The 72,089-nt window shown below is 39.9% G+C and overlaps 2 protein-coding genes, 1 long non-coding RNA gene and 1 pseudogene across 3 annotated transcripts; 3 read left to right on the top strand and 1 right to left on the bottom strand.

The window, feature by feature from the left end:
* The first annotated feature begins 12,336 nt into the window (after positions 1-12,336).
* Positions 12,337-12,432, top strand: LOC147493657 (small nucleolar RNA R71; annotated as a pseudogene).
* A 21,285-nt stretch (positions 12,433-33,717) lies between these two features.
* Positions 33,718-36,708, bottom strand: LOC147493656 (uncharacterized). The gene is made up of 3 exons (XR_015200141.1): positions 36,587-36,708; positions 34,447-35,067; positions 33,718-33,918 (listed from the first exon to the last, which is right to left on the bottom strand). It is a non-coding gene; the product is annotated as an uncharacterized LOC147493656 (long non-coding RNA).
* A 2,295-nt stretch (positions 36,709-39,003) lies between these two features.
* On the top strand, positions 39,004-39,960 carry LOC147493655 (uncharacterized). Its single transcript, XM_086567897.1, has one exon. It carries the CDS (start codon positions 39,004-39,006, stop codon positions 39,958-39,960), a length of 957 nt encoding a protein of 318 aa, XP_086424023.1.
* Positions 39,961-64,340: 24,380 nt separating this feature from the next.
* LOC147493654 (uncharacterized) lies at positions 64,341-64,667 on the top strand. Its single transcript, XM_086567896.1, has one exon. It carries the CDS (start codon positions 64,341-64,343, stop codon positions 64,665-64,667), a length of 327 nt encoding a protein of 108 aa, XP_086424022.1.
* Positions 64,668-72,089: the final 7,422 nt, after the last annotated feature.

Here is a 72,089-nt window from a genome sequence, read left to right as displayed (position 1 = left end):
TATTTCGAACTACAATCTGTCTATCTCGGATATCTTCACAAATACCATAAACGCAACGCAAGCTAGTTTGCAACACTTGCATGTGTTCCAAATTAGAACTACAACTATCTAATGCATCTTCATCCAGACATGTCATATCTTCCATTTCATCGTCCAACTCAACTACATTTCCTTCAGACAATGGCCAAGTCTCTTGATGCAATCCGTATAAATACTTGCATTAGAATGCAATTTGATCTTAATAGGAGCAGATTTTGCGACAGCTCTAAAAGACGGCATGATCTTAGTGATCAATACTGGAAAGGGCGCAGTGCTCTGTCCCACTCCTCTAATCACATTTAAAATTAACTCGAGGATGCAGAAATTATACTTATTCATTTGCAAAATCCAGAGAACGTGCAGACATTGCAGACCGATGTCTCTGACTTTTTCTTTCCCGAGGACGTTCCTACCAATCCACTGAGCTACAATCAGTTGGTTGGTTCTCAGACTTGACTGGCGGACGCAATGAGAACTCGGATTGTATTCACCGTCCACGACAGTATCTTTCATCAAAGCAGGAACTCCAGTATACTGGGATTCCTGAATGGTAGTTTCTAGGTTGCTTTCAGGCGTAACGCCTAACAGCTCAGCCAACAATTGTCTCATTACTTCCCTCATCGTTCCTGCTACCTTAATTAAAATCCTATCCCCCTCCAATTCTCGCTTCTTATAAAACTGTTCTACCAAATCGTAGTGATAGAACTCCTCAGTCGAGTACCACAGTCCATTCCAATCCCTCCTAATCATCTCCATCACGTAGAATGGCGCGAAACGGTCGGGCCTAAATGCTTGTTCCGGCAAAATTCTTCATCGTAGCGCCATTGAAATTTTTGAAACAAACAATGGTTTTGTAGACGGTGGAAGAGGCGAGTTTGATGAAAAACAAACTAAAAACAATGGTGGTGGCGATGGTGGGTACGGTGGAAGGTTGGAAGCTTGAATTGGCGGCTGTTTTCGGTGGTGTGGGAAATTTGTTTGAGAGAACTCGGACTGGTGGTTAACAATGGGCGTGGTGTAGATAGGTGTTTTTTTCTTTTTTTTTTTTTTTTTTTTTTTTTTTTTTTTTTTTTTATTTTTGGTTGTTAGGTTTTCCTTTAAACTTTGTTAACTGGCAGGATGGAAAAGGAAACACGACTGTTTGCATTTTGGGAAGGAAGGAGATGCATGTGCCACGCACGTGCGTGCGGTTTGGGCCCAAGCCCAAATCGAATTCCGAACTTTTTTGATATTTCGCGCAATTTCAAATTCAATTTGCCGCTTCGTTACTGGTCCGATTTTGGCGAATGAGTTATGGAAATTATCAATAGAGAATTTCTAATCCAATGATCCATAAAACACTCAATTCCAACCATAGGTGACGTATAAGAAGGTGGAAAAATGCCTCGAAGTGCGTGTGTGACGTAAGTTATGCGAACGAAGGAAATCTAAGTTATAGATAATGTCAACCCGAATGAACTACGACTAATGGGCCTAAACAACACAAATGGAAAGTTCGAGTAATCCGGATGGAAAGACCGACTGCCCACCCCCAAACAAATTTTTAAACACAAAATTTGTTTTAAACGTGGGTCGTTTAAAGTCAGATTCCCAATACTTGTTGGATTGCTATTTCTATGATTTTTTAATTTTTTTTTTTTTAATTTTTTTTTTGTTTTTAAATTTTTATAATAGTTTATTATAAGAAAAATGAAAAACAATAAATACATAATTCACCCCCATAGAGGAACATGACTCAAAAACCGAGAAAACATGCAAAAGTGGAAAACGTGAATTATGTGAAACGTGGACTTAGGATCCGGTACTTACAGCCACACACTCCATAGGGAGGGCCCGGTTACCTGAATGGTGCACTTACCACTATATGGAAGTGAAAGGAAGTACACCAAATGACAAAGGTCAATCCTCATAGACAGGGTCCTGTAAAAGGACTTCCTCTACATCAGGGGACAGAAGCTCGTGAAAATGTTTTAACCATTTGCCATTGACTTGAAAGGTATTGTTGTCCTTGGGATTTACCAAGGTGATTGCCCCGTAAGGGGTAACCCGATAACTGTAAGAGGACCGCACCAACGGGTTTTAGTTTCCACAGGAAAATATGTAGATGGGAGTTGTAAAGCAAGACCTTTTGACCGACCACAAACTCTTTGCGCAAGATTTGTTTATCATGAACACGTTTCATGTTAGCTTTATAATCCTTCGCGAGATCGTAAGAATCGCTACAGATTTCTTCAAGCTCATTCAATTGCAACTTGCGTTTGACACCCACCTCATCAATATTGAAGTTAAGGCTTTTTATAGCCCACAGAGCACGATGCTCTAATTCAACGGGCAGATGACAAGGTTTCCCAAATACAAGTCTAAAGGGAGGCATACCTATAGGAGTTTTGAAAGTCGTCCTATACGCCCATAAGGCATCCGATAGACGCTTCGACCAGTCTTTCCTATCAAGATTTACAGTTGTTTCTAAAATCTTTTTGATTTCCCTATTAGAAACTTCTACTTGTCCGCTAGTTTGTGGATGATAAGGAGTTGCTACCTTGTGTGTAACTCCATACTTTTTCACTAGAGATGCAACAACTCTGTTGCAATAATGTGTTCCACCATCACTAATGATGGCCTTAGGAATGCCAAAACGACAGAAAATATACTCCTTAATAAAAAATACAACTGTCTTATGGTCATTGCTACGGCAAGCCATGGCCTCTATCCATTTAGACACGTAGTCCATGGCAACTAGAATATAAATGAAACCGTGGAAAACAGGGAAGGGAACCATGAAATCAATGCCCCAAACGTCAAAAATTTCTACTATCATGATTGGATTTAATGGCATCATATTACGCTTCGTGATTCGCCCAAGTTGTTGGCAACGAATACACGTCTTGCAATGCATTTGGGCATCCTTAAAATGGGTAGGCCAATAAAATCCACATTGAAGAACTTTAGCGGCTGTTTTCATTCCACTAAAATGGCCACCACACTCTCTGTCAAGGCAGAACGATAGAACTTCATTATATTCCCACTGGGGAATACAACGACGAATAATCTGATCCGCACAATACTTAAAAAGGTAGGGCTCATCCCAGTAGTATAACTTAACTCTGGCAAAAACCTGCTTACGTTCATTTCTTGACTAATCATAAGGAATAACATCAGCCGCTAAATAATTTACAATGTCAGCATACCATGGTGCTGAAAAAATAGCATACAGATACTCATCAGGAAAAGAGTCCGGTATGGACTCAGAATCGCTATCATCGTCGTTTGTAAGTCTAGATAAGTGGTCGACAACTACATTTTCGAGCCCTCTTTTGTCCTTTATTTCTAATGTGAACTCTTGCAGGAGAAGAATCCATCGGATTAATCTCTGCTTAGCATCCTTCTTTGCAAGAAGGTACCTAAAGAACTTGCATGGTCCGTGTAAACTAAAGTTTTAGAACCAACCAAATAAGGGTGAAACTTATCTAAAGCATAAATGACAGCTAAGAATTCTTTTTCAGTAGTTGTATAATTCCGTTGAGCATCGTTTAAGGTTTTACTAGCATAATATATAACTGTGGACTTATTATCTAGTTTCGTCCCAAGACAACACCAACTGCATAATCACTAGCATCACAGATGAGTTCGAAAGGTTTAGACCAATCGGGAGGCTGTATAATTGGTGCAGAGGTTAGGGCAGCTTTTAAAGTTTCAAAAGCCTACTTACAGTTAAAATTAAAATCAAAGATGGCATCCTTTAAAAGCAAATTAGTTAAAGGCCTAGCTATTTTCGAGAAATCTTTAATAAAGCGCCTATAAAAACCTGCATGGCCTAGAAAGGCTCTAATATCACGGACAGTCCGTGGTATAGGTAGAGTCGCTATCTTATCTAGTTTGGCCTTATCTACTTCGATGCCATCACTAGATACAATGTGACCTAGTACTATGCCCTTTTTCACCATGAAATGACACTTTTCCCAATTTAAAACGAGGCTCTATTCTTCACACCGTGTCAAAACCTTAGACAGGTTTGACAAGCAATCTGTGAAGGAGTCTCCATAGATCGAAAAATCATCCATGAAAACTTCCATAAAGTGCTCTACCATGTCACTAAATATATGAAGCATTCACCGCTGGAAGGTACCATGAGCATTAGAAAGGCCAAAAGGCATTCGTTTATAGGCATACGTTCTAAAGGGACATGTGAAGGTAGTCTTATCTTGGTCATCAATATCAATAATAATCTAAAAATAGCCAGAGTAGCCATCCAGAAAATAATAAAAAGCATGACCAGCTAGACGTTCGAGCATCTGATCTATAAACGGTAAAGGAAAGTGATCCTTTCGTGTCATAGCATTTAAACGTCTGTAATTGTTTCGGCAGTAAACTGCTTCAACACAACGAGAGCAATGGTGACGAACACACTAAGAAACAGAGGAATTTGATGTTGGGGGAGATGAAACTGAACCAAATAATGGCTGCCTACGTACCCAAGATCTATTCTCTAGGGATCAAGTTTCAACGTAGTTCCTTATGAAAAATAGTTTGATATTTATAGAGGTAGAGTAGAGAGTCCTTATAGCTCAAGTAATCTTGTATCTTGAGTAATTGTGATAGAGCATAACTGTCAACTGATAACTATCTCTTTGATAAGAAATTAATCTGGACATAAATCAATGTACATTAGTGGCAAGCCATGTGGCTGAGATTCAGCCTTAGACACATGAGTTAATGGGCCTGTACATTTATCTATGGTATTGCAAATTGGGCTTTAGCCCTGTTGATTAAATGAATAAAATAGAGACCCCTACTAATGGACGTTTGCCACGTAGGTGGGGGTCGAAACACCGCCCCCTCTTTGTCATGCGAACAAAGTTCACATGGCAAAGAAGAGAAGAAAAATCACGGAAAACGTGAATTAATAAAAGAGTAAGCGGAGTGTATAACAAAGTGTCGTGGAACGTAAACGATAAGAAAAATGGACAATCGGGAAAAATTCGTGAATTAGCGGAAAGAAAAAATGTCAAAGTAACGTATACGGGACGCAATGACGTAGTTAAATAAAAAACGGCCGAAAACGCATAGATAGAATAAAATATGCACATAAATAAAATATGGACGAAAATATCAAAAAGAAATTGAGTGCCGAATACTGTACCGAATTAACGCATTTCGTAACAAGGCGAAAGTGATGTCGATGACGCGTACCAGCGGAATAGCAATACTAGGATTAGGCCGTTGAAAACTGTGGAGAAAAATCCGCGAATTATCCGACGGAACGGACATAAATCGGCGAATTACCGTGAACGAAATAATTGGAATTCGATATATGTCTGAAATAACGAGAAAATGTGTACGTGAAAATACCACAGAAACTAGGACTCCAAAAATAAATCCGGATTGGATAATGCTTATCATCAAGCCTTGCACCTTAAGTCGGTTTGGATGGTAGAATTACATAAGGATTTAAACACCGGACCAGCGTATATATATAAACAGATAACACAGAGAAATCCATGCTTAGCACAAAAATCCATGCTTGCGAGCGAAAAGAATTCTCATTCAAAACAGTTATCACGGATTTCTCAAAAGAAAGACGATAAGGTACGTACTAGAAACTAAGTGATATCTAGGCGTTCTCTCCTCCTCTCTTACCTGTTCTTGGTTTTTTGAGTTTTGATATCGTATTGTGTACACCATATCACCCACTGTACAAACTATGGGCATGTGATAGGCAAGAGGAGAAGAAGGTAAAACAATAATCGAGGTTATTAAACCTGGGGGATTCAAAAACGATGTGAACACAGAAAAAGTATTTGGTGTTAGGGCCGATACGTGTTAATCCACCGATACTTTGTTAATCCACCGATACGTTCCTATGGTTCCCGGTAACTCCTCTCCTCATCGTCTTCATCTATTCTTACTATCGCGCCAGTAAAAAGGTGATCGGAGCGACCACGACGAAAAAAAATCCGCGTATCGGCAAAAAACTCAACCTGTTACTATGATGCTGGAAAAAAACGTTTTGCATCTTGCCTGAAACAGTAAGATGTGAGAGGCGTCAAGCTGTGAGAGGCGTGTATACACACAAGGTCCTCAAAGGAACCAACAGCAAACAAGCTTTTTTTTTTTTTTTGTGCAGGGGCGTTGAACTGTTGAACACCTTTCTCAGGAATCATCTCTGTTGCGAACATGTGTAGACGATGTGTAGACGACGACAAAAAGGATACGTTTTGGTGTGGTGCACAACGTCTGCATTAGCTGCTGAAGAATGAAGACGATGTGGCGCTGTAGCCAAAACAATATAGTTCAAACACGATATGGTGCAATGCCTTCTAAGGAAGGGCATCGTAACCACTGTTTTAGAATCTGGCTTGGTGCATGCGGAAATATGAAATAACAAACAAGATACGGTGCAACACCCGCAAAGGAAGGGCACCGTACCTGTGTTACATAAACCTGGCCCAGTGAACCCGGTTTTTGAGCTTTCTGACCCGATTTTTGACCTATCTGACCCGGTTTTATTTGCTTTTTTTCAGGTAGAAACTACCGTATTATACACTCGAAAGTTCAGCGGAAATAAAAGTGGTTTCTTCTGCTGAATCTCCTACTTGTACTTCCAAAAGTCGATCCACTGTCGGCGGCCCTTGCACATGAGCCTCAATATTATAGATGGAGGGCACGCGGCAGGTAATCAGAACTTAGGCGGGGGCACTTGCAAGGATCGTATTACCTCGAACTTCAGATTTTTTATAGTCATCCATTGCTTTGTCATGACAGAATGGGCGATATACCGTCACTACTTAACCTTGCAAATATGCCCGAGAATGGGAACTTGACACACGATGAAATGTAGAGACTACACCCCCATGGAATGTATCCAATCTCTGCCCAAAATTGCGTTATAGTGGGATCGACAAATCCATCAATAAGAAATCGAGCTCAACTTCCTTGTTCATTAATTTGATTGGTAAGGTAATTCTTCCAACCACCCGAGATGTTGTCCCATCAAAACCGATGATAGGATTGTCTTCGGCGATGATCATACCTCGCGAAGTTGCATCCGAGAATAACATCCACCGAAAATGACGCCGAAGTGGCCCCCGTGGTCGATCATTACCCGTTGAACACGAGAAGCACATATAGACACGAAATTATAAGCTGCGCGTCATAGTGAGGGTGATATACACCACGGAGATCATCATCGATGAATTGGAGGGCTCTTCTTCGAAGTCTCGGTCCGATTCCTTTGACAAAATCGACTTTGTTGATACGGTTAAATTCACCAACATAACTAACTTTCAAACGCTTTTGATTCTTACTCGACTTTTGGAAAGAGACTCAACATGAGAATGGGAGACATTAATGACATGCTCATAAGTTGCAAAAGAACTGTTGAGAGTTTTTCGTAAGATATTCGTTCAAAAGTCCTTTCTCCACTAATTTCTGAATCCGACCCCGGAGAGAGCGACAAAGTTCTATCTCATGGCCATAGTCATTATGAAATTTACACCACAAGGCTTTGTCCCTTGTCGCTTTGGTATCTTCTGGAAGTGGATACGGCGGGGAAAGAAGATTCCCACTTTTCAACTTCTCATATATAACAGAGTACTTGGCATTGAGCGGGGTCAGTTTTAGCTCAGGTAGAGTTTTTCCATCATGATTGAAATTGACTTGCTTCTGATTGTCATTCTTTCCATCGTTATGTTGTTGATCTGACTGTCCTTGCTTCGGCTTAAAATTTTTGCTTTCAAAAAATCTTTGCTCCGAATATCTTTGTCCCTTGCTGCTTTCACCGATAGGTTCTCCTCGATACGGATGTGTTGTTCAGCCCTAACATACAGATCATATCGAGTTTTAGGGACATCTTTAATTAGAGAGTGGTAAAGATCCCTTACAATAAAGTTCGAACTTCTGTCTCTTTCATAATATAATGCTTCTTTAAAGGCGAAAAGAAGCATCCCATCAGAAACTTCTGGAACATCTGCTGCTGCCTTTCGAAACCTAGTAACAAAAGTACGTAACTTCGTCCACGTTGTTGCTTGATGTTCAGAAGTGAGTCGACATCCTTTGGCGTCTTGCAATTGTGGCGGAAATGATTAACAAACTGATTTTCTAGTTCATTGAATTGGTGAATTGATCTTGAAGGCAACTCACTAAACCAGCGTAATGCTTCTCCCTTTAGAGTCGATGGAAAAAGCTTACATATGAGCGGATTATCTCTACCCCATAACACCAACTTATTTTTGAACGATAGAACATGCAAGCCAGGATCTCCTTCCGACTCGTCATAAAGTTCAAAATCGGGTTGTTTGAAGTCGGGATGGTGGTAAGCTTCTTGAATGTCGACCGAAAACTTATCAAGTATGCCATCATTGACTGTCAAGTTTTTCATTCTTACATCCCTTGACTCTCTATCGTTAAGTTCTTTTGCAATCAACTCTTTCAGCTGTTGTTCTGTTAAAGTTAAAGTATTGGCTCGAACAACTGGACACCCCCGGTCGTGCCCATGTGGAGAAGGATACCTTCCATTATCTCTTATTGGAGTTAGAGATCTTTGGCGGTATGCATGATCAGCTCCGACCGGTGATTGTCTTTGTCTATCCCTGTAACCAGCCTGTCTAGGCCGGTAGTCACCCTTGGCCGGGTGGTCGGAATAATTATACCACTTCTCCATGTTTTGTTGATCTTGTCTGGGATGCCCGCTTTCCCAGTCGTGTCGGACATATTTCGGATGGCAGTCTTCCCTGAAATTGCTTCTCAGAGGTAAATCTTCCCTTTGAGATCGGACATGTCTAGGGTAGTAGTTATCCCTGCCAATCCGATTCTCCCCATAAGTACGGGTAATAGGGTCATTACTCCTAGAGCGTGCAAATCGGTTGATTGTGCTTTGAGAAATAGCACGCTTCTTTGAGGACGACGGCGAAGTGGATCGTCAAGACGGTCCCATACACTGGAATGGCCTGCATCCCTTCGTGGTCGCCTTGATGTTGTTGAATTTGCAACATCGTCCACCGGCCTTTGCCTCTTTGCCAGCTTCCTTCTCAAATTCCTGTTTAAATTTTTGACTCGTCGTAACTCCCGCTCAACCGTATTAGGGGTGAATTGGCTGTTACTATCACCTTTTCCGCTAGTTGGCGTGAGAGTAATGTCCACGTCCATATCCATGTCAACTGAAGGATCGACATGGACAGACGGCGGACCGCATGGAGGACTACTGACTTGTCGATTTTCTTGTTGCAAGGCTGTTAAGGGTGGTGGCACTTGTACTGCCTTTTGCGGAGGCGGAGGCGGTTGCGCTGCTACAGTCGGATGTTGAGAATTGATCCTACTACTAGGAGCAACTTGATTGTTCAACGGTTCATGCATCGGCCGATTTGAATTTCGAGGGTTGCGATTCTTGTTAGTAGGAGGAATATGTTGACTATTTGGTCTGCTTCTTGTGCTTACCATCTTGATTGTTTCACGTGATAATGAATTCTCTATTCCCCACAGACGGCGCCAATTATGTTTCGGCAGTAAACTGCTTCAACACAACGAGAGCAATGGTGACGAACACACTAAGAAACAGAGGAATTTGATGTTGGGGGAGATGAAACTGAACCAAATAATGGCTGCCTACGTACCCAAGATCTATTCTCTAGGGATCAAGTTTCAACGTAGTTCCTTATGAAAAATAGTTTGATATTTATAGAGGTAGAGTAGAGAGTCCTTATAGCTCAAGTAATCTTGTATCTTGAGTAATTGTGATAGAGCATAACTGTCAACTAATAACTATCTCTTTGATAAGAAATTAATCTGGACATAAATCAATGTACATTAGTGGCAAGCCATGTGGCTGAGGTTCAGCCTTAGACACATGAGTTAATGGGCATGTACATTTATCTATGGTATTGCAAATTGGGCTTTAGCCCTGTTGATTAAATGAATAAAATAGAGACCCCTACTAATAGACGTTTGCCACGTAGGTGGGGGTCGAAACAGTAATCAATACAGATTCTCCATTTCATAGGACCTAATCACCCTGATTAAACGTGTCTCTTCATCCTTAGATAACAGAGAAGATATAATTACCGGATGACTACCATCCGGATCAAGTTGAATATATTTTAACTACGGGGGAAGAGGTTTAAGCACCGGGGTGGAAGGAATATCGATAGATGTTTCATCGGTCCCTCATCTTATGTAATGAATACTTGCTTAGGTAGCAAGTCTTCATACTCAGTATATGGAGCAACCGAAGGGTCTACAATTGGTATGGACTCAAGGATGGTGTTGACTTCCTCTAAGTAGGAGTCATTTACAAAATCTGAAGTTCCAAAAGAAAGGAATTTATACATATGGTTTTCGGGAAACATGTTGTTAAAATAATCTTGAGCTAAGCTCTCGATCATGCTAACCTCCCCATCTATAGATGATTCTGGTAACTGTTTCATCATTTTAAAAACATTTACCTAAATAGAAAGATGGCCAAAAGATAAGGACATCTTACCATCGCGGTAATTTATAAGCGCGTTGGCAGTTGCCAAGAAGGGACGCCCTAAGATGATCGGTACAGAGTCGTTAGCGACTTCTGTATCGAGGATAACAAAATCTGCAGGATAGTAGAAATCCTGAACCTTAACAAGCACGTTTTCCACCACACCCTTAGGTAACTTTATAGACCTGTCTGCTAACTGCAACGTCATTTTTGTAGGTTGCATTTCCTGTACACCTATTTGTTTATACAAATAAAATGGGAGTAAGTTAACACTCGCCCCTAGGTCTAATAAAGCGATCGTCGTGTGGGAATCTCCTAAAGTGCATTTTACAGTAGGACGACCAGGGTCCTTGTACTTAACAATTCCATTATTTTCTGATAAAGTTGGGAAATGTTTAGTTAGAAAGGCGTCTTTAGGTATGTTGGTCTTACGCCTAGTAGTGCACAACTCCTTAAGAAACTTAGCGTGGTTAGGTAGCTTTTTAATAGCTTCGAAAAGGAAGGGTTTATCGTTAGATTTTTGAAAACGTTCCTAATCTCCTTAAAGTTTGTATCCCTGGTTAGCATGGCTAATTTCTGGGGAAACGGTGGTTTCTCTCTATATTTAGCGTATGGCTCAACTGGATGTCTAACCTTGGGTATCTGTTTCTTAAGTTGTGGTTTAACTGGTACCTCTACACTGGTAGGCTCTTCAGTTTCTATTTCGGTATCTAGTTCGATATCCGGTGTAGGGACTACTGGTGGGGTAACTATAGGCATAGTTACTTTGTTATCAACCACTTTACCGGAACGGAGAGTAGTGATGGCATTTAGCTCACCTACGGTTGTAGTTTCCGTAATAGTATTACCGTTTACCTCAAAGGCTGTGTTTGTTGTTTTAGGGTTTGGTATCGCTTGGCCCGAGACCGCTTTTTTGGTTGGAACTTTCTCTTGGGCTAACCGTTGTATGCCCCGATTTATGGATTGTAAGATCTGTTGGTTCGATTGAGTCATTGATTGGAAAAGTTGTTGGGTAACCAGTATAAAGGCGTCGATCACGATCCGGTTGTGTAGGTGTAGTAGTCACACGTGGTGTGCGACCGAACTATCTCACGTTGATTATTTATGGGCAGGTTGTGATAGTTATTATTGTTAACCGGAACGATACCTCTATTGGTATTATAACTATTATAATTACCCTGACCTTGTGCTTGACCTTGTCGTGGTTGCACTTGGTTGGTATAATTATTATAATTCCCCTGACCTTGTCCTTGTCCTTGCCTAGGTGGAGCTTGGTTATAATTGTTTGCGTCCCTAACATTTTGGTTATTAAACCCTGGAGGTGTAACTTGTTGATTGTTTCGCCAACTAAAGTTGGGATTTTGTCTCCATGGGGCATTAGGAATAGGATAGCTATTAATGGAGCAAACATTATCTTGCTCTGATTGTTGTTGTTCATAGGCGAAAGGACAATAGGAGTCAGGGTGCTCAGGACTCAAACAGAAATTACATGGGTTGGAGTTGAAATTCATGACGGGGATAGGCTTTTGTTGAACAGAAATAGCCTCTACCTTTTTAGTTAGATCGAGATTCGATTAAATTTTTAAGTTCTGGATCGGGTTTCATCTCAACCATACCGGCGGCCTTAACTGTTGAAGAAGAACTAGCAGAGCAGGGGATATCATCACTACCCCCCCCCCCCCCAATTATTATTAAGCTTTAGTTTGATCTTCTAAAAATTTGTAAGCCTCAGGGGCTCCTTTACTTAGGAAACTACCCCATTCAATATGTCAAGGACTTCTTTATGGTGGTGTAGAAGTCCTTTGAAAAGGCACGAACTAACGTGTCTTTAAGCTAGGTTATGATGTGGACACTCTATAAGGAGATCGGTGAAACGATTCCAAGCCTCTGAAAATGATTCATGAGGATTTTGTCGAAAAAGAAATGAATCTTGGAAAGCATCTCATCCGTCTTTAGGGGTGGGTAAAATGTTCCATAAACAAATGAACAAGTTTAGCCCACGAGTCCACGAAATTAGGCTTTGGGCGCAAGAAAGAAGACACCGCCTTATCGGCTAAGGTGAAGGGAAATACCCTCAGTTTAATTTGTTCCGCACCAACCGTAGGATGGTGGAATGTTGTAAGGACTTGTTCAATCTTACGCATGTGCTGATAAGGTTTTTTATGGTCTAAACCATGAAAAACGGGTAACAAATTAAATATGTTTGGGGGGATTTGAAAATCCCCACCGGTCCGCTAGAAACGATGCAAGATTTATGGCTATCGCTCAAGGCTTTGTAAAAGTCGGAGAGAGGAGTCTCTCTTTCTTCAGCCATTATGTCAGGTGTGGTGTGTGGAATAGTATACCAATCACTAGAGGTGTAGTGATTGGTATACTAGATAGACGTGTTTGTTGACGTTGACGGTTAATTACGTTCGGTGTTTTTCTCCGGCCAGACCTTAATCTCATGCAAGTCTAAGTCTAAACACGACAACACTCCAAACAATCTTGATATACTAGTATAAACCTCTAACTGGAGATGCGAGGTGTGGAAGAAAAGAGTACACGAATGCCTCCTTGCTTCGCTTTACAAATAAGCGTCTTGTTTACGCGATGCTTCGGTGTGTATAACAAGTTAGAACACCTGAAAACTTGAAGAAATGGAAAGTTTGAAACAAACCCGAGGAAATCGGACAATTTCAGCAGAGGGCGCAGAGCGCTCTGTTTGAAGCGCGGAAGCGCCGGACAACTTCGAAGTTCAAGGTCTTTGGGCGCAGGTGGTGCTCGTTTTGGGCGCAGGTGCGCTCAGGACTTGTCTGATGTCCAATGTTTTGAGTGCAGGTGGCGCTCTGTTTGAAGCGGCCGGGTGCGCTCCGTAAAAATGAATTTCAGCGCGTTTGAGCGGTAGCGCTCTATTTGAAGCCAGTGCCTCGTGTATTTTCGCGATGAAAATTTAAGTGCTGAATGGACAACCACAGTATGAATCAAACAAGGGTGGGTGCGTTTAATGGGACCTAAAAATGACTAATTATACTATGAAACCAATGTTAAAGGGAACTAAGATGGCAGCGGCGCCATTTGATAATCGTAAAATGAATAATTCTACTAATGAATAAAGCGATGAAACTCTAAACGAAAGTAAAACTAAAACTGCTTTGTTACTAGATTTATCAAAGATATTTTTACTCTCAATCCTATTGAGATATGGGGGAGTAAATGATTCGTTCCACTCCTAGTTCTTTAGCATGCGATGGTTTCGTGTCAACTAATTAGTCCAAGTCTAATGACAGATTTACTAGGGGAATTCTATACTACGAGGTGAATTCAATTAACAAGTTATGAATAACGAAATGATAGAATGCTAAGGGTTTGAATCTAGATAAAGAATTAAAGGGAATTGAATCCACCTTAACTCGACTTAATCAACTAACAAAGACTCGTCGTGATCCAAATTGAATGTGTAACACCCGTATTTAGTTATTAATTTATTAATTAAATTATTTATTTAAAAATTCGCTGGATTGGATTTGGATATGTGGGCCTGGTTTCTGAGCCCGATTCTGTGTTGGGCTTAGGTTTCAAACCCAAGTATATAATCACATTGTTCTAGAAAATAGGGTTCTTGGAGAATAAAAAAATAATAAAAATGGAGGCAGAGCTAGAAACTCGTTTGCTAGAGCGTGGAGCGCGATGACTCGGACTCGGAGGAATTTTGTCGAGCTGTTCATTATTGTGAGTAGATATTTTATAGAATTTTTTTTTATTAAAGTCTCGTTACTATCGGTTTCTTTTCGGTTGAAATACTGTGATACGTGTGGGGGGTGTCGATATTTTTTTTTTTATTAAACTGTTGCGGCTTGGGATGTGGAAGCTCTGTTCAAGCTTTGAACAGGCGCAAATGGCATCAGCCCCGCAGAAATCGTCGGCATAGTTTTAACATTTTGTTGGTTGGGGTTTTTAAGCTCCTTTTGTTATGAAGTGTTGGTTAAACTGTTGGTGGTGGTTGGAGGTTGTCATGGGTGCTGTCAAAGCTTTTAGAGGGCGTTAATGGCGGCCCAAATAAAATCGCCGATCCTATGATTTTGGATCTTGATGTTGTATGTTGGGTTTTGTTTTTGATTGGGTGATTGAGTGTTTCATGGGTGTTAAGGGTCTTTAAAGCTTGCACTGTCCATTAATGGCGGCTTGCCCAAACACTGCAGTAATATAGTTTGAACTATGTTTGGTCGATTTTGGTGGTTGAACTCTTGTGCTATGACTTTGTATTGCTTGGTTTGATGTTGGATTGGGTGGGGGCTGTCGAGTGGAGCTTGAAGAACCATTAATGGCGGCCCGAAATTATTTCCAGATCTAGTTTTGGAGAATATGGGGGTTTAAGAGTTGGGGTTTTAGCTTTTAGTAAAGTGGTAGGGGTTGTCGTGGGGATCAAAACCGTGGGCTTGGAATGGGTGGTCGAGTGGAGGTCGACGGTGGTCGATCCGGTGGTGGCAGTTGGAGAAGATGACAGCTTGGGCTTGGGCCTGGGTCGGTTTCAGTTCTTGGGCCCTAGCTTGTTTTGTTTGGGCCAGACCAATTTGGCTTAGTCTATGGGCCAGTTTCATTTGTTGTTGGGCCCGATTCTATTTTGTTTTGATTGGGTCGATTTCAGTTCAATTCGTTGGGCCGAACCCATTTGTGTTTTGGACCAGTTTAATTAGTTTTCTTTGGGCCGGTTTCTAATTTATGTGGGCTGGTCCTTATGTCCCCATTTGGGTCAGGTGGAATAAATAAGTTGGTTTTAAACTTTGGGGTTCTAAGGTTTGGGCTTGGCCAGTTGGGTCCGAACCATTGCTTAGTCATGAGCCCATGAGTCATGCACTTTTGACCTTAGCCATGAACCATGGCTATAACCCTGAACCTATCGAACATGGAAACAACAGTTTGACTTTGACCGTTGATCTTTGACTTTGACTTTGACCGTTGACTTTGACCTTTGACCGTTGACTGTGGAATGTTGATTTTTTTCCAGTTTTTCTCATATTTAAGAATATGGACAAATATAGTAATAAAATATTGTCGAACATTATGTAATTTTGTTTGTCTTTATCTAATTAAGATTTGACGTGAGTAGTGTGTAAAGCATATATATATTGGGCTTTGATTGTGGACTGTGGACTGTTTAATTGTGCTGCATTTTATGTTGTAAATTCTATGGACAAATCAAATGCTAAAATGTTGTGGAAGCTTGTATGAATTTGGTTGTTATTATCTAATTAAGATTTGACGTTGATATTATGACATTATATAATATGTTGGGATATATATATTAAAGGTAATAGTTTTTGAGAAATAAATGTATAGACACTCTATTATTTTATCTATGAGGTAGTATAGTATGTGTGGATATTTTCCCACGGGATTATGTCTTAGTGCAATAATATATGGGCACGTGAAAGAATGAAAGTGGTTATGAGATATACTTGAGATATTTCTAAATATTGTGGCTTAGTGCAATAATGTATGTGACATGCACGTGATATAGTGGAATTTCTATGAGTCATAAATGGATGACACTTGAATAAATTACGTAACGAAAATCCTAGAACCTAGCTACCACAACTCATGTGATTGGCCCTTCTGGCGTTTTAGTGAATCTGAATGGCCTTCGGGCGTAAGTAATGTGATTGGCCCTTCTGGCATTTCAGTGAATCTGAATGGCCTTCGGGCGTAAGTAATGTGATTGGCCCTTCTGGCGTTTCAGTGAATCTGAATGGCCTTTGGCGTAAGTAATGTGATTGGCCCTTCCGGGCGCTTCGCTGAATCTGAATGGCCTTCGGCGTAAGTAATGTGATTGGCCCTTCCTCGGGCGCTTTCAGTGAATCTGAATGGCCCTTTTCGGCGAGCGAATAGTGGCTTTGATTATTCCGTTCGCAAAAATAGAACGAGACGCCAGCGATATTTTATGCCGAATAGTGGCGATTTCTTGCATAATGGCTTCCGTGTGAGGGTTACCTGGTGTGCGGCATCCCGCTCAGGGTAGTTACGCACGGAGTGGTTCATTATGTAAGGGGAGGCATGTGGATGTACATGTTCGGCGTTGGGAAGCGATTGTGGTAGCTAGGGAAACTAGGTAAGACATAGATACGACGTGAATTTTAGGGACACACAAAGAAAGCCTTAATTAATATAATTATGGTAATATGTTGGTTAATGATATATCTTTAGATGGATGATTGTATATGCTTGGCTGGTTATAGTTTAGTTAGAACCTAAGACGCCTCGTGGAGGAAATAAATGCCTTTTTATTATGCTTATGGTTTGTTGTATGGTATGTTTGAGATGAAACCCGATCCAGAACTTAAAAATTTAATCGAATCTCGATCTAACTAAAAAGGTAGAGGCTATTTCTGTTCAACAAAAGCCTATCCCCGTCATGAATGTCAACTCCAACCCATGTAATTTCTGTTTGAGTCCTGAGCACCCTGACTCCTATTGTCCTCTCGCCTATGAACAACAACAATCAGAGCAAGATAATGTTTGCTCCATTAATAGCTATCCTATTCCTAATGCCCCATGGAGACAAAATCCCAACTTTAGTTGGCGAAACAATCAACAAGTTACACCTCCAGGGTTTAATAACCAAAATGTTAGGGAAGCAAACAATTATAACCAAGCTCCACCTAGGCAAGGACAAGGACAAGGTCAGGGGAATTATAATAATTATACCAACCAAGTGCAACCACGACAAGGTCAAGCACAAGGTCAGGGTAATTATAATAGTTATAATACCAATAGAGGTATCGTTCCGGTTAACAATAATAACTATCACAACCTGCCCATAAATAATCAACGTGAGATAGTTCCAGTCGCACCACCTGTGACTACTACACCTACACAACCGGATCGTATCGACGCCTTTATACAGGTTACCCAACAACTTTTCCAATCAATGACTCAATCGAACCAACAGATCTTACAATCCATAAATCAGGGCATACAACAGTTAGCCCAAGAGAAAGCCCAACCAAAAGGCGTGTTTCCAGGCCAAGCGATACCAAACCCTAAAACAACAAACACAACCTTTGAGGTAAACGGTAATACTATTACGAAAACTACAACCGTAGGTGAGCTAAATGCCATCACTACTCTCCGTTCCGATAAAGTGGTTGATAACAAAGTAACTATGCCTATAGTTACCCCACCAGTAGTCCCTACACCGGATATCGAACTAGATACCGAAATAGAAACTGAAGAGCCTACCACTGTAGAGGTACCAGTTAAACCATAACTTAAGAAACAGATACCCAAGGTTAGACATCCAGTTGAGCCATACGCTAAATATAGAGAGAAACCACCGTTTCCCCAGAAATTAGCCATGCTAACCAGGGATACAAACTTTGAGGAGATTAGGAACGTTTTCAAAAATCTAACGATAAACTTTCCTTTTCTCGAAGCTATTAAAAAGCTACCTAACCACGCTAAGTTTCTTAAGGAGTTGTGTACTACTAGGCATAAGACCAACATACCTAAAGACGCCTTTCTAACTAAACATTTCCCAACTTTATCAGAAAATAATGGAATTGTTAAGTACAAGGACCCTGGTTGTCCTACTGTAAAATGCACCTTAGGAGATTCCCACACGACGATCGCTTTATTAGACCTAGGGGCGAGTGTTAACTTACTCCCGTTTTATTTGTATAAACAAATAGGTGCACAAGAAATGCAACCTACAAAAATGACGTTGCAGTTAGCGGACAGGTCTATAAAGTATCCTAAGGGTGTAGTGGAAAACGTGCTTGTTAAGGTTCAGGATTTCTACTATCCTGCAGATTTTGTTATCCTCGATACAGAAGTCGCTAACGACTCTGTACCGATCATCTTAGGGCGTCCCTTCTTGGAAACTGCCAACGCGCTTATAAATTGCCGCGATGGTAAGATGTCCTTATCTTTTGGCCATCTTTCTGTTTAGGTAAATGTTTTTAAAATGATGAAACAGTTACCAGAATCGTCTATAGATGGGGAGGTTAGCATGATCGAGAGCTTAGCTCAAGATTATTTTAACAACACGTTTCCCGAAAACCATATGTATAAATTCCTTTCTTTTGGAACTTCAGATTTTGTAAATGACTCCTACTTAGAGGAAGTCAACACCATCCTTGAGTCCACACCAATTGTAGACCCTTCGGTTGCTCCATATACTGAGTATGAAGACTTGCTACCTAAGCAAGTATTCATTACGGAAGATGAGGACCCTGATGAAACATCTACTGACATTCCTTCCACCCCGGTGCTTAAACCTCTTCCCCCGTAGTTAAAATATATTCAACTTGATCCGGATGGTAGTCATCCGGTAATTATATCTTCTCTGTTATCTAAGGATGAAGAGACACGTTTAATCAGGGTGATTAGGGAACATCGGTCTGCGATTACAGGCTGGAGAGCAGTTCTCTATTTTGGTACAGAGAACTGGTTTCCACGGAAGTGGCAGTTCGATGCTTTGCAAAATTTGTAATAGACATCGATCTGGATTTCCTGGGTAATCCCAGCAGATCGGTGGATCTAGTTGTTGTGGATGTGGTCAAGTATTACTATGGATTGTGCTCAGAATGTATGTTTCTGCTTAATTGCTTATAGTTATCGTCCTACTTATTATGCATGTGGCTTGAAATAACTAAGGAGCTTGAGACTTAGATTAGATACACGTTTTGCCCATGCTTAGCGCTTTCTTCCTTGTTCATCATGTTATAAGAGAAGAAACGTTGGGAACATTCTAGATAATCTGCATTTAGAATTAAGAGTTCTCCACTAGGTGCATTGATCTGAGCTTAGAAGTAATACTCAGGAGAGTGTTTTGCTCAGGCAGAGCGTGTTGGCTTATAAAAGCGTACTGCTCATGGAGAACGTTCCCGTATGGTCGACCCTAGAAGTATAAGTTCTTCGACAAGCGAGGTTCAGAGAGGCTGTAGAGCCTGTGAGCTCCATAGAGCTGTCTGCTCACGGAGAGCGTTCTTGTTTGGTCGATCCTAGAACTATAGGTCCTTGACTTAACAAGACTTGGAGAGGCTATGGAGCCTATAAGCTCCAGAGAGCTGTCTGCTCACGGAGAGCGTTCTCGTTTGGTCGAACCTAGAAGTATAGGTCCTCGACTTAACAAGACTCGGAGAGGCTGTGGAGCCTATATGCTCTAGAGAGTTGTCTGCTCACGGAGAGCGTTCTCGTTTGGTCGATCCTAGAAGTATAGGTCTTCGACTTACAAGACTTGGAGAGGCCGTGGAGCCTATAAGCTCCAGAGAGCTGTCTGCTCACGGAGAGCATTCTCGTTTGGTCAATCCTAGAAGTATAGGTCCTCGACTTAACAAGACTCGGAGAGGTTGTGGAGCCTATAAGCTCTAGAGAGATGTCTGCTCACGGAGAGCGTTCTTGTTTGGTCGATCCTAGAAGTATAGGTCCTCGACTTAACAAAACTCGAAGATGCTGTGGAGCCTATAAGCTCCAGAGAGCTATCTGCTCATGGAGAGCGTATTAGCTTATGACAGCGTATGGTTCGCTGAGAGTGTTGGACCAGGTAAGTTATAACACCCCATGTTTTATTTCGTTTATTTTCCTAATAATAATAATAATGTATAATAGAAAAAAATAAAAATAGGATAAGTGTTAGTGGAAATAGGAGACGTGGGTTTATGGGATAAACCTTCTTCCCTATTTCGGGGGGTTTTGTTTTTAACAGAAAGAAAACAGAATAGAGTTTTCTCACGAGAGTTTCTGGGGAAAAAACACAGCGAGAGTTTTAGACAAAAAAACGGGGATTTTTCTGAAAGAAGAAAAGGAAGTTTTTCTTGTAGCTGGCTGATAATCGGAGAGCGCTGCAGGTGAGTGGATATTTCACGTTTTATTTTTGTTTACCATCGATTTTGTGATATGAGATACTGTTCACATGATGTTTTTTTTTTTGCCAATACGATATACTGTATAGTGTAAACCCCTTTAATATTGTCGACCGATTTATCACGAATGTCGCAGAAGAATAATATGTAAAAACTCTGTTAATGGTGCCGTCTCTATTAGATACCATTACCATTGTTAAGTACTACAAGAAATCCATTCGACAAGTTGAGAGTTTAAACCGTCGAAGTCCGGACAATGCCGTGGTTGATGGCGTCGCCATCGACCATTCAAAGCCCCAAACCGTACTTCCTATTTTGTGTTTTGAAGTATATTCTTTTTTATTTGTGGTGATGTTGGAACTGTGAGTGTTCTAATTGGTGTGAGATGGGTGATGGTGGACTGGAGATTGGGTGTTGTGAGAGCTTTGAAGGTTGGTCATGGCTACATTAATGGCGCCGAGAATCGCCCACCATGAATGAAATCCTATTGCATTGTTTGAACTATTTTGGTTATTATTGGTTGGTTATTGATTGGTTATGGGTGGTTGGAGGTAGTTAGGTGTGTGTGAGTATTGAAAATGGCGTTTGTTGAAGCTTTAAAAAAAGGTTTGTAATGGCGTCGACCTCGATTTTGTCGATTATAACAAAATCGCGTTTTGAGGGTATCGGTGGATTGGGTTTTAGTGAGGATCAAAACCGGTTTTTTCTCTCATGGTGGCCGGTGGTGGCCGTTGTGGTGGTCGGTGGTGGCTGGAGAAGGAAGGAGTGAAGGAGATGAACAGTAACCAAAAACGATTTTGGCCTTGGGCCAAAATCGTGGGCTTATATCTTTCTTTTTTTTTTGTTTTTTTTTAAATTTGATTTTTACGTTAGACTTTGGGCCTTTGACTTTGGGCTTTTGGGTTAGAGGAGTTTGGGGTATGGTTGACTGCTGTTGACCCTTGGCAGGTTGACTTTGACTTTGACCAGAGTTGACTTTGACCAGAGTTGACTTTTGACTATGGTTGACTTTGACCAGTTGACCCAATTTGACTTTTTAACTCGGATTATGATTTGGGTTATTAAGATAGGTCTAGGGCTATTAGCATACTTGACTTTAGGCTAAGACCTCTATATATACGTGTGTTTGGGTATTAACTACTATGTGATTTTGCAGTATTTTATGATACGCAATGCTATGACACTTAGACATCCATAAAACTAATAACGCGTAAACCAAAATTAATTTAATCAAGATACTCATTCGTTCTCTGAAATGATATATAAAATAAATTTCAATAATGCGTAAACAAAATGTACTGCACCCTTTTAGAACTCTCTACGCCTCAAGTTTTGGAAATTGAGTTTTATGACTGTTGATGTCATATGTTAGGTGGGCATTTATTGAATGTGCCATAAATGGCCCGTTAGCGTTATATAGGGGTATTCATTGAATGTGCCATGAATGACCAGATTGTTTGGACTGGCCTAGAGAGGAACTAAGGTATTCGCCTTGCGGGTTAGTTGTATTCTTTGATTATCGCGAGTGTTTGGGTTACTTTTGAATACATAGGATATCTACATATGTTATATGCAAGTTCTAACTTTCTTTTGCGGGAGGGGGGACTTAATAACATTTTGTCGCGGGGGACGCGATCCTACCCTTATACAGCCAATGGATATCGTGCGTTTTAATTCCGGTATTTAAATATTAAAACGAGGTATTAGAATGAGTTAAGATAATATAAGTTTTGCTTGGGAAGAACTATGCGGTTAAGATATGACGAACTACACTGTCTTCCAAGCCGAGAATGATTAGGTTATGATAGATTTAAAGTGTTAGTTAGATAAGTAAAGTTTGAAATGTTTATATGTATTTAGTCTACTCATACCAAAAATTCAATTTGTCCCATGTTTGTTTGTTTTGTTTTGGCAACGTGGGTGTGTTCTTAGGAACATAGGTGGAACCGCGTGTGTGTGATTTGTATTCTTGCCCGAGCAACCGGGAGTTTATTCTATTAAGTCTGTTTTTGGAAGTATGTAATAACGTAGTTTCCTTTTCATATGGAATGAGAATAATGATGTTGAGGACCCATTATTCTTAGAATGTTATATTGATGGTTTTTGGATGGAAGATAGACTTTCATAAAGTAATAAAGAGAATTTTGGAGATTTTTGTTGTTAAGTTGATCCTGTTGTGATGTGGGTTTTAGGTTTTGACATGTGTTGTATCCACCCCGTCATAGCCTGGGTTTTTAGACAATTGCATATAGTGATGTTTGAGATATTTATTATTTCAAATATTTATTATTTTAATTGTTTAGAAAATCGGGCTGTGACATTTTGGTATCAGAGCTTAGGTTAGCCTAGATTTGGAATGTCTAGGTGATCCTCGTAATGTGGTGATTGATTGGGTGTGTTTGAGTTTAAGATGTTTGGAGTACTAATAGAAGTCCATTTTGTTTTAAGGTGATGGCTGGAGATGACAATGACGTTACTGGTACTGGAAGTAATACTATATCTGCTGATTTGGGAGCTATATTAACTCAGTTGGTGGAAACTATTCAGAGGGGTCAACATGCTAATCTAAGGGATCCTTTTGCTAGGAGAAACAAGGATTTTATAACTTTAGGAGGCCAGAAGTTCAAGGGAGAGAAAGGGGCCATTGATGCTGAGAAATGGGTTACTATGTGTGAGTCCGTGTTTGCTAAGATGCAACTCACTGAGGTGCAGAAGCAAGAGTTGGCTTCTCACCAGTTGGAGGGGTCAGCTTTATTTTGGTGGAGGTCTATCAAGGATAATGTGGATGTGGGAACTATGACTTGGGAGGATTTCCAAGTAAGATTTGAGGGAAGGTTTGTTCCTAATGCTGTTAAGGAGCAATTAACTGAGAAATTCTTTCATCTGAACCAAGGAGGGAAAACTGTTATGGAGTACGTGACTAAGTTCAATGAACTATCGAGGTATGCTCCTTATCTAGTGGATACCCAAGTAAAGAAGAACCAGAAGTTCATCCGTGGACTAGAGCCATATCTATCGAGTTATTTGATACCTTTTGATTCAGAAACTTTTGATCGCGTGTTAGATTTGGCATTAAGATATGAACAATTGGATAATAAACCCAGAGATGAGAAGATTAAAGAGAATGCCCCAAAACAAGCCAGCTTACACCTTATTTCTAGTCAGCCACGTCAAGGGCAGAGAAAAAGTCAGCATCACCCATATAATAGGCAAACAAGGAAGCATGTGGATAAGGACGCGAGTGCTTCGCTAAAGAGATTTGATGGTAATTGTTTGAACTGCGGGGAAGTTGGGCATACTATTCGAAGATGTTCTAAACCAAATGAACTAGTAGGCAAATGTTATAAATGTGGACAGCTGGGACACTATGCTAAGAACTGCACTAATTAATGTTAGGTATGTTTGAATTTGTTGTTTGCTAGTTTCCTTTATTGGTACTTAGCATGTAAGAATTTATCGTATGATTATGAAAATAAAATGTTGGTTGTTTTAACGGTTAGCTCTTATGAAATTTATAATTGAAATTGTTCAGCATGTTATAGTGTTGTTTTCATAACGGAGTTTTCGATTTTAAGTAAGTATTGGTTAAAGAATAAATTGTTATTTTTAAAATTTCATATTTGAGTAATTTGGAATTTACCCAAGGAATAAGGAAAACCCTTTTGATAAAGGTTGGAGTTGAAAGTTTTATATTGTCCAAGTTATGTATATCGTTGGTGTGTGATCTAATATACATAACATCTCTCTGTATGCAGCGTTGGAGTTTGATCCAGTGTATACAGGTACACCGTTGGAGTGTGATCCAGTGTGCATACCACACATTGTTGGTGTTTGATCCTATGTGATGGTAGAGAGTTAGTATGCATCGTTGGTGTGTGAACCAGTGTATACTTGCATATCGTTGGTGTGGGAGCCAGTGTGCATGCATCACATTGTAGGTGTTTGATCCTATGTGATAGTGGACATAATATAAGTCGTTGATGATATGAATCTGTTGAACTGTGAAAGAATGATTTTAATTAAGTGTTGGCAATTGAAGAAAAACTAATTACGTTTATTTCTTTTGAGTTGTGTATGCTAGTATATACACGTATTTTTGTGTTCAATACGTATATAGACACACTTTCAAAGTATGTGATTTGAATATTAGTATGTCTATCTATATGATATTGTATATGGGTATTCCTTTTAAGGTGTGTATACTTGCGTATACACGTATGTCTCATTTTTATTATTTGACGTACTGTTGTTTGGTTAATCTACACTCTACCTTGAATCTCGGGACGAGATCCATTTAAGGTGTGTATATTATAACACCCCGTGTTTTATTTCATTTATTTTCCTAATAATAATAATAATGTATAATAGAAAAAAATAAAAATAGGATAAGTGTTAGTGGAAATAGGAGACGTGGGTTTATGGGATAAACCTTCTTCCCTATTTCGGGGGGTTTTGTTTTTAACAGAAAGAAAACAGAATAGAGTTTTCTCACGAGAGTTTCTGGGGGAAAAACACAGCGAGAGTTTTAGACAGAAAAACGGGGATTTTTCTGAAAGAAGAAAAGGAAGTTTTTCTTGTAGGGCTGATAATCGGAGAGCTGCAGTGAGTGGATATTTCACTTTTTATTTTTGTTTACCATCGATTTTGTGATCTGAGAGATAATGTTCACATGATTTTTTTTGCCAATACGATATCTTGTATAGTGTAAACCCCTTTAATATTGTCGACCGATTTATCTGAATGTCGCGATATGCGATGTAAAAAAACTCTATTAATGGTGCCGTCTCTATTAATGTAAAAGCCCCAAACCGTACTTCCTGTTTTGTGTTTGAAGTATATTCTTTTTTTGATTTGTGGTGATGTTGGAACTGTGAGTGTTCTAATTGGTGTGAGATGGGTGATGGTGGACCGGAGATTGGGTGTTGTGAGAGCTTTGAAGGTTGGTCATGGTCATTAATGGCGGCCGAGAATCGCCTGACCATGAACGAAATCCTATTGCATTGTTTGAACTATTTTGGTTATTATTGGTTGGTTATTGATTGGTTATGGGTGGTTGGAGGTAGTTAGGTGTGTGTGAGTATTGAAAATGGCGTTGTTGAAGCTTTAAAAAGGGTTGTAATGGCGTCAACCTCGATTTTGTCAGTATACCAAAATCGCGTTTTGAGGGTATCGGTGGATTGGGTTTTTAGTGAGGATCAAAACCGCTGGGTTTTTTTCTGTCATGGTGGCCGGTGGTGGCCGTTGTGGTGGTCGGTGGTGGCTGGAGAAGGAAGGAGTGAAGGAGATGAATAGTAGCCAAAAACGATTTTGGGCTTGGGCCAAAATCGTGGGCTTATATTTTTTTTTTTTTTTTAAATTTGACTTTTAAGTTAGACTTTGGGCCTTTGACTTTGGGCTTTTGGGTTAGAGGAGTTTGGGGTATGGTTGATTGCTGTTGACCCTTGGCAGGTTGACTTTGACTTTGACCAGAGTTGACTTTGACCAGAGTTGACTTTTGACTATGGTTGACTTTGACCAGTTGACCCAATTTGACTTTTTAACTCGGATTATGATTTGGGTTATTAAGATAAGTCTAGGGCTATTAGCATACTTGACTTTAGGCTAAGACCTCTATATATACGTGTGTTTGGGTATTAACTACTATGTGATTTTGCAGTATTTTATGATACGCAATGCTATGACACTTAGACATCCATAAAACTAATAACGCGTAAACCAAAATTAATTTAATCAAGATACTCATTCGTTCTCTGAAATGATATATAAAATAAATTTCAATAATGCGTAAACAAAATGTACCGCACCCTTTTAGAACTCTCTACGCCTCAAGTTTTGGAAATTGAGTTTTATGACTGTTGATGTCATATGTTAGGTGGGCATTTATTGAATGTGTCATAAATGGCCCGTTAGCGTTATATAGGGGTATTCATTGAATGTGCCATGAATGACCAGATTGTTTGGACTGCCCTAGAGAGGAACTAAGGTATTCGCCTTGCGAGTTAGTTGTATTCTTTGATTATGCGAGTGTTTGGGTTACTTTTGAATACATAGGATATCTACATATGTTATATGCAAGTTCTAACTTTCTTTTGCGTGGAGGGTAGGACTTAATAACATTTTGTCTTGAGGGGCCGGTCCTACCCCCTTATACAAAGAATGGATATCGGTACGTTTTAATTCCGGTATTTAGATATTAAAACGAGGTATTAGAATGAGTTAAGATAATATAAGTTTTGCTTGGGAAGAACTATGTCGGTTGAGATGACGGAACTACCTGTCTTCCAAGCTGAGAATGATTAGGTTATGATAGATTTAAAGTGTTAGTTGGATAAGTAAAGTTTTAAATGTTTATATGTATTTAGTCTACTCATACCAGCAAATTCAATTTGCTGACCCATGTTTGCTTTGTTTTGCTAACGTGGGTGTGTTCTTAGGAACATAGGTGGAAGGCAATGGAACCCGCGCGTGTGATTTGGATTCTTGCCCGAGGTCAGGGAGTTTATTCTATTAGGTCTGTTTTTTTGGAAGTATGTAATAACGTAGTTTCCTTTTCATATGGAATGAGAATACGATGTTGAGGACCTGTTATTCTTAGAATGTTATATTGATGGTTTTTGGATGGAAGATAGACTTTCATAAAGTAATAAAGAGAATTTTGGAGATTTTTGTTGTTAAGTTGATCCTGTTGTGATGTGGGTTTTAGGTTTTGACATGTGTTGTATCCACCCCGTCATAGCCTGGGTTTTTAGACAATTGCATATAGTGATGTTTGAGATATTTATATTTCAAATATTCATTATTTTAATTGTTTAGAAAGTCGGGCTGTGACATAAGTGTATTGGTCGTTCTTCCGGTGTGAATTGTATGACTTTTCAATGCAAGTAAATGGAGTAGATTGTAATAGGCAGCATAAGAAATTTAATATGGATTTTATACTAAATGAAAAACAGAATGTACAACATCAGTGGTTTTACTGATAAAACTTTTTCAGCAGATAAGTATTCCAAGGGCGAGGCAACAATTTCCCCTCTTAGGTTTTTATCCAGTATGCTCCATTGCCTACAACGTGTTCCACGATGTATGGGCCTTCCCACGTAGGTGCTAATTTGGAGTCGTCTTGTGTCTTCTTTAGCACTAGATCGCCAGACTGGAAAGATCTAGGATGCACTCGTTTATTGTAGGAGTTCTTCAGAGTTTGTTGATAAGAAGCGACTCTGATGGCGGCTAAGTCACGCCGTTCTTCTAGCAGGTCAACCTCTCATGCTAAAACGGAGTCATTGTGTCCCGTCTCTACGAGCTCTGACCGAGTCGTAGTGACTGTCAATTCGGTGGGAATTACGTCTTCTGTGCCATAACACAAGGAGAATGGAGATTCGCCTGTACTGGACCGAGCTGTGGTGCGATGAGCCCACAAGATGTTCTCCAACTGATTCGGCCATTGGCTCTTGTTCTTTTCAATCTTTTTCTTCAAATTTTCTAAGATTGCTTTGTTGCTGGCTTCTACTTGACCATTACTCTGAGCGTATTGTGGAGTAGAAAATGCATGAACGATCTTCCACTTGGCTAGAAATTCTTTAACTGTTCTGCCTTTGAATTGGGGCCCATTGTCCATCACTAGTGTATGTGGTAAACCAAATCTGGTGATGATGTGAGTCCAGATGAAGTTTCTGACATGTGATTCTTTGACATGCACTAAAGGAATGGCTTCGACCCACTTAGTGAAATAGTCGGTTGCAGCTAAAAGGAAGCGGAAACCGTTGCTTTTTCTGTGGAATGAATGGTCCCATGATGTCCATGCTCCACATGTGAAATGGCCATGGGCTCGCTATACTGATCAGCTCGCGAGCGGACTGGATGATGTTGTGGCCGAATGTTTGGCATCTTATACACTTTAGGACGTATGCTTTGGCATCGATCTGCATACGGGGCCAAAAGTATCTTTGGGAAATTGCTTTATGGGCTAAAGAGCGACCTCCGACATGGTTTCCACATTCTCCTTCATGGATTTCCGCAAAAATCAATTGACCCTGCTCTGGAGTAATGCACCGCAAGTGTGGGCCGCCAGCAGATTTCCTGAATAACTTGTTATGAAATAAGCAATAACGACGAGCTTGATATGGGATTTGCCTAGCCTTGGTACGTTCTACAGGGAGCGTGCCATGCTGGATGTATTCTATGATGGGCTGCATCCATGTCTGACTCAACTGATTAGTGGGGAGAGGGAACAGATCGCTTATTGCTAAGGCGTGCTCGACTTGGTACGCAGGTCGGTCGACTACTTCGATGAGTAGTTGTCTTGGGACGCAATTCGGTGTTTGAGTGGCTAAGTAAGCTAAATTGTCTGCGTGACGGTTCTCATCACGCAAAAAATGATGTATGGTAGCTTTCTTAAAGGAAGGCAGTAAATGATGTACGACTTGAAGATATTTCGAAAGGTTACCTTCATGGGTAGTGTACTCTTTTGCAATCTGGCAAACGACCAGTTGCGAGTCACTAAAGACTTGAAGTTCTTGTACACCGAGCTGTAACGCCATACGAAGTCCCATGATCAATGCTTCGTACTCCGCCTTGTTGTTGGAAGTTGCGAAGTCGATTCGAATTGACTTCTCTACCATAGTTCCATCGGGTGACACTAAGACGACTCCGATGCCACTCCCTCCAGGGTTGCTAGAGCCATCTACAAAGAGAGACCAGATTGATTTGATACGCTCCTTTGTGTCTGTGAGCTCCGCTTTTGGTTCCCAATTTGGGTCATCGACAGGGAAATCTGCTAGGAAATCTGCGACGACTTGACCTTTCTGAGAAGTTCGAGGTACAAACTCCATATGGTGTTCGCCGAGTTCTTCGGCCGATACTGCCATACGAGTAGTCTTGTTTTCTTTGTGGAAGATTTTCTTCAAGGGGAGGTTAGTAAGTACTTTGATCGGATGTGATTGAAAGTATGGCCTGAATTTTCTTGCCGAATACAACAAAGCAAGTACGGCTCTTTCAAGGAAAGAATAATTCCTTTCCGCTGGCGTGAGCGTCTTGCTTGTAAAGTAGATCAGTTTTTCTGAGTTGTTTTCCTCTTTGAAGAGAACTGAGCTGATGGCGAAGTCTGATACCGCAAGATAGAGCCCCAGTGTTTCTCCATCTGTTGGTTTGGCTAAGACGGGAGGCGTGGTGAGGTACTCTTTGAGAGTGACGAATGCTTGGTGGCATTGATCGTTCCATGAGAACTGCTCGTCTTTTTTGAGGAGTTATAGGAACGGTCGGCACTTGTCTGACGCCCTGGATATGAATCGGTTGAGTCACGGTGACCATGCCCGCGGATACGTATCTGTTTCTTTGTCTGTGGATCGGGCATGTCTAAGAACGCTCGGATTTGATCTCGATTTGCTTCGATCCCTCGTTGTGACACCTAATATCCTAGAAACTTTCCAGAGGACGCTCCAAAGAGGCATTTCTCTGGGTTCAGCCTCATTCGAGTTCGGCGTAATCTGGAGAACGCTTGCTCGAGGTGAGTGAGGTGGTCGCTTGCTTTCTTGCTTTTGACGACTATGTCGTCGATGTAAACCTCCATGGTATCTCCTAACATGTCCTGGAACATGTCAGTTACCAGACGTTGATACGTCGCTCCAGCGTTCTTAAGGCCGAACGGGAGAACGTTGTAGCAATAAATTCCTTGCTCGGTAATGAACAAGGTCTTCTCTTGATCCTCCTCAGCGAGTGGGATTTGGTTGTATCCGCTGTACGCGTCCATGAACGAGAGAAGTTCATGACCACAGGTTTGGTCGACAAGTCGGTCAATGCGAGGTAGGGGAAAACTATCTTTCGGTGTTTCTTGATTGACATTCGTGAAATCGACGCATAGGCGAACTGTTCCATTCTTTTTGGGGACCGCGACGATGTTGGCGATCCAGTCTAGATAGTCCACTTTTCTTATGAAACCGACTTGCTTGAGTTTGTCGACCTCGTCATTAATGGCTTTCTGGAACCACAGGGATAACCGGCGAGGCCATTGGCGAACTGGTCTAGCATTGGGATTTACATTTAATCTATGACATGCTACATTAGGATCTATTCCGGGCACGTCGATATACGACCAAGCGAAAACATCTTTATTCATAGCCAAAAAGTTTACAAGTTGGTCCTTGAGTGTGGGGTCAAGGTTAGCCCCTACATATACGAACTTGGGATCGTCATCAGTTCCTAGGTTCACTCGCTCTCTGTCTGCATGCTGAGGTGTTGTCTTTGGCGCTGATACTTCTTCAGATGGTGATACTTTATCGATCTGGGGGAGAGTGAAATTGGCTGCAAGAGCTGGAGCGATATCTGTGGCGACTACAATAGGGGCTGGAATGGCTGCTGTGGTCATGACAATAGGGTCTGGGGTGACCTCCGGAATTGATATTTGTTGCGCGAAACATGACGATGCGACTTTTGGGGTGCTAACTGGTGGAACAACAATAGTGGAGGTGGCTTCTGGGGTCCTGACTGTTGGATTGACAACAACTGATGCGACTTCTGAGATCCGATCTGATGGATCGACAATGGTTGGACTGAATTTTGGAGCTAAACCAGATGACTAAACCTTCTTGCTGGAACCCCCAGCGTGCTGTTTTGATGCTTTGGCTCTGACCTCGGCAACCAGGTCTTTGGCCATTGTATAACTGGTGGGCTCATTCCTTATGTGGATTGGTTCGCTGTCGGTCTTACTTGCTGATAGGATTTGGTTACAATGATACGCTTCAAGTTGATTGCTGCGCAGTTCCATCATTCCTTTAGGGCCTGGAAAACGGAGAACTTGATGCAATGTTGAAGGTACAGCTTGCATTTGATGGATCCACCGCCGGCCTAGTATGGCGTTATAGGACGACTTGATGTCTAGAACGCTGAAGCGTGTATTGCAGCTGACTTTGTCTTCTTTAGACCCTACCGATACTGGGAGTATGATGTCACCGACGGGGTCGACCCTGGAGCCATTGAATCCATAAAGTGGGGCAATCGAATCCATGAGGACTGATTTGGGTAAACTCATTTCTTGAATGGTGTGATAAAATAAAATGTCGCACGAGCTCCCAGGGTCAATTAGGACGCGCTTTACTGTTCAGTCGCTAATCTTGACGTAGATGACAAGTGCGTCATTGTGAGGGAGGCAGACCTTGTTGAGGTCGGCCTCTGTGAAAATGATATCTCCTGAGTTGCGACTTAAGCTTCGCGGAGCGTGTGCTGCCTGGGAAGTGAAATGATACAATTCCTGAAGAGCGCCGACACGACGTCTTTTCTCTCTGGAGGAGGTTACAGAATCATCGGGGAAAGTAATCATATGAATGGTTCTAGCATTGTCACGATCTGATGAGTGTTGTCTTTCGTGGCGAAACGGTCTCGGCCCTCGGACGCCCTTCCGCTTTGAGGCGAGCTTGAAACTCTTGGTGGGTATGGCGAGGCGGAGATCGACTGCGTACTCGGCGAGCCATAAGTTTATGGCGCAAATCTCTGTCAGGAATATTGGTGTACTGTTTAATATGACCAGCTTCCACAAGGTCCTGAAGATAGTGCTTAAGCCCCCAGCACGCATTGGTTTCATGGCATTTTGCTTTGTGGAATGTGCAGTAGGGCTTGTCAGGTCGATCTATTGGTTGCCTCACATCTGGTCGGAAGTATGAGGCGCTGGGATCTTGTCCAAAGATGTAACGGGGAGCGTGTCAAGACAAATGAACTCTTTCTTTGTTATCCGGTTGGATAGTTGCCTTTGGTGCAAGCGACCTGGATCGCTTTTTGGCACGCGGGGTATGATCAAAGATCGCTGCCACCTCCTGGTCCTCGGCTAAACCACTGAACTTCAAACTTTCTTGCAACTTAATATACTTGTCGACCCGAGCATACAGTTCGGACAGCGTTTCTGGGCGCTCTTTCATCAATGATCTAGAGAGGTCGGTATTATGCACTCGACAGGCGTTAGAAAATGCCAGTGTGGCAAAAGACTCTTTCAGGCCGCTTTCCATACATAACAGCTCGGCCTTGAACCGTCCTAAGAATTGGCGAATGGTTTCCTCTTCCCTGAATGATAGCTGGAACAGTGAGTCAAGATCCGCTTTCTTTCGTCTGTTGTGCACATATTGACTGGCAAACAGATCAGTAAGTTGTTCAAAGGTTTTGATAGAATCAGGCTCAAGTGAGAAGAGACAATCAAGTGCGCCATCCTTGAGACTGGCTGGAAATAATCGGCGATGAAGGTGATCAAACTTCGGAACTCAGAAAAGCGCTAGACTTTGGATGTAGCGAGCCACATGCTGACCGGGGCACGTGCTGCCATCGTACATTGGGAAACGTGGCTGGATGAAATCTTGAGGAGAGGATTTACTGAGGACCTCGGCACTGAACGAAGACGCACGGTATGTCTTGAGCATTTTTTGAACAATCTGGGTCGCATCCTTTCTTACTGTACTCTGGCCGATCCTTTGCGATAATTCGTTAATCTGTTGATTAACTTCGTTGATGCCGTTCTCGGCGATGTGACCGACTGGTTGCTGTTGGTAAGCGTCTACTTGTGCTCGTAAAGCAGCATTTTCTTGCCTGAGCAAGGAAATGCTCTCGTTTGTTAAACCCAGTTGGTTTGCGAGGTTTTGAACTTGAGCTTCGAGGCTTGCCATACTTCGTGGGCTTGAGAATTGTTAGTTTTTTAGTAGTGTGAAAGTGGATTCTGAAGTAATCGAGACCACAGACGGTGCCAATGTAAAGGGGTGTTTAGGTTTTTCTTTAGCTGCAATGAAGAGAGGAAAATGGGTTGAGGTTTTCTGGAGAGACCGAGTTCGCTGAGGAGCGAGCTGCCTACGTATCCTCTCTTGGTTTTCCAGGGAAGAGAAGAATCAGGTCTCACGTAGTTCAAGCAGGTGGTATTTATAGGCCTAAGGGAGTGTTGATCCTAGAGACACGTGTACCTCTTGCACATGTGTAGAGTGGAGATTATGAATGTGTGTTGGGCTGGTTTTAGTATGAGTCGTGGGCTGATTGGAAGTTGGTGCGGTAGCCCCTATTTCCCGGTGGTGGGAAGTACAAGTAAGATTTTGGTAATGATTACACCTGGTGGTGACTTTATCTGAGGCGTTCTGTCTCCAGCCGTTTGTTCATCCTGAGACATCCCTGAACGAGCTTAGGCGTACCACCTACATGAAGGGAGCTGCTCACAGATCGGTCTTGGAGGTAGATGTCTTGAGTTCGCTTATGCTTCGCGCGTGCGCTATATTCCTTAATGAGGATATTGCTCCCCTACACCACCTTCATGAAGGGAGCTACTCACAGATCAGTCTTGGAGGTCGATGTCCTGAATTCACTTATACTTCGCGCGTGCGCTATATTCCTTAATGAGGATATTGCTCCCCTACACATACAATATAAGGTGTCTTAACTTCCATTTCCGAGTCTCCCTAGGAGGTCTGGCTTCATGCGAGAGACATGAATTGGGTTGCAATCTTGCACCTGCTTTAGCTGTGCACATGACGAGTTTTAATTCTTCATGTCTGAATGTAGCTCCAATTGCAGAGGGTCCTGTGTAGCCTAAAGATGCACCATCTTCATTAACTTTAATGGTGCCTGGTGTACGAAGATCCAAAATCATTCCATTATATTAGGAGTTGGCGGAGGCATTAAAGACACAATACGATATGTATCCATATTCAATTTCTGGATATGTATCGTGGATATATCCCCTCTTTGGGGATATTTGACATTGTTTCACATGTAAATATCGTAGACATATCTAAAATATCAACACATATCATGGATATTGTGGATATTTCTTGATATATCGATACATTATTTATATTTATTTAAAATATAATGGTAAATATTAAATAAAATTATTATATACACAAAATATCACAAAATATCCCCAAATATCACAAATATCATAAATATCGTTGAAATATTGCCGATATTTACAATCGTATAATCTCTAAACATATTTATATTTTTTTTTTCTGAAATCTAGATAGATATCTCCAAATATCGCGATATATCGAGATATTTTGTACTATGCTTAAAGATAAATTCGAAGCCTCTTTTATAGCTTTCTCTCTAGGGGTTTTGAACATAATTCCTTTAAAGAGGTGAGCCACGCACCAGAATTGAGTTGTAATGAATTCCGTTGGTTGCAAGGGCTGAAACTACTACGTTTGTTCTCAAAATTGATCTTGAGCCTATAGTGTTTTTACAAGATGACCGCCCTTGCTTTCAGTATTGGACTTCCCATGTCTTGGAAAGTTCGTTTGCATCATTAAATTTGGTGATGGAGCGGTAGCTAGCTTGAACTTGTCAGCCACCAATTCCCATAAATTGACAAAGAAATAGCACTGCCACAGCATATGTCGTCGTAGACTATTTCAGCTTTGCAAACAATAGAAGAGAGTAAAATTATGAGATTCACAACTTTCTCTTTAGTTCCTCAAATTGAACAGAAAAAAATATAAAATGAGAATCTTCTAATATACTATCCCACTCCCCTCCCCACAAGAGAATCCACCATCGCCAATATCAAAGAATTTCGGATAAAAATTAGACCATGGCTGTATACATTGGACTGCTGAGCAAGTAATAGGTTCAACTGAAAGTCAATGATAAAGTACTTCATTCAAAGCCAGTAAAAGCTCTGGAACTCTGGAAGCACCTCCAACTGAGCCTTAGAGTAGTGATACAATAACAAGACGATGCTATTACACAATTATACATTGTAGTGTTACAAACCTATAGATATCAATTAAAAGATATAATTCAGATAGACACAATGAAGAAATACCATTAATTTAAAATTCCTAGGACAAAGGTTTGCTCAACTTAACTAAAGAAAATGAAGCTACCCTAAGATCGAAAATATGCTAGTCAATCAGATAAAGATTACAAAAAGAAAAACCAAAAACATCTTAAATAGAAAATAAAACAAAATAATGGTCTCAATTCTAAGCTCAAGCTACTAACAAGTTTCAAGCAATTGATCATGTTAGGGGTTTAATACTTTACGACTGCTTGCATTTCTCCCCTGAAAACGAGTTGGATTGTAAAAGCAACGCCAGTTATAGACCAAAAACAAATTAAAATGAATCATGTGTTCCATTTGACACATTAGAAAGGAGTATCTTCCTACAATTCATTATTCTCATTCACTTCCTTAAAAACTGATAAATAATAAAGAAAGTGAGAGAAAGAAAAAGTTTTGTAGGTTCATTGTAGTACTTCTTCAGGAGGGACAAAGTCTTCATGGCCGTCATACTTGACTCATCATTTTGACACTCTGTATGTCCATAAACCACCAATGTGTTCTTGATGGTGCTGGAAAGAAAACTGTATTGATAAATGTATGACGAAACCAGCGAGCATAATGAAGTTCTCCTCAGCTTGCTCGCTATTCCTCGATCCCACCACTTTATATATAGAATTCCTAATCAACTCCTTCGACAAGTTTTTTCTACTTAGAAATTGTATTGCCTTGGGAGTATCATTTTCCTGGAGTAATCTCATAATCATGATATCGGATGTGAGATTATTCTGACACTATTGAACCTTTTGCATTTACAACTCTCCCAACCAACCGCGCATATCACAATATTAGGTGCTAATCCCTTTCGTACATCTCATATCTCTAAAAAATTTTGCAATAGCCATTAATCAAAATATTAATACCTTTTTTAGCCTTGCAATAGCCATTAATCAAAGTACTAATACCCTTTCCATCATTGCATCAAAAACTTGTATTGCCACTTTTACCTTCGGTTGCAAACAATATCCAACCTAAAGTGTCACTTTTGCTTTAGGTTGCAAACAATACCCATCCCAAAGTGTCACTTTTTCCTTAGGTTGCAAACTGTATCCATCTTAAAGTGATTGTATGTGATCGAGTTAGGTGCCACATTTCTTAGAATCGCCAAATCCATTCAATCCAAGTGGCAATACCAACTTATCTAGATAGTCAAGGTACACTATAAGATTGGATTCAAACGAGATCCAACCTTTCTACAAAGAAAACACGGGGGAATACTGTTTCATCATGATGATGATGGCTGGCTCCTACTAGTTTGAAATGGAAATGGAAAACAACTGTCCCATGTGATATTAGTTGACTGGGTAAAATTACGGCCTCATGAAACTCTAGGATACCAGATGACTTGCAACGTTCTGTAAGTATACCAATCGGGTCTGATGGGTGTTGTTGATATGTAGTTGTTTTGGAATGAAATACTGAATGACAAAAAGAAAGTGGACGAGTTACCTTTGTAACAGCAGCTATTTTTCTTATCGTCATCGCCATTGTAGGCGGATAATAATAAGGAACGAGAATGACTGAGGCTTCTGGAATTAATGTTTTATTTTCCTTTTATAGGCCAAGCCGCGTCTAGTCTTCGAGTATGGATTGATGCCGGTTGGTGGCTGGGCCTTTTATTGGACTAGGCTCAAACCACTCATTAATCCAGTATGGATTGGACCATTTGGACAAGCATCTCTAGGCACACTTGTCAACGTGTATTTATAATCTCTCTATTTTAAGATTTTAGAACCACCTCCCTTAATTATTCTAATCATCTCCTTCTTTTTTAAATAATTTACAAAAAACTCTCTCACTTAACTGAATTAGCTTTATATTATCCGAGAAATGTTAGAGCGATAGGTTTAAAGACTTGAAAAAATACTGATGCACGGTTCGCATACTTGTAAGCACAGAGAATGGGACTTGGAATCGAATTCCTTTTCAGCTAACCAGTCAATTCGGTAAGACTTATAGACCCAGACATGAATATCATAGACATTTGATGACTACTGACTCTGTGAATCATGTCTCTAAGGCGTAAATATGAACATCATGCACCTCTTGTTCCTAAACAACGTTGATTACTTGAAAAACACTTTTTTTTTTCTCTTCCTGGCTTCCTCATCCTAAACGTCGTTGAACATCAATAAGAAGCTTTTCTCTTTTCTTTTCTTGTGTTGTTGGACATGTCTGTATTGTTAGCTAAACAAGAAGCTTTTAATATGAGTTCTTACTCCTTGTAAATGTCTAAATTTACATCAATAATATAAGTCTTAGCTCTTAAGTTGAGATGAAAAAAGGGGATGGTTTTTTATGGTAGAAGTGGCTGCTCTTCATAAGGTAGAAGATGCTTACGTATCGAGTTAAGGAAATATTGCCTCAAGAATATGGAAACTGGAATCAAGTCAACGTAGTTCTGTAGGTGACTTTTATAGTCATTGAGACTGTGTAGGTGGTAGGGACAAGTGTTGGATTATTTGAGTTGGCATAAGATATAATGATGGTAAAGGTGTAATGATGGTAAAAGTGGGGTCAAAGGTGTAATGATGGTAATAGTGCTACAATGGCACCGCTTATGGCCTGATGCTAATGGTAGCAATGATGAGTGTGTCAGGTAATGAGTCATTAGTGTTAAACTGATCTTGATGAGTGGGTGCGTATTTGTATGGGGGGGGTGGGTGCTATATGAGCATTCGTTGTGAGTAGTCGTCATGCATGTTGGGGGGTGCCATGAGCAGTTGTCATGTATATTGGGAGCGACTCGGAGTAGGAGCTCCCTTACAGTAGCTCCCTCTCGTTAGGAAGTCATAGAAGATGACGTGCTGACGAGAAAACCAAAAAAAGTGAATGGTCACTGAATTTGAGCTTGCTTAAGCATGCTTACTGTGGGATCGAGATAGAGGGCTTATGAATTGCCTCGTAGTGAAGTGTCGGTTAGCCCTCAGAGTGGAATTTGGGACATTGTGCCTTGATCGTGTTGAGGGCATGATTTTAATCTATCCCTCAATTGTCGAGTATTAATTGTTAGTAACAGTTGGTGCCTTGGTGGAGACATTTTTGGAAGGGATGCTCGAACCCATGTAATGGAGACATTGAGTATACATATTAAAATCAAGCCTTCAGTGATCAAAAGCTATTGAATTGATCTGCAATGTGTCAAGTTATGCCATAAAAAAACGTTATTCGTAGTTAGTAATGATTTAGAGTGTTGGTGGTAAAAATAAAAACGGGAAAATAGAGATGGGTGAGCTTGGAGGTCGATGACGTTTCTATATACACCATGTCGTGATTTTGTGAGGGCTTGATGAAAATCTACACCTTTGTCAGCGAGTGTGACATTTTGCGAAGGGATGCTCAAACCCTGTGGTGGAGACATTTTGTTTGAAGGGATGCTCGAACCCATATAAGAAATTGAGCTTCGGAGGGTATAGATTAAAGCCAATCCCTCAGTTATCGAACATTGTGTATATCGAAACGTCAAAACGTCACTAGTAAAAAATGTAAATAAAAAAATAGATATGCGTAGTATGGCCTGTTAGATGCTTTGAGCAAACAAAATTGTTTAAGCAGTAAGTGTACTCCCTGAAATAGAGCTGCCAATGGATGAGCTGAACAAAAGGGAAGCAAATGAATGCCTTTAACGAACTGAAGTGCTTGTTGTACGTTGAGGTTGACCAAGTAGATCGAAGTTGGTACTTGGTAGAGACATAGATCTTGAGTATATGGAAACCAGTTGAAGTCGATCCAATCGAATCCCAGCTGAAATTGGTGGGGGAGCTGTGGAGGTTAATGTATTGACATCTGAAATCGCAATCAAGACCAAAGGGTCAAGTTGGGACTATCAAAAGGTGGCGGCTCTTTTTCCACCTGAGATAGTGACTATGATCACTCAAGTGGTGATCAGACCTAACAGCAGTGCCACTGATGAGATTAGATGGGTGCACACACATAATGGACTCCTCACAGTCAGATCTGCCTATAAGTTTGTCACTAGAACTTATTGGCAAGGATGTACCTCCTCCTTCAATACAAAGAGTATAAAAACTCTGTGGGGTTTGCAGATGTCAGCTAACACACAGATGTTCCTTTGGAAGATGTATATGAACATGCTTCTCACAGGGGATGTGTTGGAAAGCAGAAATATTCAGGGGGACCATACTTGCCCCTTATGTTGGTCGGCCCCAGAAGAACCCATCCACCTTTTCTTCCAATGTGAGTGGACAAAACTGGTTTGGTTCGCTTCGGAGTTGGGGGCCAGAGTTGAAGAACATGCTGATCACACTATAAGAGACTGGCTGGATGTCTTCCTGGGGTGGACACAAACAGCTGACCAAGGACTTGTAGAAAAAGGACTGCTAGCAGCTCATATCTTACAAGATATTTGGGAAGCAAGAAATAAAGCTAAGTTTGAGGGCAAAGTGCCCAACAGAGATAGCATGCTGAGAAGGGCTTATGCTCAGTGGAACAGGAGCCTGGAAGCTTACAGAGAACCTCAGGGAGTAGTTTCTTCTAACTCTTACCTTTCTAAGACTTGGCTTGATGAGAACAACAATCCTATTTTTCCTATTGTGGAAGTAAATACTGTGCTAATCCGTTTTGATGCGGCTTTCTGTAGGGAAACAAGGGTGGCAGCAGCAGGGACTTTGGCTTGGGATAGAGAAGGAACCATGGTGGGAGCAGCTACACGACTCTTTGAAGCTGGGTCTGCAGAAGAGGCAGAGATGGTGGCTCTGGAAGTGGCTGTTAAACTAGCTAGGACCACGGAAAGCACATCAGTACTGTTTGAAGGAGATTGCCATCAAGTTATTTTGGCTGCACAAAACTTGAGTGAGCAATAGTTGACAAATTGGAAACTCGATTTCATTAGATGTAATATTCAGGAGTTATGCCACACTTTCACTTTTTGTAGGTTTAGTTGGATTAGTAGGCAAGTGAATGGTGAAGCGCATGAGATAGCCAAGTGGGCTTCTAGATATCAAGATCTGAACTCTCTCCCCAACTTTCTGTTGAACAGCAGTACTGTACCCCTTATGCTTTGATATTTATAAGACATGTTTTAACGGAAAAAAAAAAAAAAAAAAAAGACTAGAGAGAGGAATAATAGGTCGATGGTGGGTGTTGTGCCCATATGTATGCGTTATTATGGTGGTATAACCAGTGGGGCCCTATATAACACATGCAATAGTAGCTTAGTACAGGCACAAATGACGGTTAGTAGTAAATGTTGGTCAATAACATATATTGGTCAACATAAATAGAACGTGGAAAAACCATTGTGCTAAAGTGTTAGAAGTACATGCAGAACTTCAAGTATTAACACATATTTCTACTAGTAGTATCTACCATAGTACAAAATATCAGGATATGAGTATTTATCGATATTCAATTTCTGGATATGTATCGTGGATATATCTCTCTCTTTGGGGATATTTGGCATTGTTTCACATGCAAATATCGTGGATATATCCAAAATATCGAAAAATATCGTAGATATTGTAGATATTTCTTGATATATCATGATACATTATTTATATTTATTTGAAATATAATGGTAAATATTAAATAAAATTATTATATACACAAAATATCCCCAAATATCGCAAAATATCTCCAAATATCGCAAATATCACAAATATCGTTGAAATATCACCGATATTTACAGTCGTATATATTTCTGAACATATCGTGATATTTATATATCTTTTTCTAGAATATGAATAGATATCCCCAAATATTAGGATATATCGGGATATTTTGTACTATGGTATCTACTGTCCTAAAGTGTTAGAAGTACAGAACTTCAAGTATTAACACATATCTCTACTAATAGTATCTACTGTCCTAAAGTGTTAGAAGTACAGAACTTCAAGTATTAACACATATCTCTACTAGTAGTATCTCTTGTGCTAAAGTGTTAGAAGTATAGAACTTCAAGTATTAACACATATCTCTATTAGTAGTATCTCCTATAACTAATCTGGACTCTTAAATTCACCTGACTATTTTTCTTACACATAATACCCCTAAATGAATAATCACTCACAACACCCAAATAATAATTAGAAAGACTACTTAGTCTTTTTTGCTTTTGTGAATTTCTAGTACCCATAGTGTCCTTACATTAAAGTATTGCTTGAGGCACTTTAACACGAGTAATTGGTCATTTCATGTCTCGGTTAACAAACTCCATGCATCATTTGAATTATACGCCACCATAAATACCAACTTTAATTAACCATTAATACCGACTTTAATTAGTTATTAGGAAATCCCTTTCTCTTTCCAACCCCCAGTTTTGCATCATTTCTTCTCAATTCTCCATTTCGAATTGTGCTTCTCTCTGTCTCCATTCTCTCTCTCATTGCTCTTCAAATTCTCGTTAGGGTTTTATGCCCATCTTCTCACCTTCAACAAATCATCGTCATCACCAAAATTTCTCAATTTTCGATTCCTTAATCAATTTCTCTAACAGACACAAATCCAATTGCAACAACCCCAACAACAACAACTTCAGATTCCTCAATTAGTTTAGAATATAGTAAATCAATTTTCTTTTTCTTTTTTTTCCATTAAGGTTTGATACTAACCCACTCATTATCTTGGGGTTGTTAAATTTTAATAATTGAGTTGTAGCATTCTGCTGTTAGTGTCTTTTTATTTGGATTTTAGAGTATATATAGAAAATATGTTTTAGATTGATAAGTGTCGTGTATTGTGATTGATAATATACCACTACTTTCATTCTGCCTGAGTTTTATACTATATTCTCGCTGGGGTTTTATACCCATCGTCGAGCCCTCGAAGTATCTGCTTGATTCCATATTTTTTCCTTTTTTCTCCATTTTTGTTTGAATAGGTTGCAATTTTTTATTTTGTTTTTAATTTGGGTCAGGCTCTTCAGCTGGATGGCAACTGGATGTCAAATAAAAGGTTTAAGCTTAGTGCCAAGTAATTAGTATTTCAAGAGTTGGGAACAATAATTATTTCAAGCGTTGGATAATTTGTTGGTATTGCAATGCTTATAGTGTTGGGTTAGGCAGCTGTTCTGTATATGATGTTAACACGTTTTTGAGTGATGCAATTTTTCCCATCTTAGTAATACTGTGTTGAACACAAACTAAACATGTGTGGATATCATCTTATGGGAGACGGTTATACTGATGAGATTAGTTATGAATTCAAGTTACAATTTTTTGTTTAGTGGAAGTTTACGTTTTTGCCTTTGCGACGGAGTACCTCGAGGACAACGATATAGTTTCTAGTCGCTTTTAGTTTGTCGTCAGTTTGATTTTTTTTCCTGAACTTTGTTTCTTGGTTTGTATTTAATTTTTTATATTATTTTTAGGCGATAATTGTTTTCTTTTCTATCATTTTGCCCATAGATAAGCGATGTCTATGGAGTCAGGCTTAATTTTTATATTCTTAAGTACTACGTTAAAACCCACATTTATGTATAATAAACTAAAGTTGGGGTGCCTAACAAAGTCAACAAACCACATATATCTATGGCTAACTAAATCACAGACAAACTGCATGAAATAAAAATTGTGTGCTTTACTAATCGTATGGTGAATGAATGAAGTCATAACATCTTCTTTACTCTTAGCGGGCATTATGAAAGTCATAGCCTCTTATGCATTTTTTCTTGTAATGTGTATGGCTGTGTTTCCCCCAATTTTCGTGTGCTTTTTAGTTCATTTTATTTTGTTTGTATTTTTCTTGTAAAATAGGTGTGGTTGTCCTCCATTATTTCCATATGCTATTTTGATTAATTGTACGTATTTTTTTCATTATTTGTATTATGCATTGATAAGAGTCCAAAATTGTAGTTTTAACCCATTAACAATAATACTTTTAGACCAATTATGCGAGTAATAAATAAGAGTTAATGCTGATTACGTGCTTTTATGTATTTCAGGCATTGAAGCCAATTATGTGCAAAAATGTGTCACTTTGGCGAGATAAAGGAGCAAGGGTTGGTTGCTAAGAAGTTTTGTGATTAAAGGCCAATATTCAAAGAGAAAAAGCCTTTGTAATGCCCGGTCAAAACTGAAAAGTCAAAGTTAACGCGGGCAGAAACATCACACAAAAGTTAGCAGAACTTTCGAAGACCGTATCTTTGGGCTCAGACCTTGGAATTGGGCCTACCTTATGTCAAAACGACCGGCTTGGAAAGAGCTTTCCAATGGTCCAAGCCTTGACCGAATTAGAGAAGTAAAAATAGACGAAAAGTCTGTTAAAGTAAAATCCAATTGAAAAGGCCTCTGTGGGCTGAAAAAATTGGGTTTTGGGCTCGATTTTCCGGCCCAAAACATGGCTCCTCAGCCCATGCACGAAAATGTGGATCTTGTCTCCTCCATTTCCAAACACAAGACTTAACTCTTAAGCAATAATTAGCTTAGGTAGCAAGTAGCCATTAGAGCATAGTTATAGATCTAGTTTTTATTCCATTAATTAGTTTTCATACCTTGTTTTAATTTAGATTATTGAATCATTGTTATTCCTTCATTAGATTAATAAAAGTAGTGAGTTTTTCATAATTTCAGTTTTTGTTATTTAAAATTACTTAGATCTAATTTCGATTCTTAGTTGTTAATCATTTCTTAGTTGTTAATTTAGATTTGAATTATTATTTAGATCAAATTAGTAAATTTACAATTTTTATATTATGTCTTGTTTAATTTCATTGGGAAATGATAGCATAATGATTATAGGCTAAACCTTCATTAGAGGGGGTTGAAGAAACCTTGATGAAGCTTGATTTGTGTTAGCGTAGAGTAGTCGTAATTTCCATTCCATTCTAGAAACGATTAGTTCACCATGAGAATGGGTTTGATTGTTTCACATGCTAGATGTTAGTTGGTAGAGATTACCATAAACAAATAGGGATTAGGAAGAACCAATTGTTATGCGAAAGCAGTTCAATTCGGATTACGATGATTCTTCATTAGTAAATTAAGTTGAGTTAAGGTGGAATCAATCCCCTCTAATTCTTTATCTAATACTAATTTAGTATTCCGTAGTCATATAAATTCATATATTGTTAGTATAATTTGCATTGTAGTATAAATTCGTAAATCTCTCATTGACTTTGGATAGATTGATAAACTTAGGAAACGCTAATTCTAAAGAACTAGGAGTGGAACGAATATTTTACTCCAACTCTATTTCGATAGAATCAAGAGTAGAAATCTTTGATAACTATAAGTTAGAAAATAGTTCTAGTTTTACTTGCGTTTGAGTCTCGTTACTTAAATGTAGGTAAAACTAGCGTTTTACATTTTATCAAATGGCGCCGCTGCCATCTTAGTTCCCTTTAGATTTGTTTTCGTTAGTATAATTAGTCTTTCCTAAGTTTCATTAAACCCACCCACCCTTGTTTGATTCTAACTGTGGTTGTCCATTTCAGAACTGAAATTTTCCTCATGAGGATTACACGGAAGGCGCTGCTTCGGTGGAGCACCACCAGCCCAAATCATTGTAAGTTAAATTTCTCTAGAGCTGCACTCTGGAGGGCGCCACCAGGAGCCAAATCACTTCAAATCATCGGACATCGCGGTATGGAGCGCTTTGGGCCTCGATGGAGCGCGCCACCTTCAACTGAAAACGCCCGATTTCCGTAGGTTAGTTCAAATTTCCATTTCTTCAAGTTATTCAGTGTTTCTAACTCGTTATATACACTGAGCTCGCGTAAACAAGACGCTAATCATAAGAAAAGCAAGGAGGCTTTCAGGTACTTCTTTCTTCCACACCTCGCATCTCATGTTAGAGGTTCATACTAGAATATCAGGATTGTTTGAGTGTTGTCGTGTTTAGTTAAGATTCGTCTTAGCCTTGCATGAGATTAAGGTCAGGCAGAAGAAAAACTCCTAACATAATCAATCGGCAACGTCAACAAACACGCCTTTCTAGTATACCACTCACTACACCTCTAACTAGTATTCCACACACAACACCTGAAATAATGGCTGAAGAAAGAGAGTCACCTCTCTCTGACTTTTACAAAGCCTTGAACGATAGCCCAAAATCTTGCATCATTCTATCAGACCCAGTGGGGGATTTCCGAATCCCCCCAAATATATTTAATTTGTTACCCGTTTTTCATAGGTTAGACCATGAAAAACCTTATCAGCACATGCGTAGGATTGACCAAGTCCTTACTACATTCCACCATCCTACGGTTTGTGCTGAACAAATTAAATTGAGGGTATTCCCCTTCACTTTAGCCGATAAGACGACGTCTTGGTTAATTGCCCAAGCGCCTAATTCTGTGGACTCGTGGGCCACACTTGTTCAACTATTTATGGAACATTTTTACCCACTCCTGAAGACCGATGAAATGCTTTCCAAGATTCATTTTTTTCGACATAATCCTCATGAATCATTTTCAGAGGCTTGTAATCGTTTCACCGATCTTCTTATAGAGTGTCCACACCATAACCTCACGAAAGACACGTTAGTTCGTTCCTTTTTCAAGGGACTGTTACACCACCACAAAGAGGTGCTTAACATAATGAATGAGGGTAGTTTCCTAAGTAAAAAAGCCTCAAAGGCTTATAAATTTTTAAAAGATCAAACTAAGCGTAATAATAACTTGGGGGGGGGTGGTAGTGACGATTTCTCCCGTTCCGCTAGTTCTTCTACAACAGTTAAGGCCGCCGGTATGTTTGAGATGAAACTCGATCCTAAACTTAAAAATTTAATCAAATCTCTCACTAAAAAGGTAGAGGCTATTTCTATTCAACAAAAGCCTATCCCCATCATGAATGTCAACTCCAATCCATGTAATTTATGTTTGAGTCCTGAGCATCCCGACTCCTATTGTCCTCTAGCCTATGAACAACAACAATCACAACAAGATAATGTTTGTTCTATTAATAGCGAACCTAACGCAGCTTGGCGACAAAACCCCAACTTCGGTTGGCAAAATAATCAACAACCTCCAAGGTTGTTTAACCTAAATATTAGGCAAACAAATAAATACAACCAAGCTCCACCTAGGCAAGGACAAGGTCAGGGCAATTATAATTATAACAACCAAGCTCAACCACGACAAGGACAAGGTCAAGCACAAGGTCAGGGTATTTATAATAATTATAACAATAATAATTATAATACTAATAGAGGTATCGTTCTGGTAAATAATAACTACTCCACAACCGGATCGTTTCGATGCCTTTATGCAATCTCAATAACAGATTTTACAAGCCATCCAACTTTCCTTACAGCAGTTAGCATAAGAGAAAGTACAACCAAAAGGTGTGTTTCCAGGTCAAACAATACCTAATCTTAAAAGAACAAACACAGCTTTTGAGTTGAACGGTAATACTAGTACGGAAAATGCAAACGTAGGTGAGCTAAATGCCATCACCACTCTCTTCTGGGACAGTGGTTGATAACAACGTAACTATGCCTATAGTTACCCCACAAGTAGTCCCTACATCGGAGATTAAACTAGATACCGAAATAGAAACTGAAGAGCCTACCCCTATAGAGGTACCAGCTATACCACAACCTAAGAAACAGAAAGCCAAGGTTAGACATCCAGTTGATCCATACGCAAAATATAAAGAGAAACCACCATTTCCCCAGAGATTAGCTATGTTAAACAAGGATACAAACTATGACAAGATAAGGGAAGTTTTCAAAAATCTAACGATAAACCTACCCTTTCTCGAAGCAATTAAAAAATTACCTCACCATGCTAAGTTTTTTAAAGAGTTGTGCACGACTAGGCGTAAGACAAATATTCCTAAAGACGCCTTCCTAACTGAACAGTTTCCAACGTTATCAGAACGTAATGGAATCGTTAAGTACAAAGACCTTGGTCGTCCTAATGTACAATGCACCTTAGGAGATTCCCACATGACCACTGCTTTATTATCTAACGATAAACCTACCCTTTCTCGAAGCAATTAAAAAATTACCTCACCACGCTAAGTTTCTTAAAAGTTGTGCGGCACCTACTAGGCGTAAGACAAATATTCCTAAAGACTTCCTAACTGAACAGTTTCCAACGTTATCAGAACGTAATGGAATCGTTAAGTACAAAGACCTTGGTCGTCCTACTGTACAATGCACCTTAGGAGATTCCCACACGACCACTGCTTTATTAGACCTGGGGGCGAGTGTTAACTTACTCCCGTATTATCTATACAAACAAATAGGTCTAGAAGAGATCCAACCTACTAAAATAATGTTGCAATTAGCGGATCGGTCTATTAAGTATCCTATGGGTGGTTGAAAACGTGCTTGTTAAGGTTCAGGATTTCTACTATCCTGCTGATTTTGTGATCCTCGATACAGAAGTCGTTAACGACTGTGTTCCGATCATCTTAGGGCGTCCCTTCTTGGCAATTGCCAACACACTTATAAATTGCCACGATGGTTCGATGTTCTTATCTTTTGGACATATTTCTGTTGAAGTAAATGTTTTTAAAATGATGAAACAATTACCAGATTCGTTTATAGATGGGGAGGTTAGCATGATCGAGAGCTTAGCTCAAGATTACTTTAATAACACGTTTCCAGAAAATCATATGCATACATTCCTTTCTTTTGGAAGTTCAGATTTTGTCGATGACTCCTATTTAGAGGAAGTCAACACCATCTTTGAGTGTACACTTATTGTAGACCCTTTTGTTGCTCCATCTACTGAGTTTGAAGACCTGCTGCCTAAGCAAGTATTCATTACTCAAGATGACCCTCCAGAAGCATTTATCGACATTCCTTCCACCCCGGTGCTTAAACCTCTTCCTTCTGAGTTAAAATATATTCAACTTGATCTGGATGGTAGTCATCTGGTAATTATATCTTCTTTGTTATCTAAGGAGGAAGAGACACGTTTGATAAGAGTGATTAGGGAACATCGTTCTACGATTGGTTGGTCCCTAGCCGACATTAAGGGAATTGACCCTAATGTGTGCACTCATCGTATCCATTTGGAGGATAACACAAAGACTTCTCGCAAACCTCAACGTCGGTTGAACCCTGCCATGAAAGAGGTGGTCAGGGAAGAAGTCTTACGGTTACTCGATGCGGGTATCAAATACCCAATCTCTGGTAGCAAATGGGTAAGTCCCATTCATGTAGTTCCTAGGAAATCAGGGATTACCATGGTACGTAATGCCAAGGGTGAGTATGTTGCAACGCATGGTCCTATGAAATAGAGAATCTGTATCGATTACAGACGTTTAAATGCCATGACACGAAAGGATCATTTTCCTTTGCCCTTTATAGATCAAATGCTAGGATGTCTTGCTGGTCATGCTTTTTATTGTTTTTTGGATGGCTACTCTGGCTATTTCCAAATTATTATTGATATTGATGACCAAGAAAAGACTACATTCACATGTCTTTTCGGAACATACGCCTATAAACGAATGCCTTTTGGCCTTTGTAATGCTCCTAGTACCTTCTAGTGGTGTATGCTTCATATATTTAATGACATGGTAGAGCGTTTCATGGAAGTATTCATGGATGATTTTTCTATCTATGGAGACTCTTTCACTGACTGCCTGTCTAAGATTTTGACATGGTGTGAAGAGAAGAGTCTGGTTTTGAATTGGGAAAAATGTCATTTCATGGTGAAAAAGAAAATCGTGCTAGGTCACATTGTATCTAGTGATAGAATCAAAGTAGATAAGGCTAAACTAGATAAGATAGTGACTCTACCTATACCACGGACTGTCCGTGATATTAGAGCCTTTCTAGGCAATGCAGGTTTTTATAGGCGCTTTATCAAAGATTTTTCAAAAATAGCTAGGCCTTTAACTAATCTGCTTTTAAAGGATGCCATATTTGATTTTAATTTTATCTGTAAATAGGCTTTTGAAACTTTAAAAGCCGCCTTAACCTCTGCACCCATTATACAGCCTCCCGATTGGTCTAAACCTTTCGAACTCATGTGTGATGCTAGTGATTATGTAGTTGGTGCTGTCTTGGGACAGAAACTAGATAATAAGTCCACAGTTATTTATTATGCTAGTAAAACTTTAAACGATGCTCAAAGAAATTATACAACTACTGAAAAAGAATTCTTAGCTGTCGTATATGCTTTAGATAAGTTTCATCCTTATTTGGTTGGTTCTAAGACTCTAGTTTACACGGACCATGAAGCCCTTAGGTACCTTCTCGCAAAGAAGGATGCTAAGCAGAGATTAATCTGATGGATTCTTCTCCTACAAGAGTTCACATTAGAAATAAAGGACAAAAGAGAGGTCGAAAATGTAGTTGCCAACCACTTATCTAGACTTACAAATGACGATGATAGTGATTCTGAGTCCATACCGGATTCTTTTCCTGATGAGCATCTATATGCTATTTTTTTTTTCACCATAGTATACTGACATTGTGAATTATTTAGTGTCTGATACTATTCCTGCTAATTGGTCAAGAAATGAACGTAAAAAGTTCTTGGCCAGAGTTAAGCTATACTACTGGCCAATCATGGTGGTAGAAGTTTTTGATGTATGGGGCATTGATTTCATGGGTCCCTTTCCTGTGTCCCACGGTTTCATTTATATTCTAGTTGCCGTGGACTACGTGTCTAAATGAATAGATGCCATGGCTTGCCGTAGCAATGACCATAAGACAATTGTGTTTTTTGTTAAGGAGTACATCTTCTGTCGATTTGGCATTCTTAAAGCCATCATTAGTGATGGTGGAACACATTTTTGCAACAGAGTTGTTGCATCTCTAGTGAAAAAGTATGGAGTTACTGATAAGTGCTCAAAAAGTGCAATTTAACCCTCGATTATGCCTCTTGATTAGCCATCTTAGTGGACTAATAGTGTTTGTAAGTTATGTTTTATGATTCTACAGGTGAAAAAGTGAGTTTTGTGGAATATTAGAGAAAAAGGGGTAAAACGGAGCAATTCAGAACATTAAGGATCATATGGGAAGCCCGTGGACAATCATGGAGAAGGCCAAGGAATTGGAGCTATTAAAGATGCGACTTGGACCTATTTTAAAGCCTATTTGGAAGCCCAAGGCCAAATGATTCGTTTCTTGGACCAAAGCCCGCAAAAAAGGATAGAAGGATAGAGCAGAAGAGACAAAATTGGCTTCATGGGTCCGGACGATGGATCGAAAGGCCCAGACGCATTGATTGGTCCCGAGACGCATGAATAGTGCATCCGACGCATGAATCGATTAATCGTAGTCAATTCGTTCACAGTTTTGGTGACAAAGTTGGACTCTGAAAGAAGTCTATTTGTATTAGGAAACAAATGACGGTTTGGAATGCTTCTAGAGCTCATTGTAACCTCTATAAATAGAGGACCTAAGTGCCTAATGTAATTTGCCAATTCACTTATACTCTTGTCTCCAGAACTTGAGGCAGAAAGAGATTAATAATAAAAGATTGGTTTTAACTAGCTGAGTCTTAATAAATTAGTCTTTCTATAGTCTTATGTTCTTCGATTCTTCTTCTTCTCGTTCTTCGTGTTCTTTCTTCTATATGGAAGGCTAATATTCTCCTTCAAGGGAGGAGATGAAGCCAGTGCTTAAGGTTTAATGATTCTTCTGGTTCATGGTGTTCTTCAATCAGGTTAGTTCTTTATGTTTTTAGTTATTAATTCAATTGCCCACACCAGGGGATGGAAGTATAGAATAGGGTTTATGTTTTGCAATATTAATATCATGCTATTGTTCTTTACTTTTCTTCTAGTAGTATAGTTCTTTAGAGTTAGGGAAGTATTCTTTGTGTTGTCTTAGAAGGGGTAGCTCAGGGAGTGGCTGCCTAGGGGAAGTATTCTTTGTGTTTGCCTTTAAGTAGTGATTTATTGAATGGCCGCCCTATTAGGAAGTACTCCTTGATGTTGCTCTTGGTAATACATTGAATGGCTGCCCGAGCTTACATAAAAGGAAAGAAGATATTAATAGCATAAATGATAAGAGCCCAAAACTGTAGTTTTAACCCCTTAACAATCATACTTTTAGACCAATTATGTGAGTAATAAATAAGAGTTAACACTGATTACGTGTTTTTGTGTATTTCAGGCAGTAAAGTCAATTATGTGCAGAAATGTGCTACTTTGGCGAGATAAAGGAGCAAGGATTGGTTGCTAAGAAGTTCTGTGATAAAGGCCAAGATTCAAGGAGACAAAGCCTTCGTAAAGCCCGGTCAAAAGCTGAAAAGTCAACACGGGCAGAAACAGTGCACAAGTCGGCAGAACTTCCGAAGACCATATCTTTGAACTCAGACCTCAGAATTGGGCCTACCATATGCCAAAACGACCGCCTCGGAAAGAGCTTTCCAATGGTCGAAGCCTTGGTCAAATTAGAGGAGCAAAAGTGAACAAAAAGACTATTGAAGCCAAATCCAGCTGAAGAGCCCTTTACGGACTGAAAGAATTGAGTTTTGGGCCGGAAAATTGGATCTGAAGCATATAAAAACAAAAGTTTAGCTCTTTGTAAAGGGGTAGCTAATTAGACCTAAAATATAGATAATTCTAGATCTAGTTTTAATTGTTTTTAATTAAGTTTAGTTTCATTTCATTCCTTGTTTTAGATTAAACCTTGAAAATATTGTTATTGCTTGATTAGATAAATAAAATAGTAGATTCTTGTTCATTTTGATTTTTGTCATTTACAATTGTTTAGATCTAAATTCCTTTATTACTTGTTATTCATTTCCTATTTATTACCCGAGATTTCAATTATTGTTTAGTAAAATTGCATAAGATAGAAGTTTTATATGATGTCTAGTTTTAATTCAATGGGAAATGATAGTAGTATGACTCAAGGTTAAACCTCCATTAGAGGGGGTTGAAGAAGCCTTGATGAAGCTTGATCCTTGTTAACTTAGAAATCGTCGTGAGAGTTTATTCCACTCTAGAAGGTCGTTGATTAAGCCATGAGAATGGGTGGACGACCTCACATGCTAGTTATTGATTGGTAGAGATGCCATGTATAATTAGGGGATTAGAATTACTATTTGATATGCGAAGCATTCTGTCACACCCCGAATTTTGACAGAATTCGGAAAAACATTATTTGTTCCTGACTCTTCGATCTCCGAGGTGTGACGCACTCTCAACTTCCAAAAACCCATGAACAGTTTAAATATGTGGATAATTGAAAACCAATAAAATTTTAACTTAAACAAAAGTCATCTTCATTACAAAAATTTACAAATGAAAATGCAAATAACCTTATCTCAACTGAAAATCTACATCACCTCAAAGGAAAACAAAGCCTATCTTGAAATGCGACGCTAACGCAAACCACAAGCAGCAACCAATCTTCTTCAACACTAAACCTGTCAAGACTTATCAACTATGTTCATTTAATGAACACACCCGATAAGCAAACATGCAAATCGGGTCAGCATTATAAAAATGCTGGTGTGAGTAACTCTAAAATACAACATATACTTATACATATACATACACAATCCATAAAGCAGTTAGTTCCTCCACCAAGGCGCCTTAACTTTCAACGACTAATACAACATCCTTAAGTACAATAAGTAAGGCAGGTAGTTCCTCCCCTGAGGCGCCTTAACTTCCCACTAACCATACAACAAACCATAAGCATAATAAAAAGGCATTTAGTTCCTCCACGAGGCGTCTTAGGTTCTAACTAAACTATAACCAGCCAAGCATATACAATCATCCATCTAAAGATATATCATTAACCAATATATTACCATAATTATATTAATTAAGGCTTTCTTTGTGTGTCCTAAAATTCACGTCGTATCTATGTCTTACCTAGTTTCCTTGGCTACCACAATCGCTTCCCAACGCCGAACATGTACATCCACATGCCTCCCCTTACATAATGAACCACTCCGCGGCGTAACTACCTCCCCGCGGGATGCCGCACACCGTAACCCTCACACGAAAAGCCATTATGCAAGTAATCGCCACTATTCGAATAAAATATCGCGCGTCTCGTTCTATTTTGCGAACGGAATAATCAAGCCACTATTCGGCTACGCCAGAAGGGCCATTCAGATTCATTGAAACGCCAGAAGGGCCAATCACATTACTTACGCCCGAAGGCCATTCAGATTCAATCAAACGCCGGAATGGGTCAATCACATTACTTACGCCAAAGGCCATTCAGATTCAATTGAAACCGGAAGGGCCAATCACATTACTTACCGAAGGCCATTCAGATTCACTGAAATGCCAGAAGGGCCAATCACATTACTTACGCCCGAAGGCCATTCAGATTCACTAAAACGCCAGAAGGGCCAATCACATGAGTTGTGGTAGCTAGGTTCTAGGATTTTCGTTACGTAATTTATTCAAGTGTCATCCATTTATGACTCATAGAAATTCCACTATATCACGTGCATGTCAAATACATTATTGCACTAAGCCACAATATTTAGAAATATCTCAAGTATATCTCATAACCACTTTCATTCTTTCACGTGCCCATATATTATTGCACTAAGACATAATCCCGTGGGAAAATATCCACACATACTATACTACCTCATAGATAAAATAATAGAGTGTCTATACATTTATTTCTCAAAAGCTATTACCTTTAATATATATATCCCAACATATTATATAATGTCATAATATCAACGTCAAATCTTAATTAGATAATAACAACCAAATTCATACAAGCTTCCACAGCATTTTAGCATTTGATTTGTCCATAGAATTTACAACATAAAATGCAGCACAATTAAACAGTTCACAGTCCACAATCAAAGCCCAATATATATATGCTTTACACACTACTCACGTCAAATCTTAATTAGATAAAGACAAACAAAATTACATAATGTTCGACAATATTTGTCCATATTCTTAAATATGAGAAAAACTGGAAAAAAATCAACATTCCACAGTCAACGGTCAAAGTCAAAGTCAAAGATCAACGGTCAAAGTCAAACTGTTGTTTCCATGTTCGACAGGTTCAGGGTCATAGCCATGGTTCATGGCTAAGGTCAAAAGTGCATGGCTCATGGGCTCATGACTAAGGTAATGGATCGGACCCAACTGGCCAAGCCCAAACCTTAGAACCCCAAAGTTTAAAACCATCTTATTTATTCCACCTGACCCAAATGGGGACATAAGGACCAACCCACATAAATTAGAAACCGGCCCAAAGAAAACTAATTAAAATGGTCCAAAACACAAATGGGTTCGGCCCAACGAATTGAACTGAAATCGACCCAATCAAAACAAAATAGAATCGGGCCCAACAACAAATGAAACTGGCCCATAGACTAAGCCAAATTGGTCTGGCCCAAACAAAACAAGCTAGGGCCCAAGAACTGAAACCGACCCAGGCCCAAGCCCAAGCTGTCATCTTCTCCAACTGCCACCACCGGATCGACCACCGTCGACCTCCACTCGACTACCCATTCCAAGCCCACGGTTTTGATCCCCGCGACAACCCCTACCACTTTACTAAAAGCTAAAACCCCAACTCTTAAACCACCATATTCTCCAAAACTAGATCTGGAAATAATTTCGGGCTGCCATTAATGGTTCTTCAAGCTCCACTCGACAGCCCCCACCCAATCCAACATCAAACCAAGCAATACAAAGTCATAGCACAAGAGTTCAACCACCAAAATCGACCAAACATAGTTCAAACTATATTACTGCAGTGTTTGGGTAAGCGCCATTAATGGGCGGTGACAAAGCAAGCTTTAACAAAGCACCCCTTAACACCCATCGAAACACTCAATCACCCAATCAAAACAAAACCCAACATACAACATCAAGATCCAAAATCATAGATCATGATTTTATTTGGGCGCCATTAACGCCTCTAAAAAGCTTCGGCAAAGACCCATGACAACCTCCAACCACCACCAACAGTTTAACCAACACTTCATAACAAAAGGAGTTTAAAAACCCCAACCAACAAAACGTTAAAACTATGCCGCACGATTTCTGCGGGGCTGACGCCATTTACGCCTGTTCAAAGCTTGAACAGAGCTTCCACATCCCAAGCCGCAACAGTTTAATAAAAAAAAATATCGACACCCCCACACAAAATATCCGCGATATTTCAACCGAAAGAAACCGATGCTTGAGACTTTAATAAAAAAAAATCTATAAAATATCTACTCACAATAATGAACAGCTCGACAAAATTCCTCCGAGTCTGAGTCATCGCGCTCCACGCTCTAGCAAACGAGTTTCTAGCTCTGCTTCCATTTTTATTATTTTTTTATTCTCCAAGAACCCTATTCTCTAGAACAATGTGATTATATACTTGGGTTTGAAACCCAAGCCCAACACAGAATCGGGCCCAGAAACCAGGCCCACATATCCAAATCCAATCCAGCGAATTTTTAAATAAATAATTTAATTAATAAATTAATAACTAAATACGGGTGTTACACATTCAATTTGGATCACGACGAGTCTTTGTTAGTTGATTAAGTCGAGTTAAGGTGGATTCAATTCCCTTTAATTCTTTATCTAGATTCAAACCCTTAGCATTCTATCATTTCGTTATTCGTAACTTGTTAATTGAATTCACCTCGTAGTATAAAATTCCCCTAGTAAATCTCTCATTAGACTTGGACTGATTAGTTGACACGAAACCATCGCATGCTAAAGAACTAGGAGTGGAACGAATCATTTACTCCCCTATATCTCAATAGGATTGAGAGTAAAAATATCTTTGATAAATCTAGTAATAAAGCAGTTTTAGTTTTACTTTCGTTTAGAGTTTCATCACTTTATTCATTAATAGAATTATTCATTTTACGATTATCAAATGGCGCCGCTGCCATCTTAGTTCCCTTTAGCATTGGTTTCATAGTATAATTAGTCATTTTTAGGTCCCATTAAACCCACCCACCCTTGTTTGATTCATACTGTGGTTGTCAATTTCAGCACTTAAATTTTCCTCGCGAAAATACAGAGCGCGCTTTACTTCAAATAGAATACCCCCGGCTCAAACGCCTAGAAATTCATTTTTGTACGGAGCGCACCTGCGCCCAAACAGAGCGCCACCTGCACTCAAAACACTGGACATCGGACAAGTCCTGAGCGCACCTGCGCCCAAAACGAGCGCCACCTGCGCCCAAAGACCTTGAACTCCGAGTTGTCCCGGCGCATTCGCCGCTTCAAACAGAGCGCTACGCCGCTTTCTTTGCTGAAATTGTCCGATTTCCTCAGGTTTGTTTCAAACTTTCCATTTCTTCAAGTTTTCAGTGTTCTAACTTGTTATACATACTGAGCACGCGTAAACAAGACGCTATTTGTAAGCGAAGCAAGGAGGCATTCAGGTACTCTTTTCTTCCACACCTCGCATCTCCAGTTAGAGGTTTATACTAGTATATCAAGATTGTTTGGAGTGTTGTCGTGTTTAGACTTAGACTTGCATGAGATTAAGGTCTGGCCGGAGAAAAACACCGAACGTAATTAACCGTCAACGTCAACAAACACGTCTATCTAGTATACCAATCACTACACCTCTAGCTACTATTCCACACACCACACCGACATAATGGTGAAGAAAGAGAGAGACTCCTCTCTCCGACTTTTACAAAGCCTCGAAATGATAGCCATAAATCTTGCATCGTTCTAGCGGACCTAGTGGGGATTTTTTGAATCCCCCAAACATATTTAATTTGTTACCCGTTTTTCATGGTTTAGACCATAAAAACCTTATCGAAGACATCGTAGGATTGAACAAGTCCTTATAACATTCCACCATCCTACGGTTGGTGCGAAACAAATTAAACCGAGGGTATTTCCCTTCACCTTAGCCGATAAAAGGCGTCTTCTTTAACTGCCTGGCCCTAATTCTCGTGGACTCGTGGGCTAAACTTGTTCAAATTGTTTGTGGAACATTTTACCCACCCCTAAAGACGGATGAGATGCTTTCCAAGATTCATTTCTTTCGACAAAATCCTCATGAATCATTTTCGAGGCTTGGAATCGTTTCACCGATCTCCTTATAGAGTGTCCACATCATAACCTAGCGAAAGACACGTTAGTTCGTTGCCTTTTTCAAAGGACTTCTACACCACCATAAAGAAGTCCTTGACATATTGAATGGGGTAGTTTCCTAAGTAAAGGAGCCCCGAGGCTTACAAATTTTTAGAAGATCAAACTAAAGCGCCAATAATTTTTTTTTGAAGTGTAGTGATGATATCCCCCTCGCTAGTTCTTCTTCAACATTAAGGCGTGGTATGTTTGAGATGAAACCCAATCTAGAACTTAAAAATTTAATCGAATCTCGATCTAACTAAAAAGGTAGAGGCTATTTCTATTCAACAAAAGCATATCCCAGTCATGAATGTCAACTCCAACCCATGTAATTTCTGGTTGAGTCCTGAGCACCCTGACTCCTATTGTCCTCTCGCCTATGAACAACAACAATCAGAGCAAGATAATGTTTGCTCCATTAATAGCTATCATATTCCTAATGCCCCATGGAGACAAAATCCCAACTTTAGTTGGCGAAACAATCAACAAATTACACCTCCAGGGTTTAATAACCAAAATGTTAGGGAAGCAAACAATTATAACCAAGCTCCACCTAGGCAAGGACAAGGACAAGGTCAAGGGAATTATAATAATTATACCAACCAAACCACAGCGGGCAGAAAAAAACAACCCACGAAATACAGGTCAAGCACATCTAAACCCCGGTCGGGGCCCGATAATTATAATAGTTATAATACCAACCAGAGGTATCGTTCGGTTAACAATAATAACTATCATATTTTCAACCCGCCATAAATAATCAACGGAGATAGTTCGGTCGCACCAAGACGCTGACTACTACACCTACACAACCGGATCAGATCGATCGACGCCTTTATTTATCTGACAGGTTACCCAACAACTTTTCCAATCAATGACTCAATCAACCAACAGATCTTACAATCCATAAATCGGGGCATACAACAAACTTAGCCCAAGAGAAAGCTTATTGTCAAACCAAAAGGCGTTTCCCAAAACCATCAATCTTATTGAGTTATACCAAACCCTAAAACAACAAACACAATCCCTTTGAGGTAAACGGTAATACTATTATGGAAACTACAACCGATGAAAAGGTTTTTCTTGAGCTAAATGCCATCACTACTCTCCATTCCGGTAAAGTGGTTGATAACAAAATACCGAACTATGCCTATAGTTACCCCCACCAAGAGTCCCTACACCGATATCGAACTAGATAACCTGCCCGAAATAGAAACCGAATAGCCTACCACCTACTACACTTTACACAAGAGGGTACCAAGTTAAAACAACAACTTAAGAAACGGATATACCCAAGGTTAGACATCCAAATGAGAAACATACGCTAAATATAGAGAGAAACCACCGTTTCCCCAGAAATTAGCCATGCTAACCAGGGATACAAACTTTGAGGAGATTAGGAACATTTTCAAAAATCTAACGATAAACCTTCCTTTTCTCGAAGCTATTAAAAAGCTACCTAACCACGCTAAGTTTCTTAAGGAGTTGTGCACTACTAGGCGTAAGACCAACATACCTAAAGACGCCTTTCTAACTATACATTTCCCAACTTTATCAGAAAATAATGGAATTGTTAAGTACAAGGACCCTGGTCGTCCTACTGTAAAATGCACCTTAGGAGATTCGCACACGACGATCGCTTTATTAGACCTAGGGGCGAGTGTTAACTTACTCCCGTTTTATTTGTATAAACAAATAGGTGTACAGGAAATGCAACCTACAAAAATGACGTTGCAGTTAGCGGACAGGTCTATAAAGTATCCTAAGGGTGTAGTGGAAAACGTGCTTGTTAAGGTTCAGGATTTCTACTATCCTGCAGATTTTGTTATCCTCGATACAGAAGTCGCTAACGACTCTGTACCGATCATCTTAGGGTGTCCCTTCTTGGCAACTGCCAACGCGCTTATAAATTGCCGCGATGGTAAGATGTCCTTATCTTTTGGCCATCTTTTTGTTGAGATAAATGTTTTTAAAATGATGAAACAGTTACCAGAATCGTCTATAGATGGGGAGGTTAGCATGATCGAGAGCTTAGCTCAAGATTATTTTAACAACACGTTTCCCGAAAACCATATGTATAAATTCCTTTCTTTTGGAAACTTCAGATTTTGTAAATGACTCCTACTTAGGGAAGTCAACACCATCCTTGAGTCCACACCAATTGTAGACCCCCGGTTGCTCCATATATCGAGTATGAAGACTTGCTACCTAAGCAAGTATTCATTACGCAAAGATGAGGACCCCGATGAAACATCTACTAACATTCCTTCCACCCGGTGCTTAAACCTCTTCCCCGTGAAGTTAAAATATATTCAACTTGATCCGGATGGTAGTCATCCGGTAATTATATCTTCTCTGTTATCTAAGGATGAAGAGACACGCGTTTAATCGGGGTGATTAGGGAACATCGGGTTACCGCGATTACGGTATGAATAACTAGCTCTCCGACCACCGGTGACTCGTCAATTTCAGCATCCCTCCCGCTAACCACAAATGCATTAATCCATCCAAATCCAAACTCATAAGCACATCAGACACAACAGCTTCAGCTCGCGGTATCACGGCTTCTGGAATGATCACTGAAGTAGCGAGCACACTACCGACATCTCCCTGCACCTGTTCCACTGCGGTGCGAGGCGTACAACGTTCATGTTCCTCCTTCAAAGCGTTATAGTCTGCTTCTAGCTCAACAAAGTCAGCGTCCAGAACGTCATAAACTTTCGTAGCGTCCTGAGTAACCTTCTTGCAGTGCAAGGCATACTCGTTCAGCCTACCAATTTCCACAGTCGCTGCCAGGACGTTCTCTTCAGCTCCCTCAGTAGTTTTGCCTCGGATCTTACGCCCGGTATCTTTTCGCATCTTGGCGGTCAGAGCTTGATGTGCTTTCTTCAAGTCTTCCAGCTCCTCACGTTCCATCTTAGCGGCGTCTTGAACATTTTTCAGCTCATCTGATAGCTTCACCACAGCTTCTCTATCTGCCTCCGTGAACTGAGCAATCTCCTTCAACTTCTGAAACCCACTTACAAGCTGCAATTGCACCCATATGCTAATAACCAGGTCACACCAGCGCACATAGGTGAACAAATACATCAAAAAGGGACAAAGCCACGTACCAGACATTGCGCGATTTCCATCCGCTTTAGGTTATCAGTCAGCCCTTTCTCATCCAGCTCCTTACGGTTGCCGTCCAGAGCTATCTGTTCTAGCAGACAGGCCGCTACCTTACTCAACCTGAAGCTACAATCAGTTCGCCTCACAGTTTGTTGAACCCCGTTGTCGTCTAAATACACAAACTGTGACTCTAAGTCATCAGCAACCATTACAGCTTTTCCACTCGCTTTGCGGGGAGCCTTCGCTTTCGCCAGCGGACTAGGTTCTCGCACCACAGGAGACGGACTAGACCCCACCCCAAAGGTGGCCAAGTCCATGACTGCTCGGTCACACCCGACTGGGCGGCAGCCGTAGCCCCCCCGACCACCACCGCCCCGGGAGCTTTCCCCAAGAGCATGCTGCGCAACTTTGGCAACTCGGGCAGTATCTTGGTTGGAGGCGTCATTTCTTCTCTTCTCCGACCTACTTCGTACACGAGGATTGAAGACCATCGTCTCCAGCTCTACAGGAGCATCCATCGACCCCCCTTCAGGTCGGGAGCTCGACCCACCAGCCCTTGAAGCACCACCTCCAGAGGGACGTCTTAAGCCGCCACGAGCCCGATTCCTATCTTCCCGCGTTACCAAATCACTTACACGCGTCTCCATAACCCCTCGCCTTGTCTGACTTCGAGCTCGGTCCTTTTGAGCCTTTCTTTTTTCTCGAATCGCAGGCCCACCCTTTTCCACAAAGAAATGAGCAAATTCGGGAAGCTTCGCTTCTTTTTCTGCTCGAGTCAGCCGCGCGAACCTTTCTATCTCCCCGATCAGTTCGCGTTTTCACAGAAAAATCTACAAGCAAAGCAAAGACATGGGCCAATTAGAACAACAGTAAATCACCAAGTAAAGCAACAAAAGAAAGACATTCCTACCCACCAGATATGTTACAAATCCTAGTTTGCAACCTGCATCCACTAGCACAGTAGTTGCCAACTAGCAGCAACGGCCTCTTTGTCCAGGCCTCGTTGCTTACACCGTCAATCACAGCAGAACGCGTCGTCATCATTTGCAAACTAAAGTTCAGATTACTAGATCGCCTCACGACATAATGCTCGATTATGTCAGACACCCCTATGTGGTATTCCCCACTCACATTCAACAGATCGAACACCCTAAACAGTCGCCAGGTGTTACCAACAAACTAACAAGGAGACTTCCAATAATGAGCCAAGAAGTCACAAACCAGTTTCGAGAACGGTATTTGCATATACGCTCTCAGCTGGCCCTCATAGATGATTACCCCCCCCCCCATTCGGCGGGTTGTGCTCCTCACTACGTACATTCTCACTCAACCGTGGTTCGTATAACTCTAGATCGGGAACGTTGATCCCATACTCTGCCTTCAGTTTGGGGAACGAGCTCGCAGCACGACGATCCACCGTCTTAGGGGGCAACTCACTTGATGACGAACTCTCCCCTCGACCTGACGTACTGGCCACAGCACCTTCCGACCCAGATCGTGTATTACCCTCGTCTACCTTAACTCCCTCATCCAACTCAACCTGAATGCCAACACTCACAGATCCTTCATTGTCATCCTCATACTCACCACAACTTAATGAAACCTCCCGAACCTCTTCTGATCGAGTATCGTCAGAATCAGACATTATGACGTCTCCTTCTTATCAACTACCCAAGCTTAAACCCTACAGCCTAACATTGACCTACCTACTCAACAAATCGCACTTGAACAAGAAGAAAGCAAAGTGCAAATGAAAGACAGCAGCAGCAAAAGCACTAACCTGAGAAACCCTAGCTTGCGTTTTTGCTGGAGAAGGAAACAAGAAATACTTTTTCGAATATCCCAAATTTGATTTTGTACAACCGCCCGTTCAGTTACCAAGAAGTTATGATTACAGCCTATGCTCTAGCCTACACACGTGTTCCAAGGCCTGTCTTCTCAAAGTTCCGAATAATGCGGCGACACGTTTCTTTACCAACTGCTACGATTCGGTCACGTGCCAATCACGGACCAACTTCCCTTTCCCGCCAAATCATTGTGCCAAACGGTTCAAACTTTACGGCATCTCAGTCAGAACATTCACCATAGCTTGCTCATGTTTCGCACGAACTTTCGTTTTTTCTCTCAGCAGATCGCTTCTATGGATATAAACAATCTACTGAGAGGGGGCTGTGTAGGGGAGCAATATCCTCATTAAGGAATATAGCACACGCGCGAAGCATAAGCGAACTCAGGACATCGACCTCCAAGACCGATTTGTGAGCAGCTCCCTTCATGAAGGTGGTGTAGGGGAGCAATATCCTCATTAAGGAGTATAGCGCACGCGCGAAGCATAAGCGAACTCAGGACATCGACCTCCAAGACTGATCTGTGAGCAGCTAGCTCCCTTCATGTAGGTGGTATGCCTAAGCTCGTTCAAGGATGTCTCAGGACGAACAAACGGCTGGAGACAAAACGCCTCAGATAAAGTCACTACCAGGTGTAATCATTACCAAAATCTTACTTGTACTTCCCACCACCGGGAAATAGGGGCTACCGCACCAACTTCCAATCAGCCCACGACTCATACTAAAACCAACCCAACACACATTCATAATCTCCACCCTACACATGTGTAAGAGGTACACGTGTCTCTAGGATCAACACTCCCTTAGGCCTATAAATACCACATGCTTGAACTACGTGAGACCTGATTCTTCTCTCCCCTGAAAAACCAAGAGAGAATACGTAGGCAGCTCGCTCCTTAGCGAACTCGGTCTCTCCATAAAACCTCAACCCATTTTCCTCTCTTCATTGCAGCTAAAGAAAAACCTAAACACCCCTTTACAGTATGGTTTTACATATTGTTTTTTATGAGAAGGCATCCCATCCTCTATAAATGGGATTGCCCAAGTCTTTCTGATAGTTTGACGATGAGAAATCTACAACAGCTTCTCTTTTTGTTTTTGTTTTTTTTCCCTGAACGTCTACGACAGATTCTCATCTGTATATCTTAGATTGAGTACTCATACTTTTTGATTTGCCTTTGATGTTGTACTCTTCATTGATTCACTTGCGTACTATGTGTGATGAGAGTTCAGACATAGGGACTGTGCCGAATGATCTATTAATTTCCTTTCTCAAATGTGGGTTCTTTGCGAAGATCTTCGGATCTACCCCATTAACTCTCGTTTGTGAATGAGGGGTGTGTACTCAAGTTAGTCAGTTAAGCTCTAAGTTGGATTGTTTACCTACTTAAAATTGAAAACTGTTTGTCTATTGAGTTATCTGGTTGGCTAGATGGGGTTGAGGCGTTCGTTTGTTTGCGATGATACTAATATGCTATCTGGTTGTATCTCTACATGTGCATTCATTTAGATCTAATCAATAGATATGCTCACTAGTTAGTGTGATTGCCAAGAACACTTACTTCTAACTAATGTTCTTAGAGCATCTTTAGGAGAACTACCAAAAAAACACCAAAATTTTGAACCGAAAAAACACCAAACAACTTTAGGAGCAACATCAAATTTTTGACATCAAACTACGCGGTTTTGGATAAACCGCGCCATATAACCCACGCGGTTTTCCCAAAACCGCGCCATAGAAGCCCATCTGACAGGCCGAAGCCCATCCAAAAACCGTGTGCTATAACTATTTAACCCTCTTGGTCATGCGAGGTTCTCTTCATTTTTCATGTTCCCTCTCATCTAAAACTCATCTCTTTGAGCAAAAAAAAAAAAACACTACCAAAACTCTTGACGATTTTTCAATGGATCATTCATCTTCTTCTGATTCTTCATCGAGCTCGAGCTCTTCAAATGATAATACTGCAATTAAAACTCATAAATTAGTGGATATTGCTCTACCTTTGGTTCGACATCGTTTGAGTTTATTGCGTCAACAAGAAGCGGAGTCTTCTTATAGACCACATGGTGGTTCGAAGAAAGGAAGAAAATGTAAGAATCGTCGATCGAAAGGCAACACCGCTCGTGTGTAAATGCTAACTACTTCGCCGGCGAAATCCTATATTTAAGTGACCGACTTTTTCGGCCGCCCGATTTCGTATGGGTTAGTGATTATTTACTCGTATTTTCAATCATCTTAATCATAATGTACTATATTTTCAACAAAAATTTAATAGTGCGGGTAAGTTTGGGATTAACCCAAAAATAAAAGTAATTGCTGCTATACGAATGCTTGCTTATGGGACTGTAGCTGATCTAGTAGATGACATGTTACATGTTGTTGTGCCAACTGTTCATGAATGCATGTGCTATTTCTGTGATGGAATTATTAGAATTTTTGGAGGTGAATACTTGCGCAAACCAAATGCTGGAGATATTCAACATTTGCTTAAAGAGTCTAAGGAACGCGGATGGCCTGGAATGCTAGGAAGCATTGATTGCATGCACTGGCAATGGAAGAATTGCCTATCCGTGTGGCAAGAGTCTCACACTGGCCATAAGCATAAACTAACAGTGATTTTGGAGGCAGTTGCCGATCGTGACGCATGGATTTAGCATTTTTTTTTTGGAATGGCGGGTTCTCACAATGATCTTAATGTGCTTGACCGCTCACCAATATTTGATGATATAGTCAATGATGAAGTTATTCCTTGTAACTACACTGTAAATGGCCATCATTATGATATGGGTTATTACTTGGCTGACGGTATTTATCCTAATTATGCCACATTGATTTAAACGATTGCTAAACCGACTATTGTACAAGACAAACATTTTGCAAAGAAGCAAGAAGCTGCTAGAAAAGACATAGAACGGGCGGTTGGTATATTACAGTCGCGTTGGGCTATTTTAGCGAATCCATGCAGGTTATGGTATTTGGAGAACATAGCTACTATTATGAGGGCTTGCATCATTTTACACAATATGATTGTGGAAGATGAACGTGAAATGGATATCCCGCAGTATATTCCTGATTTGGAAATACCAAGTAGAGAATGTGCATCTGAAGATCAACGCCAATTTGTTCTATCTCGTTGGGCATCTGGCGACGAGAGGGTTCGTTCAAAAGTTGTTCATGATAGATTGAAGAATGACTTGGTCGAGCATTTGTGGAGTAGGCGTGGGTCGACTTGATTTCTATTTCTATTTGCACTTCATTTAGACTTTGTGTTTATTTATCGTTTCAATTTCTATGTATTTGTGTTCCAAGTTTATTTCTATGTATTTGTGGTTTTATGAAAGGATTTGTGTATATGAGAATTTTGAAAATACAAAGTAGACTCTACCGATTTTTTTTTAGAATGATAAAAAGTATCAACTTTAAATTAAGGTAACTTAACTCAAATTAAAAGAAAATATTCAATTAAAGTACATTCTAATTAAAATCAAAATACAAACTGAAATTAAAGTACGTCATTAATTAAAAAACATAAATTAAAAGACAAATTAAAATACTCAAATTAAAAGACATACAAACTCAAATTTAGACTATGCACTACTTTGACTACTACCGGTGATATTGCCAAGTCGATTTTTCATTTTTTGTAAAATTTCTGCCTTTTTGAGATGCCAAATTTCGCGCTCGTCTTCGGGTAATCCTTCTAATTTCATTCCTAGTATTTTCGCATCATTTTCATCTTCTCGAACTTGGAGCGCATCTTTCTTCAATTGAAGTTTTTCTTTTTGGATTTGGAGCTTCCAATCCATCGAACTTTTCTTCAATTGAAGTTTTTCGAATTCCATCTCATCTTTCTTCAATTGTCTTTGAGCTTCTAATTCATAGCCTTCTTTGGTGGTTTTAGAAAGTTCCACCAGAAAATCATCAAGTTTCTTAGCGGATTCCTCCAATTTAGAATCACCTTATTCTTTCTCTTTTTGCCTTCTTTTCTTGTCTTCTTTCTTTCCAAGAGGCCTATCCTCAAGCCCATGAACTTGGTGTGGATCATAATCCATTGGTTGAGTTGCCGCAGTTGATATTGGAACTGATGAACCTCCTTCCCCACTGTTTGACTTCGACTTTTTGGTGGGATGCAAATCATTTCTCAACTGTAGCCTCTTCCATTTGGGTGAGTCTTTCACCATATTATAGCATTGCATCCACTTCCAAACCCCATTATGCATCACATATGCACTTATTGCTTCCTCAACCTACCAATTAAGCAAAAACTAAATTAGAATTGAAAAATGTATTTGTAAATCAAAATAACAAATAAAAAGTAAATACTTACCATCATATTGTCATTATAGCCACTTGGAAGATATGCTTGAATCTTAGAAAGAATAGTATGAAACTTGTTGATATTAGCTTGAATGAGAGTCCAACGGTGTTTCATGCCCGTCAAGTTGCATTCGGTCATTCTTCCTAGATTTGCAAGAAATACATTTAGAATTCTAGCCCAAAAATCGTTCGACTTTTGCTCATTTTATACTACACCATCTTGACTAACTTGTAGCCAACTATTGGTGAGAGCAACATCTTCTTCTTTTATCCATGAAGCCCTTTTGGTTCTTGACTAGTCATTTTGTTTTAAGACATTTTTGTTTTATCTATGACCCCTAGTTTTGATTTTGGTTCATTGTTGTTTTAAGACATCTTCTTCTTTTATCCATGAAGCCCCTCTAGATTTTGATTTTGGTTCTTGACTAGTCATTGTTGTTTTAAGAGTAGAGAATAGAGAGTAGAGAAAAGAAGTGAGTGTAAAACTATGGTGTGAGAAAGATATAGCCGTTTTTTGCCCATTGTTGTCATTGAGAGCACGCAGTTTTAGAAAAACCGCTCGGTTTGGCCAAAACCACGCCATAGAAGCCCATTTAGCAGCCCAAGCCCACGCGGTGTTGGCAAAACCGCACGGTTTTTCTAAAACCGCATAATTGATTTGATACAACACCAAACCTGGAACTAAATATTCGCCGATTTGGTGTTTGGTTTGGTGTTTTTTTTGTTTTTTCATCAACATGTAACTCTCCTGAAGTTGAAAAAACACCAAATTGTTGGAAATTTGGTGTTTGATGCTAGGTTGATATCACTCCTAAAGATGCTTTTAGTTCACACAATTCATGATGAAGATATGAATGAAAGATTTACAAGAATTGAAGAAAAGCGATGTGTTTATTGATTGATGATAAATTTCTTTACAATTTCTCTCTGGTTCTCTCTTTCTCTCTCCTGTTTTTACAATTTTTTTGTAGTCTGAATCCAATGAATCCTTTTTTCCTTTTTCCAATCTTTATATAGCCATCTCAATTAGCCTTGACCCAATCCGCTGTTGACACATGTCCCTTGTCTTTCTTCCTCGTTTCCTGCCTTCTACCTGCAACACAATTCAAATACCCACGAGATCTACCGAGATATTGGCATTATGCCAATATCTCAAGTTTCAAAATACTGAAATGAGCACATTTATAGGTACGATATTTGCCCACTACATCGCCCCCGACCCTCTCGAAATTTTGAAATTTCCTTTTAAATTTCAACTTTTCGAGAAGCGATTATATCCGACATCAAGTAGTTTTTAAACCTTGGGCCCAAATAACCACCCGGTCTAATGTTTCAAGATTATAAATTTAAAACTGACCCGTTTCTCCCTCTTTAGCTTCTTTAGTACGCTTCTAAACACCAAACTCTGGTCTCCTTCTTCTTCAACTTCCCAGAAGATTACATTCGTTCTCTTGAAAACCCACCACTCTTGCAAACCGTAAGGTACGCTTCTTTTGTCCTACACTTTGTTAAACTTTCTAAAGCATGCCTTGAAATATTTATTTTACTAATAATAGATACAATAGTTTCTTTTAACTTTAGTTTCTGACATTTGAATCTCGTAAATCTGAATGTGCTTGTGTACTACTGCTTGTGCAATGATATATATTACTACCTTAAACTCCAAAGCATGTAAAAGTTTGAATCTTTTTACTTATAACATTATTTGCATTTCCTTGTTTGTTCTGGCTTATCTATTGGCATATACCACGATATTTCCGATATTCCAATACTATGTTATTCCAGTATATACCCTTACATCGGCATTTCCAATGCTCTAATCTTTGTATCGATATTTCCAACGTTATAATATTATGATGTTAATAATGTTTTATAAATCTTGAATTGACGATATTAAAAATACCTTTGTCCTCCCTTCTTTGTGTATAGTTATTTCAATGGCCAGTGAAGATACCATCTCTGATGCTAGCCTCCATTCTGAGGACACCATATTGGATGATATCCTTTCTGATGATATCTTTTCTGATGATAAACCTCACAGTCAAAACTTTGCTTCCACTTCAACCAATAAATCTCGGACTCAGATTTCTTGGGAACTATCTTATGTTGTAGAAGGCATTCCCTACCATCCCTTTGAAACCAGTAACTCTGAATCTGAGCGCGATACTAGTGAAGATACCAGTCGATGGAGCGATGGACTTTGCAGTGTTTTCATCAAGCGACCAAACCTAGCTTTAGTTCAAGCCGCCTATCAAATTCCCTCCTCCCTTTATTTACAACTTTATGCTGGTAATCGGGTTTTTACTCAATGTCAGAGTGGTACCAAAGAGGGAATCATTGTTACTATTGGCCAGCTCGCCGCTGGATTGAGATTTTCTTTATCCAATCTCGATCGTGAAGTACTGAACTATCTGAATATTTCCCCTGGTCAGGGTATGGGTAACTTCTGGAGGTTAATGTTTGTTTGTAATTATTACAATAGCCACCTCTCTCCCGATAGATATGAAGCTGACCGGATTAGGCTATCCGATATTCTTATGCACTATAGATTTTGTGAAAAGATTATCGGATATTTTTATCCCAAAAAACATACCCATAGAAACATTAGGGGTATTCTTCGAAAAAATCGTAATAGCGACAAACAGTGGACCTAGTATCCGATTGTTGTTATGGGTAATTGGGAAAGTGTCGATATCCCAACAAATCCTCCTTTGAAACATCAAGTCTTCAACTCTTCAAGTATATCCTCATTTTGATTTGTTTTCTATCTTAAGAATATCGGAATTCCTACCTAACCTTAGTCTTCTTTGTGCCTTTTCAGTTCTTCTTCCTCATTTTGCGAAAAGCCGTGGAAACTCAGACAGAGTACTGAGGCTTTTAGAAGGAACTGAAGTAGATGTCAATATTAAAATGGGGCCTGATAAAGAAGGGAATCCCAAAGTTACTGTTCCTCTTCCTGATATCTCAAACTATCGCGCACCTCTTTATGTACTTAAACATCAAGCTCTTCAAAAGATGGGTCAGTTGCTAACTCCCACTCAATTTCTTTAAAAAATCCCACAGACGGTCTTTCCTTTCTCATATCCTCCTTTGCCTTGCATGAACTGCCTCCTAAACTTCCTGAAAGTTTCTTTGAGTATTTATATAACGATTGTGCCATGACTCCCAATCTTTTTCCTCAGATTAAAGAAGAGGTTCCTGACTTTTATGAATATTCGATTTTACAAAATATATTTAATCAGCATATTTTATTGTATACAGATATGGCTCCTCGAATAACGTTGGTTGCTACTTATCTGAAAAAGGGAAAAAGAAAACATCTGAACCGACCTCGGCACCAACTGATGCTGACACACAATCGGCCCCTTCTTCCATTCCTGATAAGCATACTTCTACTGCTACTAAGAACAAGCCTCCTACTTCTTCTCAGCAAAACACCTCCCTCCCTCCTTCAACTACTACTGTTCATTCTAAGAAAAGAAATACCCATGCATGGGGTGAGAGTGGACTTGCCGATGGTCAAAACCTTGATTCTATTCCGTCAGCCGATGCCAGCCAACTCTTCAGCCCTGTGTTTCGCTTTATTGACGACAGTGATTTCCCTTTAACAGCCTCGCTTTTTGAAAATACTAATAAGGATGAGTTGGGTGTCGCATTATCTAGCAGATGTATCCTTCCTAAAGACAAGCTAGCTGCTATCAAAGTGGATCCCACTGAACGCCTTACTCAGTATTGCGATCACATGGAGAAGGTACTCATGTCTTGTCTTCTCTAATTTCATACCGATTTCGCCTTTTACTTTGTGCTTATCTATTTTTGATATTTTTATAGGCGAAAGTGCTTGCCATGGCTCAATTTGATTTGCTTCATAAACAAGAGTGCGAGATCGGACGTCTTAGAAAAACAATGAACTCTCAGCAATCAGAATTCGATAGATTAACCCGAGCGGCTTCAAAAAGGAAATCAATCAAATGAAAACTGATATGAAGCTGCAATTTGAAAAAGATGAGAAGACTTTATCGGATAAACTGGCTGAACATGCAGAAGTTGTGAAGAAAATGCTTGAAGACTTTGATTCCGAAAGAAAGAACTATGAAGAAGCCTCTGAAGCTGCTGATGCTAAGTACAACACTGTCATGGATGCAGTAAATTCTCTAGGCGACAAGCTGGATATTTGTAAACCCTTTGTTCCTCGTCACGTTCTTGTGGAAAATGGGATGATTTCTGATGATGAAGAAGGCAACATAAAACACTCTAATCCTGATGTGACTGATACCACCACCTCACAGATTACTCCTGATGCCGCTCAAAACATTGATACTAATCTAACTGATGTCGATGCCCTTCTCAACAATCCTCTCCTTTAGACTATAATCTTTTTAATTCAAATGTTGTATTCTTCAAACAAGTGATACCTTTTGATTGCTATACTTTCTAAATTCCCATGGTTTTTTGCCATGACCTTTTGCCATTATTGTTACTTATATATATTAAGCAGATATGCTCGTATTTGCAGATATTGCTGATACAAAGAGAGAGTATCAACAATATCATATCACCAGAGACTCCAATGTTCGATAGCCACAATACTTAACCTTGTATCAATAGAAAATCATATTTTCGATCCCCTCAACAAAAAGGGAGAGTATCGCTGATACTAACACTTGTTGATACTTAGACTAGAATATCAACGATACTTAGCCTTGTATCAATAGAAAATCATATTTTTGATACCCTCAACAAAAAAAGGAGAGTATCGCTGATACTAACACTTCCTGATACTTAGACTAGAATATCAGCGATACTTAGCCTTGTATTAACAGAAAATCATATTTTCGATCCCCTCAACAAAAAGGGAGAGTATCGCTGATACTAACACTTGTTGATACCTAGACTAGAATATCAACGATACTAGCATTGTATCAACAGAAAATCATATTTTCGATACCCTCAACAAAAAAGGAGAGTATTGCTGATACTAACACTTGCTGATACTTAGACTAGAATATCAACGATACTTAGCCTTGTATTAACAGAAAATCATATTTTCGATACCCTCAACAAAAAAAGAGAGTATCGCTGATACTAACACTTGTTGATACTTAGAATAGAATATCAGCGATACTTAGCCTTGTATTAACAGAAAATCATATTTTCGATATCCTCAACAAAAAAGGAGAGTATCGCTGATACTAACACTTGCTGATACTTAGACTAGAATATCAGCGATACTTAGCCTTGTATCAACAGAAAATCATATTTTCGATCCCCTCAACAAAAAGGGAGAGTATCGCTGATACTAACACTTGCTGATACTTAGACTAGAATATCAGCGATACTTAGCCTTGTATCAACAGAAAATCATATTTTCGATACCCTCAACAAAAAAGGAGAGTATCGCTGATACTAACACTTGCTGATACTTAGACTAGAATATCAGCGATACTTAGCCTTGTATTAACAGAAAATCATATTTTTGATACCCTCAACAAAAAAGGAGAGTATCGTTGATACTAACACTTGCTGATACTTAGACTAGAATATCAGCGATCAAAAGAAAATCAAATTTTACCTTTGTTATTATTATCATCAAGCATAAAGCATTGCAACATACCTTTATTATCGAATGATCTTTAATGCATCATCCTTTGTTGATATCTTGCCTGATATTATCCTTTCTGTCCTTCTCAGAATTTTTCATGCCTGATATCGGCCCCTGTTTTTTATATCAGGACTTTTTGACAATACGCCTGAGATCA

The sequence above is a fragment of the Coptis chinensis genome, chromosome 6 (assembly GCF_015680905.1).
Source record: "Coptis chinensis isolate HL-2020 chromosome 6, ASM1568090v1, whole genome shotgun sequence".
In the NCBI taxonomy this organism is placed as follows: Eukaryota; Viridiplantae; Streptophyta; class Magnoliopsida; order Ranunculales; family Ranunculaceae; genus Coptis; species Coptis chinensis.
Note: the sequence above shows the minus strand (reverse complement) of the source record. Positions and strands in the feature narration are given on the sequence as shown.

Excerpts from the sequence above, each read along its gene's own strand:
- LOC147493655 (XM_086567897.1), top strand. The coding sequence starts at position 39,004 with ATGATCACTCAAGTGGTGATCAGACCTAACAGCAGTGCCACTGATGAG.
- LOC147493654 (XM_086567896.1), top strand. The coding sequence starts at position 64,341 with ATGCTTGCTTATGGGACTGTAGCTGATCTAGTAGATGACATGTTACAT.